At 40.9% G+C, this 72089-nt stretch overlaps 1 protein-coding gene across 1 annotated transcript; it reads left to right on the forward strand.

Annotated features, from left to right (window-relative positions):
* The first annotated feature begins 436 nt into the window (after nt 1–436).
* On the forward strand, nt 437–38532 carry mtnr1aa (melatonin receptor 1A a). Its single transcript, XM_080464469.1, has 2 exons — nt 437–958; nt 36743–38532. Exons 1-2 carry the CDS (start codon nt 775–777, stop codon nt 37609–37611), a joined length of 1053 nt encoding a protein of 350 aa, XP_080320595.1. The 5' UTR covers nt 437–774; the 3' UTR covers nt 37612–38532.
* The last annotated feature ends 33557 nt before the right edge of the window (nt 38533–72089 follow it).

Consider the following 72089-nt stretch of genomic DNA (forward strand, 5'->3'; position numbering starts at 1 on the left):
AAAAATGTGAAAGGGGAAAAGTAAAAAAAACCCAAAAAAAAACAACCACGCTATAGAAAACAATCCGCAATCCTTAATTAGAGTAAATCCAGGTTTTTGGATTGTTTATGGAACGATTCAACTTCAATCCAGCGTGAATGAGCATCCGTGTCAGCTTCAATTCCCTTAAAACCTCCGCGAGTATCTGGGCTTATTTTAATTTTTTTTTCTGAAAGAGATCGAGCATGAATGATCGTTGGAAATAATAATGAATGGGCTGCTGGAAAAATAGCGAGCGAGCGTCCATGGAGCCATGAATGAACACGCATCCGGTAAAAGGGGGAGGGAAAAAAAAAAGAAAAAGTAGGACGCACGACGAACTGCTTTTCCACGCCTCGACCACCGAGCGACAGTGTTTCTCCCTGGAAATAAAACTCCGCTCCTCTCCGGATTGTTTGATCACATGCTGGGAAGGTTTGAAGTGGCGGCTTCATGTCACACATGCGTACCGACAAAGTGAATGGCGCACGGGCGCAGGAGTGACACCGACAGGGAGAGCGACGGGGACGGCTACTGGAGCTGATCCGCGGCGGCTGCGGGAAGAAGAAAAAGAAGAAGAAGAAGAAGAAGAGGAGGAGGAAGAAAGGGTTGAGATGAGACCCGCGGGTGGCTCTGGTAACCCACTGCCGGTGTCCACCGGGCTGTAGGGACGCGCGGTGGCGGCGACCTGGGGGCCTGGGGGGGAGGCGGAGGTCCAATTTGCCCCAGTTTGAGAAAGTTCAGCGACTGTGTACAATGGTGATAAATGGGTCTCACCTGAACAGCTCCTCGCCGGACCCCAGTGACGACGTCCTGAACCGCCCGCCGTGGGTCAGCACAACTTTGGGCTGCTTCCTCATCTTCACTATCGTGGTGGACATCCTGGGGAACCTGCTGGTCATCTTCTCAGTGTATCGCAACAAGAAGCTCAGAAACGCAGGTGAGTCTCAGGTGCGCGCGCGCGCGCGGCACGAGGGACGAAACAACACAACAACAAAAAGTCGACGTAACATTGTTTAAAAGTGACAAACATGCGGAGAAACGAACACATTCGATATTTACCTTGAAGCGTAGTCACACTTTAGTCACACTTACTATCGTTACTATGAAAACAAATCGTTCTATTTCACTCTGCGCTCTGAACCCGCGCGTCCTGCGTAAAATTCCTCCTCTCAGCCGCGGCGGTGTGGAATGAATGTGATGGACACTGGACAGCGAAGCGAGACGTCAGCTTGGCTGCAGCCCGCTTCTGAGGCGGACCGACACCGAGTCCGCGGCGGCTGGGCGCGCGCAGAGGAGCGCCAAGAAGCGGCGGAGTTGAACCGGAGCGATTATTGACAGTCAGAAGCCGCGGGGAAAGCCCAGCCGCCGCTCACACTTTACACTAATGCTTCCCAGGCTTCTCCCGTGTTTAACCAGCCGGCGCTTTAATTCAATAACCAAATGTCCAAATTATTACCAGGTGCATAGTGGAACATTGTGTGCGTGTGTGTGTGTGTGTGTGTGTGTGGACGGACACCACTTAGCCGGTGAATGTAATTATGATATGGGTTGTGGATTAAATAAAAATGCCCCCCCCCCCCCCCCCCCCCCCCCCCCCCCCCCCCCCCCCCCACACACACACACTCCCCACCCCCACCACCCCTCCGCTCCCCCCTCCATGAGTTCAGGCAAGATTGACACGGCGGTGTTTGCCTTGCTCAGAGGAGGTGGGAAAACGCTCATAATTTAATAGTGAGAGGAGAGAGAAACCCCCGAGAGGCTTCCTGTCGCGCGCAGGTCCGCGAGCGCTGACTGGCAGCTACACGGATCCCGCTTGTCATCATTTGGAAGCTGTAGTAGAAGCGATTTGCTAAATACACGCCTGACATTACCATTTCACTTACTGCAGAGATGCTGGGGTCAGAAGAGATTTCCATCATGTGAATGGAGAGCTGAGAATAACCCCCCCCCCCCCCCCCCCCCCAACCCCCCTACATGTATGTCAGGAATATTAAATGTTATCTGGGGTCTGCCTGCCCTGATTGAATCTCTGCATTAACCCCAGAATGTGTAGGGTTAGTATTGCTTGTTAATTTGTGGAACAAAGCAGGAGACAAGGGAGGAGTTCAATTTAGGAAACTGCACCTTTTGAAGTTATTTTTCCTGTAATCATAGTTAATTACATGTAAGGAGGTCATAATGTAGCAAGCACCAGCAATTTAATCAAGCACATAGTTAATTTTTATTATCCTCATTATTGTTGTTGTTGTCAAGCAGCACCAGCCCGAATGACCGCCTAGTTATTCCTCTCGTTGGACAAAGTTTTAAATGGCAATCAGCCGACTTGGAGAAAAGTCTTGAGGTTTGAGGGAAGCATGAGAAGAAAAAAAAAAAAATCTTCTTTTGTGTTTTGTGAAACTGTGCATGAATACTAATGAGGACTGTGACGTGCTTCTTCAAGTTCATGCCACTGAAGCGCATTTGCTACTTTCCATTCAAGTTCGGTGGACATGCATGCCTAACTTAGGGCTCTTACAATTTCCTGTCTGAAAGGCCATTGGCAAATTGTGTGCAGATTGGCAGACATATTGATTGATCTATAAATTTCTCCATTCATGCTTTAATCTCCGTTTGTTTTAGCGGGCCTTATCTGTGGGAATTTGATGCCCTTGATGATTGTTTAGCCACATATTTCTCTCAGTTCCAAAGTGTTTTTTATTGTCTGCATTTTCCATCCACAAGGAATTCAATTTCCTTTTGTGGAATAGATGGAATCTCCTTTGAGGAAAAAACAAGTGGGCATAATTTCTCTTGGCATGGAGCAAACATTATTTGAAACTGCACAGCGGTCCGACAACAAGGGGATAAATTAAATAACAAGCAATGGAATACACTCAGCGGAGGACCTGGCAGGCGATGTGGTCACATATTGCAGGTGGCGGCAGCGCTGTTGTCTCTGCATGACCAAACTCTCTGTCAGCGCATGAAATGGCCAGCGAGCGAGTGAGCGTGAAGCCAACAACACATGGCGAGCAGGCTGGGCTGCATGGCTGGATGCAAAATCAGTGCTGTGAGCTCAGCCCCATGCCAAGAAACCTTCCTGAATGTACAGTCTACATGTAATATGAAGGAATTTACACTAAAACCGCACTCGAAAATGGGTTGAATCAACCGACTTGGCTTTGCCGTGATCTGAAATGGGTCTTAACTTATCTTTCACAGAACAACAAAACAGAAAGCTGGTGGCTGCATGTGATTGTTGACATACACTGCTGCTTCCCACTGGATGTGGCACAAAACCCAAAGCCTCCCTTCCATGTTTACACTAGAACTGTTTATGGCTCGCTTGTCACAGGAGACAATAAATGCCTCTGATGTGCTGTGAGAAACGGTTGATATTGGTATTTTTGATTGCAGCGGGCCAAACTGAGCCCTTCCCGTTGGGAATCATATGAGTTTGTTTCTTTTCCCTTCACGTGTCAGAGGCGACTCGGTGACTCAGAGTAAAAGAAAGGTGTCGAGGTTTCCGCCAGACACCTGAAAGGTCTCGTCTGTGTGACGCTCCTTTGTTTCCTCCGTGCTGATGTCAAGGCGGGAAACGCAACGAGTTCAGCCGGAAAAGCTGAAATGGTGACTCAGCTATCTAAGCATTCAGAATTTGAAGTGACAGATAAGGATGAGCATTAGTGCACCGATACCTGGATGTGCTGAGCTTCGCTGCGGTGAAAAAAACAAAACAAAACAAAAAAAAACCCAAATGTGCTCCACACTGGTGAGGAGCTGTCGGTTCTGTGACGTTTGTGTTTCTCCTTTTCGGTGTTGCGTGACTTGGCCGTGTGCCGGCAGGATGTTATTTCTGATCACCCATTACACTCCTCATATCTGTTACAGTATTAATGGTCTGCGTGTAATGAATATTTTGGGGGGAATTAATGCAGCATTAAGTGGTATTTGCTTGTGTCTTTAATTAAAATGAATGTTTTAGGCTTCTAAATATCCACTGGCTTTGTTGGGAGATTCTTAACGGAAATTGGCTCAGCACTGTGGCGCTTAATAGAGACATGACTGTGAAAGGAAAACAAATCTCCCTCTGTCGATGTTTGAGAGTACATGTTGATTCCGCAGTTTCCTGTTTCATTTTCATCATGAGGAAAGCTGCTTGAAAGGCTTGTTAGGAGAGAAGCTTTGATCGCTCAAGCCAGAGTTCACAGGAGCCTTAAAGCGTCTCGAGTCAGGATCGCAAGCTACAAGTGTGACGCAACAGCGGAACAAAAACTTTCTTGGGTCAGATTTGTTCTGCTAGAACAGGGCTAAAGGGAATCACATACTCACGAGTGCTTAAAAAAATGCGGATTTTCATGCAACATTAACAGTTTATGTGAAGATGGGAGGTAACTTTGTCATCTCCAGGGTTTGATAGTACTGATTGTGCCCGTCTTAATCTTGAAATAAAAAAAAATAAAAAAGACTTTTCTATTTCCCAACAATACAATTTATTTTAAGTTATGTTCGGCTTAGGAACCATCTGCACCATTTCTTGCCTCAATGACCGTGTTTACTACTTATTCCCTCTAAATCCAAACACTAGTGCAGAAAATCAAATAAAAAGGAAAAGCCCTGAGTGTCAATGTTTGGTTGTAGACCTTCGTATCGCTGCGGAGACATGTTTAAAGCAGCGGTGTGAAAGGTAAACCACTCTGCATAATGTATTGTCTGCCAGTTGTATCAATATCCAACGGCTGTATCGTGTGTTCCACCTCTGATGATACGCCGGCTCCTTTGTGAACCCTCATGTCGAGCCCCCTTTGGCTCAAGCAGTTGCAGTTTCACCCACAAAGACGGAGTTACGGGAGCTTTGAAAAGTCGACTTATTCCCGTATTGTTTTGTCTAAAAATAATTTTTGCCAATTGGTGATCAAAGCTCTCCTCTTACCAGCCTTCAAGGCTAAAAACAACGTAACAGTGAACTCCAGCTCGTAACTTTAAATGGCCATGTTTTGTTGAACTCCCCCTCCATTAAAAGCTTCTCTTTTATTCTCTGTACTTCACTTAGATATTTGACCCTAAAGGTTTTCACTTTAATCTGCTGAAGGTAAAAGCATCTCTACGCCCACCATAAAGTTGTAATTCTGGTTGATTTGGTGCCAGGCTGGGGAAAAAAAAACTAAACAAAAACCTGGCGACAAAGGCTTTTAACGTGCAGCAAAGGGCATAAGATATTCTGATTTCATTAGCAGTAACTTATTACAGCTCTGTAAGAAAGGCAAACAGGCAGGCTGATCAGTGAGAAATCTAAAAGGCACTGATGTTAAGATACGTGCATGAGATCCTCGCCCAGCCGAGAAAAGACAGACTACATGACTTACAAATGAAGCTACTGAAAATCATTGCATCTCTGATAAAAGCACATCTTTCACGTTTTGTGTTTTTTTTTTTTTTAGGTTTGAGTTTTTCCAGAATACTCGCATTTTAGTGCATTTCGTTATTCAGTCTACGTTCATGCAGCGGACAAGTACATTTCAAGAACTACTAGTTGTTTTACTGACTTAAATGAACTGTTTGGTTGTTGCTCTCCTCCTAATTCTCATCCAGTCTTACATTTCTCACGTATATTTTTATCTTCAAGAAATGATTTCCATACTTTTATATCCGCATGACTGTTTTATGAGCACTTCCTAAAAGAGATGAATGCGCACTGTGCACCACATTGTGCATGAGTGAGGAAATAGAGCAGCCTCTGCTGCTGCTCGGCTCAACCTGCTGCTCATGCTAAAGTCGACCAACACACGCAAGCTGCACAATTTCGGCAAATTACACAATTGTGTATTTTTGTCATTATAAAAATGTAAAAAACAATACAGCAGTATTGTGAATGATGACAACAAAAAAATCACCTAAAGCTTAATTTTAAAACTATGTATGGGTTGTTTTGTAATTCTCTTTACAAAGGACATATAGTTCAACTTCAGTTGGGCGTCATAGTTTATGGAATCGGAAGGGTGTAATGAACTGAAAGGTCCGCAGGTTAGAGAGTACGTCAGAATACGCACATTAGCTCAAGTTGACACAAGGCATATTCTGGCTTTTTCCGAGACATAATCAGATTATATTTCATATTTAAATAAATAAAAACCTCCGAGCAGTCACATACTTTACACATTTACTCATAATTGAAATATTAGTTTTGTATTTGATACCACCCTGATTATTTCTCTCATTGATCCGTATAATTTGAAGAAAAATAAAAGTGAATCCAAGCAGTGATAATATTGTTGAGCCCATATTTGGCTGCCAATGGGCTGAAGACGTATCATTCCTCTCACTGTTCTCCCACAGATATGTAATGAAGTCAGAGCAGCTCAGCGGGTTTGTCAGTTTCTGTGGTGATGGCTGTGATAAGTATCAGAGCAGCACAGTGTGGTGGAGCAGCTTAAGGACCAAAAGGAAAAAAAGAAAGAAAGAAAAAGACAGCCTCAGTGGGTGAAAAACACTGACTAATTGGGGACCTACAACAGCCAGCAGGTCATGACTTTGCAATTAATTTATAGTTTGCCCGAGCTGAATAAATGAACATTGAGTGCAAGAAGATAAGGATCTCCTTCTTTTTCTCATGAGGCACTTAACTCCCAGCTATAGATTAGTTAATGCCCCTGCTGCCCGCCAGGACACGGAAGGAAGGCGCGCCTGTGAGCAGGCCCCGAGGCTGCTTTGCACCTGATAACTTACAGTCAGCGTTAACCGCCTCTTTTAGTGCTCCTGTGCATCCCCGCGCCATGTAAAAAGACTTGATGCGTTTTTCATTAATTACGTCCGCCTGGCAGATCTACTTCATAGAGATTTCCCGTCAGAGGGCTCTCCGGCTCTCCTAAGGATTAGAACTCAAACATTAGATCACACACAGATCTAATTAGGCAGCAGATATATGCATAGCTGTGGTTCAGCTGCTGGGATTGTGAGGATGATGTTATCGTTGCCTGTGATGAAAACCTGGTCCGGCTTGTTTGCTGCTGAGAGACAGAGAGAGAGAGAGAGAGAGAGGGGGAGAGAGAGCGAGAGAGAGCGAGAGGGGTTCACAACAGTGCATGATAACAGAGATAAAAACAAGAGGACTAATGCAATATATGGACGTGAGCCTCGCATACAAACTATAGACATACAGTTAAAGAGATGGAGGTGTGCGGTTTCAGTCATGTGTGTTCCGTGTGCTGCTGGGATTTTGTAGCAAAGAAAAACAAAAACCCAAGAGCTGCTTTGTGAAAAAAGAAAAAGGAAAAAAAATTAGAAATTTTTCTGTGACTGGATTATTTCATTCCTGGCAGGTGCTACTTTGTCCCGCTGGGCTCGGGCCTCTTTCCAGGGTCATCAAGAGAAAGAAAAATTGACCCAGCAAGCAATCATTTGACTCGGTCTGCTCTTTACGACGGGCCACACCTTCTTAACAATTTCACAATTTTTCTAATATTTCCAGGATTATGTGAAAAAACAAAGCCTGCCTGCAGTAATCCACCCAGTCTGCTGTATATGCTGTGCCTTCACTGTGTGATAAGAATGCTGCCTGTTTCTCTTGGGCTTTTTTTTTTTCTTTTTTCTTGTCTTTCCACTTTTTTCTCTTACATGCTGCATTTTACATTCCACTCATGAAGTTGTGCCCCCCCCCCCCCTTTGTACTCTTCCTCTTCCTGAGCTTACTCATCCTTACACACACGCACACTCGAAACATTTTTTTTATTTTTTTTCCTTTTCACTTAAACTTGACCTTCCAGGCTTCATATTCCATGACACCCTGTCTGTTTGCATCACTTTGATCCAACACCCCCACCGCGCTGTGCGGACGTTGGGTTGTCAGGCCGCATACCTGTAGAGAAATTCTGCCAATAGCGCTTTGCGTCAAGCCAGTCAGGCAATAAGTCGGCTGTCGTGCAAACCCAGTGGATTCCAGATTATATGATGGCCAAGTGGACAAAGTAAATTAATGCTGTTATTTATTCTTTTTTTTTTTTATGAAGTGTTAAGCGATGAGGAGCTTCACATGGCTGAATGTAACATGAGCAGGCGCCTGGCGTCTGGTCATCTCCGTGGCGACTCCCGTGTGCATGTTTCTCTCAGCCTGTCTAAGTCTGTCTCACACATTCAGGGAGGCGACCATGTTTTAACATCAAAAGAAGGATGTAATGAGTCTAAAAATACTTGCACATACAAGGAAGCATATTTGCAACCATTTAACACCCCCCCCCCCCCCCCCCCCCCCCCCCCCCCCCCACACACACTTTACACACACACACACACACACACACACACACATTTTATTCCATGCTTCCCGGTGCTATTTTTAATCATTTACAATATTATACAGTGAAAACTTCTTTCTGCTCGATAGGAGCTCGGGATGACGCACACGGGAAGCTTAGGGCGGTGAGATCAAGTAAAACCTAATGCTCATCCAAGGGGAACTATGCATAACACATGCATACTGTAGAGTGCCTACAGTAGAGTGGTAACTGTTTGATTACACACACACACACACACACACACACACACACACACACACACACACACACACACACACACACACACACACACACACACACACACACACACACACACGCACACACAAGAGGCAGCAGGGACTTTGAGGTTAGAGATGTTAGCTGGTAATGGGGAGGGTGCCAGTTTGAATCCCAGTTGAGAAAATCAGAACAGGGAAGCGAAAAACGCTCTCATCTGTGTTCAAGGTGCCCTTGAGTGAAGCACTTGGTCCACCATTGCTCGTCAGTGGACAACAGTGCAAGACTGTAGTTGGACTGAGCAGCTTCCAGCTGTGAATGTGTCAGACTGTATGATTGTTCAAGCGGGGCACTGATGGGGAAAAAAAAAAAGAAAGAATAAATTGCAGGCTCTGTTTGTATTTCTCAAATAAAATAAGAATAACACACAAACTGACCTCCTTTTTAGCCAATTTCCTCCTCCTCTATTGTTCCCATTTTTTTTGGTTGTTGTTTTATTATAAATAGATCTAAAAAACAAGATCTGGTTTTGCCCTCTGGGCTTACAGGAAAACAGCTCCATCAGAAGGCTGTATCACTCCGTGTGAGCCAACAGGGTGATTCAATAGTATGGTATGTAATGATGACTATTAAAGCAGACGCATAAATATCATTTGATGTTGCCCCGTGAACACTGCCCCATTCAATCCTATCAGACCAATGTCTCTGGGTTCAGTGTTGTGCTGTATAACTCAGACACTGTCCTTCATGCACACTCCAGATGAGTGCACCATTATTTATATATATATGCCGGTTTTTCTATATATATATAGAATAACAAGCCTTTGACTTGATATTATCACCTAAACTTGGTGCAGAAATGTCACTGTTAATATTGAAGACGCGCATTACTCAGGAGACAGTTCAAGAACATTTCGCTGTTGGGAAAACATGGAAACTGAACAGAATCTGACCAATCAAATCTGCGTTTTCTGCCACATGCACAGAGACACACACTTGTTAGTTTCAGTCCGCACGAGACAGGATTCATCCTGAATTTCCTCTGAAACCTCCGGTGAACTTCAGCGTTATGTAATAACCAACAGCTTGAAGTATTCTCTGTTCACAGCGTCACAGCGAAGCAGATTGAAACGTAGCAGCAGCACAACTAAGGTTTATAGGAGTCTTTTATAGGCCTACTGAGAGGAAGATAGAATATGTGAAACTTTTTGAAATAAAGTCTTATAGAAACAATATGCAAATGACTGTATTACCTTATTATATTTTTCCTTCTACCAGGAAAGCACTAAAGAATTTCTCATTGGAGCAGCGTATCCATAAAACTGCTCTTATCAGTGTCTTGCCTGCTCAACTATAATTTTCATTTAAAAAAAAAAGAAAAGAAAAAACAGCTATAATTTTCAAACTGAAAACGCAAGTATACGATCCCATTGGCACACATCATTGTAATTCCGGTGGTAATATTGAGACCAGGAAAATCAATCTAGAGTGCATCTAGAGGCACCTGCCTCATGCTTTTGAAAATACCCACACTGGCCACAACATGCAAAACCAAGCAATAAAAGGTGAGGCAATGTGTGTGTTTGGTCGATTATTTCACTGATTCTTGGCAAAACCTCTCATGCAGTTTGGTTATTTAAATCGCGCCACATTGGTAAGGGAGAACGGGATGAGCAGCAGTATGTGGGTTGAACCCATGAAAAATGTAGAAAATGTTCTTCACCAATGCCAAACAGCTTATTCAGGGTTTTTTTTTTTTTTTTTTTTTTCAGTTTTTAATTCTGTTTCATTACATTACACGATATTCAAAGTCGATCATTGAGTAGAGTTATTGGCTTTCAGAAGTAGAACTCGTGTTGGATATAAATCGTTGCTTAAATGACTTTTATCATGTGAGAGAGATCACGTTTGAAAACACAGAGAATCGTCATTTTAGTACAGCACATCCATCCATCCATCCATCCACCCATCCATCCATCCATCCATCCATCCATCCATCCATCCATCCATCCATCCATCCATCCATCCATCCATCCATCCATCCATTTTCTCCCGCTTATCCGTTTCCGGGTCGCGGGGGTGGCAGTCTGAGCACTGTCACCCAGATCACATTGCACCAATTAAGAACCTTTCCTGCGAGTGGTGAGCCCACGGGAAGCACAGAAGAGCCAAATACTAAAAATACGGCATTTAGGACATTTTTCCTCCCTTTACCTCTCGCCACAGCCCTCCCATCCCCATCCTGCCCAATGACTTCAGCATTTTCCTGAATGATGTTTTGAATATTTCCTTTTCTCATGAATTCTATTCAGATGTCAAGTTTATGATACAGAATATACAGCAATATCTATTGGTTTGGTCAGCCTTTTCTTGGTGGTTGCTCCACTATCCTCTGCACAGCTAACACAGTTATCATTCTTCTTTGTGTTTCTTTTCTCACTGTTCAATGCAACTTGTTGTTACTCTTTAAGAACAAGAAAATGTTTTGGAGCTCAAGTAATCATTTGAAGAATTGAACGAAGAAAAACAATAAATAACAGTGCAAACACCTTCACCACTGTAGCTGCAGATCCGTTTTGTTTCTCCACTGTACAGCTGTGGATGAAATAAGTCAGAGAATCTGTTTAATCAAAGACAAGAAAAACAAGCTGCTTAAAGTCTCTGAATATACTTTAAGTATCTTAATCATGATGGGTATTCACTATATGATTCCATACAGTTTTAATGAGTTGTGACTGAAACATGCACAATGAGCTTCATTGTATGGCTGAAAGTGAACCGTCACGCTGCTCTTTATCGGTATTTCTTTCATGCTGGTCCCTTCATACCTTGACATGCGTGGTGAATGTTGACAGTTATACAACTGTACATGCTATTGCAATAAGCTACACTGGCTGATTTTGTAGATACAACACTTATGAAAGCACAAATAAAGCACATTATGTGTAGCTGAGCCATCCACATATTCAGCGCCTGTGTTTGTGTAATGTCCGCTTGTTGTCTAATCTTGTCATTAAGTGCTTGTTTGAGAAAGCAGCCACTCATGCATTTAATTTGCTCTAATCACCAATGAATATTTCTGCTATTAGATCTCTGTGATGGCGACACGGTCTGGTCAAGTTTCTCTTTGTCTCTATTTTACAGTCCTGGATATCACTTTAACTCATTATCCACTCATTGAAAGAGACTTGAGCTGTGGATTGCTCTCATTGCAGGAATATGCCAGTAATTTCTGCACTTTTGTCCCACCTGCAGATTCATACCGGGGCATTTTTGGAGGCAGTCCTTTCTTAAGGATTCCCGTCATGGCAGGGTAGAGGTGTACACTAATTCTCAAGAGTCATGACACATTCTTTGTTGCCTGTCATGTTTGTAAAGTAATTACTTGAGTCCTCCGCGTCCCCCTAATGAGCAGCGGCTTAGTGTGTGAGATTTCTTCTTCACAGTATGCTTTCCTTTAATGACCCATAAACATGCTCACTGTGATTATTGTCTAAATGAGTGGATTTTGTCACACTTTTCAACTGTATTTACACCAGGCCTGGGCTCATTCCAGCGTACTTTGGGTGTTGTCCAAAAGCAATAGGGAATTATGCAGTGGGAAGTTTCAATCTTGATTCTGTTGTTTTCACAGCGACCTAGTATCAGATTCACGTTTTTTTGTTGATGTGGAAAATAACTCATTTGGCAAAAAAGTGTTATGAAGAAATACTGTGAATTTCTCTGTATTGAATGGAAAATATTGCGCTGTGATAAAATGGAAGCATTGAGTAGATATGTTTGATGCGAGCGCTGTTTTTCCATGTTTATTAAACCAATCTTTGCTGACACTGCAGTCAACCTAATATCTCACAAATTCTCATTTGAACAAGAAGCGATTCAGTGCCAGATAAGACGGTTTTTGCTGTGGTTGCTGTTTACTGACTAATGGAGAAGTGGACAAGGCTGGTTGGGGAAGAAGAGTTCAGCGGTCAGGAAAACTATATCAGAGGTCGGCTGATGCATGTTGGTGTAACACAGCTTCTGTTTGTATGTAGACAATAATTAGAAATGGCATTTGTACACTTATGCAAATTAGCCCATTGTCCTCCCGCTGCACAATGCAGACTGGATCAGACTGTGGATCTGGTCGGCGCGCTAATGAGAGGATGGTATTTTTTGCAGATAGCAGAACACAACGAGAGCACGATAATGATCAGGCCGTTAGGAATGTGATTGGAGAATTTGTTTCCACTCAGTGCTGGTCCCAGATAGCCTGGTCCTGCAGAATTGTTTTGCTCTGACGCTATTTATTATAGCCAGGAGAACCACATTGAGATTAGTAATCTCTTTTACAAGTGTGTCCTGGAGAGATGGGGGGGGGGCTGAGGGCCTTGCTCAAGGACCCCCAGTGCATGTTTTTTGGACTGCTATCAGCGCCTCCCGAAAATGAGGGTTTTTGGAACATCATCACAGGAGACTCCAGGAGAAGAGAAAGAAGCACAGTACCTGAAATAATCATGTTTGCAAATAACTGGCCACTTGAATATCCCAGCAGAAACAAAGCAGCATGTTCTTGTCCCAGTGAACTGAGGCTCAAAATTCATTTGTATTTTAACTGGAACTAACACCATGTTCTGTTCGTATTGATTTTCCTGAACCAGCCGGATGTTTCCCTCACGTTTCACCAATGAAAAACTCCGGTAGATGCAGCCGTTAAAAAGTGACGACATAAATGGAGCTTAAACTAGATTAACCCTATGTTGATTTATTTGCAGGTTTGGCCAGCAGCAGATTTATATCACATTGTTGCAGTGTGTTTCAGTCAGAGATATTGAATTAAGTTTTATATTTAGTAATTAAGGTTTATTACTTGAAGTGATCTGGATGTCAGTGCAAAAAAAAAACAAATAAACTGTAAAGAATGTTATGGAAAGTCCTATATCAATTAATGTAGTGTTAAGATAATGGCACAATTTGTTGAGTGGAAAATATTTCTTCCCCTCTTGCACCCGCTAATAACTAAGCAAATGAAGTGAAAAAGAGGAGCTGGATCAGTCTGGAAAATTAACTAATTAAATCATCAGTCTTTCAAGGCGAGAAAAGACATCACTTATTCCAAATAATATTCCTATATTGTCAAAAGACAATGTTTCCAGTGTCACAACACAACAGAGCTCAATCAAATAAGTATTCAGCATTTTTCCAGCCGACTAACTACAGCTAACGTGGGAAAGTGAACCAAAAACATTCTTTTTTAACCTGATGAGACAGACTTTGCCTTGCAGCAAAAACTGGCAACCACTCATATCAAGGGACTATACTACATACTGCTGCTACAGCAAAAGAAAGTATGTGAGGCATGCTTATATTTAAAAAAAACAAAAATAACAATTAAAAGTTATTTCCAGTTTTGGGGTCAAGGGTATGTTACAAAAAAAAAAAAAAGAAAGAACTCCCCTGGACTAGATTTGATGTAACCAAAGTGGAAACTCCGGTTACATCAGAACTTATTTTGGCTCATGGTATCTCTCCCGGGCTGGGAACTTTACATGAACTGGTGTGGAGGGATGCATGGCTGGCATCTCCACCAGTGATGATGGTCCCACAGGTGGTGAGCGGCTCCACCTGCTGAGGGTGGAAACTGTTTGGGGAGCCTTGCGTCAGATGGTAACGGACGGAGAAAATGAAAATCCTCCTCTTTTGTAATTCAATTAGGCTTCAAAATGGGCTGCAGCAGATGCTGTGAGTTCTTCCATGCGTAGCCTTAAATACAGTGTGATCAGATCCAAAATGAGTGATTTATCATTCATTCATCAGCTGTGTCCATTAATTCCCCATGAGCTAAATCATCCTGTCAAGTGTCCAAATTACTACCCTGTGCTGTAATGTGTGTGTGTGTGTGTGTGTGTGTGTGTGTGTGTGTGTGCGCGCGTGCACGTGCGTGTGAGTGCTTGTTCAAACCACTTTGACATTCAAACTGAGGATATTTTTGCAAAATGGGCCGTTTTGACAGATCCACACTCTTTGAGGTCAAAGTAAAATAATCTGAACTGGGCGTGAATAAAGGCTAATTTTAGGTGAACAGTTGAGGTGAGACCTTTTGTGTTAAAGGTTACAGGGAGGATTAACGACTAATGAATTAACCTCCAGTTGTGTTCATGTATCTCTACACAGATCAGAGATGCTCGCTTTGACTGCGAGATTAACTGATGCCCCCCCCTTCTTTGTTTCGTGGCCCCTTTTGGAACATGGAGAATGCATTTAGAAACAATTCTATGAGATTTGTTTCTGTTTATTATTGGTCCACAGATTGTAGCAGCAGTGTGTGGAAAACTCCTTTACTCAAGCTAGATATTTATGTAATTATTACATATCCAAACAAGGCCAACTCGGCATCAAATAGATAATGCACATTAGGACTATTCCAAAAATGTACCATTACAAGCTGACAAATGGAACTTTGTCTCATCATAAACGATGTGTATCTTCATTTAATTGTTCCATCTTTATATTTTTGTTGGCTAAACTGTGAAAGGGCAAGCTGTTGTTCTCCCAGGACAAGCCTGCCAATGTGAGTGTTTGTCAGACACGGATGCACACAGACGAGTGTCCGTGGCACTGAACAGACTGAGGACAGACCATGGCCTGTGTCTGCCAGGCCCCGACATAAAGACCCACCACAGGATGGAGTCTCACACTGTTTTGAGCACCTGATTAAGTCAAGTCGAGTCAAGATTTTTACCTTCCAGTTTCCCCCACTGACATATTGCTACCGTATTGTGGTCAGGAGGTTTGTGCGCCTCTGTGACCTTTGACCTACGCCATCAGGAGCTTTGTCTTATGATATGACACTTAAGTTACACCAGCCTGAGAGGTTTGGCAAAGGGCAATCAACCTCTCCAGGTCAGAGACATCATTTGATTAAAAAGACGAAGAACGTAAGAAAGAGCATAATGTGATGTCCTGATATCCTGCCTGGATTCATGTGACGCCACGTTTACAGAACAACTGTAACCACAATGCAAGTATAGTTTGCAGTTCGCGTGTGTCATGTTCAGTACTAAGAATATTCATTTTGATAGTCTCAATATTAGTTTTGTGTTAAGAAGTAATGCAAGGAGTATGAGTCAGGAGTCAACAGTGAGTCAAGTTGACTCATAACAGGTTTGTCAATTATACAAACCTATTCCGTAGCTTCAGCCCTTCATGAACATTGATTTTTGCGTCTGCTTATCAAGAACATACACAATATTTACTGCGATATCACAAGGTTCACGGCATCCCCACCATGTTTCAGACTTCTCTAATTCCTGACAAGATGTCATTAATACCCCACAATGTTCCTCTATGTTGCCGAAGTTGCTCGCCGCCGAGTCGCCGTCAACAGGCGTAAAACTGCTGCCTGCTGAAGAGTCATGTGAAAAATCTGTGGGTTCCTCTCGATAACAGGCCCTTTTACATTTACAGTCAGTTTGAGTCAGTTTGTCTCAAAGTCTCAAAGTAGTAGATTCTTCTTGTCTGCGTTTCGTGTCATTACAGATTACTTTATTGTTGACAGAACATGGCACCAGGCTGAAGTTTGTTTTTTTCTATTGAGTAAAGATTACTTTACAGTGAAAATATGTTTGCTCCTGTAGTTTGTTTACGTATTTCCTCAAATCCTTTCCAGCAACAGAATAACAGAAAGGGAATAATATTCAGATCTCTCTTCCAAACAGTCAGGAGAGAACAAGAAAAAAAAAGGAAGGAAATAAAAAATAAACTTCATGAGGAATGGTATCACCCCCCCCCCCCCCCCCCACACACACACACACACACACACACACACACACACCAGCTTGTTTGGTGGCATTGTTGCAGATTATTTGTGAGTCTGTAAAGTACTCTGGATGAGCGAGGGTTTGTATGACAAGCGTGGGCGGGTGATTGATGTTTGTCTCCCAGCTGCTCTTTGTTTACACACGATGCTTTTTTTTTTTTTTTTCCTGTGTATTTACTGTTGGCCCATGAAGACCCTCTCCACACGCAGATGCAATTTCTGTGTGCATATACTTCTGTCGGTTTATGCACACACAGACACACACAGTGAACCCCCGATCTTATCACTCTAAGTATGATGGGAACGTTTGCGCAGGACTAAAGCTTGAGAGACGCATGAATGTAATAGTAATACAGAAAAGATTGAGGCTTTTTAATATAGGGATTAGTGGGAATATGACATTCTGGCTACTCCGTATGGGACTAAAGCGACACTTTCACATTCTGTAAATATAAAATTATATAGTGCGTCTAACTTTTATATTTTTGGAGTGACACCGGGGGGGAAAGAAAAGGCTACGATATGGCTTATGTCTTCAAAGCTATCAAATTTATGGTATGTAATTCTGAAAACAAGGTTAAAAGAGGACACAAAAAAAAAAATGCAGAAAGAATCCCAACTATGGCCTAAGAAGATTACGCTGAGCTCTTTCAGATCAATTGGGGTCAGATAGATGGAAATAACTGCTGCAAAAACTAATCATATATAATAAAGCTCAACAGATGTTGACGCTCTGGTCAGACCTCCATATTCCGTGGGAAAACTGAAGATATATCCAAATATACAAAAGAGTGCTAGCTTCAGGACAGTTACATACTTGATTACGTTCATCACCTAAAGCTGTCACAGTCTTATCTTTTCCATATTGTTAGGATCGGTGACACAACAGTAGAGATATTTACGATATCTCCACCATCAGTGGAGAAAGTTGCTTGTGACGGAATGTAAGAAATTAACTCCTCACTGTGTCACTGAGAGGTCAGTAGAAACTTGTGAACGAGCTCTAACCTTGCATGCTGAGTGAAACTTTGCATTAGAATAACAAGTAAATGGAAACATTTTATAAGTCCAAATCTATTAAGCTTTGTTTTGTACTCTCCAACTCATGAAAACATCCATTTGGTAGGACCTGGGGGATCTCTGTGATGCCAAAAATGTGGTGAAAATCAAAATCTAGTCATAGAAGAGCAAAAATTGTAAAATAATTTGTCAAAATGCAAATTCAATCATAGTTTCCATGAATTTCCCTCATCTTTATGTTACATGTACAACACACAAATAAAAATATGGCTTAGCGATCTTATGTATCATGCTAAAGGCTTAATTTAGAGCAGAGTAACTTGAAAACATCATTGCAGTGATATTCAGTCGTTCTGAGGATCGACTTTGAGAAAATACGTTTTTCTCAACCCAACAAAATGTGCTGAAAATTGTTCTTGTTGTTCTCCTAATCCAGTGAATAACAACCCCCCCCCCCTCCAAAACATCCACACACGGGTTACAAACCATAAAAGAAGTAGCTAAGATGTTGACTAGGGAAAACACGGTGTGAGTTTCCTGCATTGAGGAAACCTCTCACTGGTATTGATCAGTGGGGCTTTTGCACCAGGAGCTGTAATGACACACCAGCTTCTACAAGCAGAAAAACTGTGGAGGGAGGCGGCGGCGGCTTCCACGCACTGCTGAAAACACTGAACTCGTAGTTTCTAGTACCGAGTGGCAAAATGTTTCACCCAATACGAGACCCTGAAGTTGTTACAGTAGCTGTTGTAGGGAAATGGAGCAAACTGCACTCACCCTCACACACACACACACACACACACACACACACACACACACACACACACACACACACACACACACCAGGGCATCAGCTGTGCTGCCGTGTGATAAGCTCCGAACTTCCATCATGAATGACTTGCCTCTATAACCACTGCAAGGTATATTAATAGCAAAATGAAAAGGATTTTGACTCCAGGCACATGTTTAACATCTCGCAGACTCACACTGGACGATGGCCAAGATCTCAAAAGGGAAAATGCTATATAGTCAAAAGTTGAGTATCACTGCCGTATAGAAACTATAAGATAATGTAATTCACTTCCCACTTGATAACCTGCCACCTTGCATTAGTATTAGCTGGTCCTGTTCTGCAGGCACCTCCGTTTTGGAAGCAATACATTCTGATTAAAAGCTCACTTAAATTAACATAACATTAATTTTATATTGTGTTAATTAATGTGGTCAAAAAGAAGGAAATTAAATACCCCGACAGTCAAAATTGGACTAGCTGCATTTATTTTTTGTTTTTTTATAGTACAATGACCTCAATAACCTTGGAGCATGATGAGTGTGCTCATTTCATAATGAGTGGCAGTAGCTCCTCATTAAATACTTGCTTTCCAGGGACTTGAATGACATAAATGGGATCAATCCAATCTTCTGACAGGATCAAGCTGCTTGGTAATTGCAAATGGGAATCCAAGCCACCTTGTAATTGGTTGCCTGTGTGTGTGTGTGTGTGTGTGTGTGTGTGTGTGTGTGTGTGTGTGTGTGTGTGTGTGTGTGTGTGTGTGTGTGTGTGTGTGTGTGTGTGTGTGTGTGACTAAAACATTAACCACACCTGCTTCAGGAAGACAGTTATGGTCTAATTTACTCACCATCATCATCATCATCATCATCATCATCATCATCATCATCATCATCATCATCATCATCATCACCATCATCATCATCATCATAAATCATTAATATCATCACCAATATTTTTGAAATAATTTCCCTTCTTTTTAACTCAAGCCTCATTTACATGACAGTGTTTCAAGTGAAATTACATTGTTTTTGGCATTTTCGTTTCAGAAAAAGTTTTGCGTTTCCACTGCAAAGTTTTGAAAATGATGTCACGTTTATATGGAAAGAACAGAAAAGCTGAAAACGATGTAGTTAGCATGCCAGGCCCCCAGTTGGCGCTATTGTTTGTTCTTGTGATGAAACCACACAGATGCATGCAGAGAACAATATGCGATAAACATTAACAATGGCGAGTACACGGACATTCGCATGGACAGACAACGAAGATGGATCACTATTACAGGTCACTCTCGACTGTAAAACTACCAAGTCCCACAAGAAAATTGACTGGGAGTCATGTCACTCTGGAGGCAAACACTGTTGTTATTGACCATCTACTCGCACATGTGCAGAGAACTATTTACTATGGCCATGGTGCGCAACTTTTTCAAAAAGTTGTGTTTACCCCATCTCCATGGAGACGAGCATTTTTCAAAAGGTTCCAGCTTCAGAGCCATCTCAGAAAGTAGCGTTTTCAGTGGCTCCGAGCGCCGTCGTCATGTAAACGGACTCCCAAAACGGACTCCCAAAACGCAACACAAAGTTTGCAATTCTCACTTGAAAACATCGTCACGCAAACGGTCCTAATGGATGTCCCTCCATTTGGCTCCAAATTAAAACGTACGTATTATTTACTGGGCACATTTTTGTATTTTCTATTTGAATTTTACCTGGGATGCAATTTACTTGCACTGTATGAATGTGAATCCTTCCTCGGCTTTCATTTAGTCTATTTCATTGTTTCCAACTGGAAAAGTTCAACTGTCAAATTGGACGGATTGGTTTTAAAGCTTTGGGAAACAGTTCTTCTGCAGAGCCTCAGTTTTAACGGATGATTTGTTCTGCCTGGGAGGCTTAAGTCAGGGAACACAAGTCTCTGTCAGCAGCAGAAGCCACAGATTACATGAAAGATTAAAAAGCCAATTGACTGTTGCATTACACAGGACATTCCCTGATGAATACTGGTTCTGAAGAAACAGTTGTTTGTTCAGGTTTGTGCGTTTTTTTTTTTTTTTTTTTTTACTACGTCCATAAGGTACACCATTGTTTATTCTTATTATATTTACCACGCTGTGTGTATTGTTCCTAATGTGTATGTGGTCTCAACATTTTAAGTCAGGTCTGATAGGCACAAAGTTTAGATAAGATAAGCACCACTCCAAGACTACAGTGTGCTATCATAAGCGGCTCCATGTAATCGTCTCAAGCTCGGGGCTCTTTGTCATCATCCTCTAACCTGCTGGAGTTTCAAAACAGCTAGGAGGAGAATCGAATGTTTCAGCACCATGTGACCCTGTTTAGACAGTACCCCTGTTCATCTGTACAGTAGCCCTCTGTCTGCTGAGCTGAATGTGTACGCTCTTACATAAGTGACACAGCTTTTGTTGCGTTTCTCCCAAATTTTCACCGCATTGGAAAGGAAAGTTTTGGATTGTTTCTCTATCCTGCTGAAAACGTAAAGGCTCAGAGGAGGAGCTTGTTAACCTTGTTACCTTTAGTTAGTTTAATGTCTGGGCAAGTGTGTCAAGTAAGAATAATACCCCCCAAAAATGGAGAGGCATTAAGCCCTTTAACAACATTCAAAACTATCCCAAGTGTCCTCAGCTGGGGTCTTGTCTGTCTCGGTCTTCCCATTATGTTCCTGCCATCGTCCTCAGAGATGCTCGTCTGCGAGACTCGAGTCACCTGTGGAATAGTGACGCACGGTGGAAGGAGAACTGCAATGTACCCTTTTTTTGTGTGAATGGGACAGGTTGGGTAAAAACAGTTTGAGGGTGTAGTTTTGAGCAGGTAATTTCTTGGCATTGTGCTCACTTGTGATGGGCTGTGTTTGTGTTCTTTGTGTATTTGAATAGCAAAAGCACTTTTCCAGAACCATTTTTTTTTTCTTTTCATGATTGTGTTTGTGTGCATTGCGTTACAAGTTACAAGTCAAAAGGTGAATTTCTTTTTTCCAGTTTCTTTATTTATTTATTTTCTTAAAGAAAGAGTGCTCCTTGTCCATTTGTGAGGAAGATGTTTCTTTACAAGGAAGCATTACTGCTAGACTCCTACATTTTACAATGTCTGGGAACTTGGCTTTTATTGAGAGTCGTTCAATCAGTGGAGTTCAGTCGAAATTGCAGACTCCCATTATCTGTCGGATGGTTTGGTACATTGGAAAAAGGACAACTATAAACAGTCGACAGCTTACGCAATGGACAAAAAGTTGCACATGTTTCCTCGGGATAAAAGCATGGTAAGTTCACTTCACTTATACAAGTAATGGAATCAAACCCGCAACCTCTCAATTGGGAGACGACCGCTCTACCAACCAAGCCACAGCCTTGTAATTGTTGTCACATTATTATTAATAACAAAAGAAATAGTTCTTTTTATTCTTCCTCCCTTTCTACTCTTTACCCTAAAAGTCACCAAACAGTAAAGTACCAACCAATACTGTTTTTATACATCTTCTGGAATGCAAACAGTCCAATCAAATCAAACCACAGTGGTGATATAGTCATTTTCTCCGGGTTTTAAAATGCTAATTCCTGGCATAATGATACAACTTGGACACTCAGACAGCCGAGGTTCAATGTATCCCACTGAAGGGCTTCCTTATCCATTCCCAGGCCAACAGATAAATATTTTCTCCAGCATGTCCCAAACTGACCTTGGTTCTTGTCCTGCTGAACAATGGTTTGATTTAAAAGATTTTTTTTCAAATGACATTTCACTTTTACCTCCTACATTTCAACCCATGTATTGATAGTTTCTTATATTCTTAAAACTGGCTCGGGAATTTCCCCTTTTTCGTTCAAGTTGTTTGAGTTTTATGAATCATACTTGTGCTGGGTGTATGTGCATGCATATTTGTGCTGGCACATGACCCTCTATATCACTTATTGTGTACTGGGTGAACTTTAAAATTAATTAGTCAGTAAGTTTGGTACCTCCTGAGGCAACAGCAAGTACACTTAAATGAGTCATATTATTCAGCTTTTCAACACTTTCACATGATCTCGTTGGTCCGAAAAACATTAGATTCAAAGTTTATTGCCCCAAATCCAGCTTTTCCCTGATTTTCAGCCATTTGAATATTGGATCACAGGAGCTGCATTCAGAAACTGCTGTGTCTGTGTGAGCTGGACTGGCTCCACCCACACATGCCCATCTTAGGAAGAGGTACTTCCTCTCATGGTGCCATGTGCCAGAGCAGAGCTGCTTAATTGTGGGAGGGTCAAAGGGAGGGCCTACCTTGACTGGGATTGGCTAAACCCCTGATGACACTATATAGGGTTTGATTTCTGATTGGCTCATTGGAGCATCACACTTTCTAAAAAGTGAAACAAGCCAGGGAGAGAGAGGACAGACTTTCTTCCCTTTTGGGGCGTCATTCCAGGAGTGGGGACGATTGTTACTGTTTGAAAACCTTTAGAAAGTGGATTTAGCATAATATGAGCTCTTTAACAGTTTGCATGTGAGCAGTGGCATTTCTAGATGTAAATACTTGGTGGGGCAAACTTTTGTTTCAGGTCCAGTGACACCACTGAATTCCAAAGTAAAGTGGATACACAACCTTTTAGCCACAACATTATAACAGCCATATAGGCGCTGATCCCATAAAAATGTTGAGCCTTGGAAATAGTACATATTTGGCTAATATTCTTAAACAACCATCGGTCACTTTATTAAACTTTACCCTTAAGGTAGTGGTATTCTTAGACTAATTCCCTCTGCAAGTGAAAAGTTGTATAAAACACATCATTTCAGTTTTTTTATAATAATCTTTTTGACATGAAGTAGTTGAAAGCAACCCTGAAATAAAAAGGAAACCGCAGTTTAGAGCTGCCAACTTTCAAATGTTATATAAATAAACATCTGCATTTCTAGCATACAGTAAACATAAAACATAACATCGTCTGTGAATTGTCAGTCTGGATCCTGGTCAGCAGGTGATTGACAAATACATTGTTTTTAGATACTTAGGCTTTTTCCCCATATGGATTGCCAGCCTTACACTGATATACTGTACATATGGTAGTGTGAGTACAGCATAAAGATTGTTAAATATAAGTGATACGTCTTAGTCTGTAAGCAGCAATGACGGCCAGTATATAATCGAGGGAAACACAGGTCCAGAAATTATTCATATGTCCTTGATATGAGGACGATAAATGACAGCACATAATCTTTACTCAAACAGGACTTATCCTCAGACGGAGATGTGGGAGGACATTAGCCTCCTCTGTGTTATCTGTATGAAATCTTAGGTGGTGAAAAGATGACAGAATGAGTGGCAGAGCACCGGACTTATACAAATATGATGTTGTAGCCGAACACAGCTCGCTGGGGAGCAGCTGGAGTACTGTAAATCACAGCAGCACTGGCAGCTTCAAGAGCCGTGGCCACATGGTCCGCCCAGCTCACAGTTCCCCCGGGGAATCTCGAGTACAGTATCTCGCACACAATGACCTGATGTTCGTCAAGATCAGTGTGATGGAAAGATAAATGCCAGCACATCCATGGCAGTGTGCGGCTTAACACAGATGATGGAGTCGCAGTTAATTTTCATGCCTGGTTTGACAAACAGGTTAATTTTTTTTAATCTCCTGTTTTGCCACGAGTCCATGACACATGAAGACTGTGTAATCAGATTGACAACATGACATTGGACAACTTGTCTAGGGGGCTTTATCTGGAAGACGTGACTGGACCTGTCAGGCTGTGTCAGGCCACCAGCTGTGGGGGCCCGGCTGACATCCATCGTGACACCACCCGTGGTGTTTTGTCATCTCTGCTCCCTGAACAGAGAAAGTAAGCATGGCAGACAGGTATTTTCACAACACATGATCCTCAAAATTGCAGTGGTTGCTGTAAGAAGGAGGCCCAGTATCGCTTCAGATAGGGGCTGCTTGCTCAGATCTTTTTTTTTTTTTTCCTTTCTGAGGTTTTAGGAAGGTTGGGCGGTTCAGCGGTAAACATCACTGCATGTGAGATGTTGTTAATGTCTCACTCAAGTTGCGTCCCAGTGCTAAAACCCACAGGACATGCTGACAGTGTCAAAGTAACACAGGAGCTCATTAACATTTTATTAAATAAAGCAAAGATGAGACACTTATTCGGAATTGCTGTTGGTCAATTCCACTTATCGGTGAAACAAAAAGGTTCTTTGTATCAATTTTGTCCAGACAGAGAACACTTTGTGTCAACATGAGGTTATTTTAAACACATCTCTTACCCAGAGGGAAACCTTTTCTTGCCTGATTAAAGACACGCTGGAAAGCTTTCAGTGATAAAAAAGAAATTATTGGAAATCACAAGTCAGGATATTAAAAAAAAGAAGCTGATTTGTGTTGCTTTGGTCCTTCACAAAATCTTTTTTTTTTTTTAAAAAATCAGCATGACTGTAACTTGTAGTGATTCACACTTCATTCTGACATTTTAATGATCTCTGGGCCACTCGCTTTATTCCCTCCTGGTGCTGAATGAGAACACAAATCAGGTTGGCGCTGGGTAATGCTGCGTTGCCCTCTGCTCTTTCTGGCCACTACTTCTCTCTCACATGGGGGGGGGGGTTCACATGAGGTCAGTTTTTGTACATCCCTTCCTCTTTTTGCCTTGGCGGAGTAGGAATCCCACCCTTATGTGTCAACCCATGTCCAAAGTGTCTCCATTTTCAGTCTTCATACGGTGAATGAACAGGTTCACATCTTTAACTAAGGATGGACTGCACTGCATGTTCACTGTGTTTTACTTCACATCCGAGACTCTAGAAATAGCTTCTGTAAGAGAAGAGAGGAGATTAAACGTGCCAAGCGCTTCATTATCCACGGCTGTCACTGGCTTCATTCATAAACACAATATCCGCAAATCCAATAGTGACCCAGGGACATAATCACTTTGCTTTTTTATAGGGCATCCTTCATCTCTCTCTCTCTCTCTCGCTCTCTCTCTCTCTCTAAGTCTGTCTCATTTTGGAGTTTTATTACTAGTTCAAGTAAAGGTCCAAAACAGCCTTTGCTTTGTCTGCATTTGGTCACGTTTCTGTGCACACTCCGGCGCTCCCAATTCAGTTCTGCCATTATAGATGATAATCCACTTCCTTATTTTTGTCCCTGTCAGAGTGGTAGATAGAAGATATTTCAAGTGGCTCACCCAATACATCGCAAACATTCACTCATCATATTGCCGGAGGATCACACACAGACACACATTCTTAAGAATAGCCCCATCATTTCCTCTCTTCTATCAAGTACTTCTTGTGAAGTCTTTTGTATTTGTGATCATCGGATCACATCCATATATAAGCAACGGAGTGCGAAAATCTTTGCAAAGACTAACATTGACTTAAGGATTATGGTGGCAAGGTCAATGAAAGTGTAACCAACTGCATTTTTTTTTTTCCTTTCTGAAAGGCGTACAGAATGTTTCAGCAAAGTGGAATAAAAGTCAAACGGGCACAGCTATTATTACCTTTTCAGTCACTCACATTCCTTGTCTCGTGTCATTTTTAACAGCAGTGTCAATTACAGCAGCGCGAGGCGGGATGAGCAAAAGCCACAAATATTTTTGTTTTCAGGAGTCTCAGAGTGGCGAGATGCAAATGCGTTGCATGACAAACAAGCTGCGGTATCACGGAGAGGTGAAGAGTTGAAACTATGTGTGGGGAAATGCTTTTGTTGTTGCTATAAAAGCACTCTCTAGTCAGAGTGTGCAATGAAAGGCTTCAGTTACCATTTTAACTGCTGTTTTATAATTGCTGTGTATTTTTGCACAGTATAGCCCATCATGGGATTTATCATGTTAGTAGCTACGGCCAGTTGAACAGAAATGGATCTTGTTTTTCAGCGAAATGTAAGCACGTCACCAGCATTTATTGTGAGACGAACATCTTTTTGTTGCTTGTTGTATTGTGTTGGTGTGGAGAAATAGTCTCATGTTACCGTGCCGCTTTAGCCAAACATCCATGGAAGTCAACTCTTTATAGTTGAGATGTATCATATGAAATATGCATTTGGTGATACATTATAATTACAATTTACATATTCTTGACGTCTTGAAATGTATTCATATTCCTGGGGTGATTTCCTACACATTAACATGCATTTTAATGAACACTCTGTGGCCTGTTCTGCCGAGGGCGGCACATTGAAGGGTCAATTTCGTGCCTTTTTTTCTGCATATTGACTCTGACCTCTGTAACTTCCCCCTGACAAGGTAGCCAGTCATACTTGACTTTTGGCCGAGTGTAATGACATGCCTTGTTCAATGGTCCAGCTGGGACATAAGACCACGGTGTGTCAAGGCTAACATATTCACACTGGCTCCACCTGCTGCTGACCTTCAGTGCATGTGTGTTATTACACGCCACGCAAAGCCTCAGAATGAGTGTTTATCAAAGGGTGGAGGCAGAAATGCCATTTATGGCATGCATGGCAATATCTCAAAATGTAAAGTCAAAATTAAAATTATGTTAAGCATCTTTTGTGTGTGTTTGCCAGGTTTTCTCCTGTGGCACAAACAATGGGTGTAACAGTTTACACATTTCCGCTCATGTGTGAAGATTTACTAAACATTTTAAACCGAAACATGATCTCAAGCAGATACTGTCACATTACTGAGCGGTTATCAAAAGGGCCCCTGTGGTGCGAGCCGATCATGCAAGAAGCAAAATATTATCATTTCATCACAAACCAGTAATGTTCTTCTCACAGCAATGGGAATAATAGTTAGAAAAAAACAATGCAGGAAGTTAGATCACAAACAATAAAGCAATGAAAACAAAGATAATTACTACAGCAAATCATCCATTGACAGTATGAAAGATCATCATCACTTTAGTGAATCAGACACTTTTCCTGTTCATCATGGGTGGTATTGTTGGAGTTTTTCTGTGTCAAAACATATATATGCTGACAAATTAAATTTCACAGCCATTGGTGCAGCAGGGCGATGGGGACTCTTGACAACGAGGTGTCGGAACATATAAGGACCGCTGTCATTACCACACCGCTTTGCTGCGATCGCACATTGTGAATGACGTTCACTGGGCAAAGTCTCAAAGCATCAGAAAACCGCACCTGTAGAAACAAACAGCATGAGCGAAGCAGCAGTCTGTCGCCATGAAAAATGCAACTTTCCAGCTGTGATGCAACACAGAGTGAAATAAGCAGACAGCTCACCACCTGTCCAACTGGTGTTTCCCCAACCTTTATGTATCATTTCCCCAAGGGGAAACCCTACCCAGGTCACCTCAGTGTAGGACTCCTGTTGGGGTTTTGCTGTCGTTGGCAGCCTCAAGGAGCCGAGGTGAAATGATAAATTCTAGGGATGTCCCGATCCGATCGGTAGATATCGGATCGGGGCCGATATTAGTGATTTGTGAGTGATCGGGGATCGGCAAATCCAGCCGATCACCCCGCCGATCTAAAAAAAAAAAAAAAAAAAAAAAAAAAACGCGGTCCTTAACGTCACCTAATAACCACAACAATCAGGGACTAAACGAAGCTTCTGCCAATAGTGCTTTTAGCTTCAGACATCTTAGTTGCTCCAGAAATAGACTATTGAGTATATTTGCAATAGCAATGTGAGTATCGGATCGGGAAAGTATCGGTATCGGCCGATACTCAATTCTGAAAAATCAGATCGATATCGGGGGCAAAAAAGTGTGATCGGGACATCCCTAATAAATTCATAACTACACTTTTTTATAATGAATTTAAAAGCAATGAATGTGTTAATATTTGTTCACGAATGAAAGGTTGTTAATTTAAGATATTTGAAATGCAGATAGGTTATTGCTATTTCGGTTAGTTGTGTATACAACCAATGGTTTACTGATACACACTTGCATAATCCCCAATTTATTATTTTATTTACTGCACTATCTTTGTCCATCGAGCACTACAGACAAGGGCAGGGTATGGCCTGGAGAGATCGCCAGTCTGTCACAGGGCACACACACATAGACAGACAACCACACACACTCACATTCACATCAAGGTGGCAATTTAGCGTCACCAATCAACTTGAAATGGGAGGAAACCAGATTACCCGGAGGAAACCCGCGCACACACGGGGAAAACATGCAAACTCCTCACTGAAGGGCCTCGGGCTGTACTTGAAACTTCGAGAGCCCTGATCACTACGCCACCGTGCGGCCCACTAGCTTTGTTTGTTCTGAAATTAAACTCTTGTTTCAGATGGCCATTCATTGTTCAGCTTGAGATAAACACTGCTCACACTCTCCCTCTGTGAGGCATGGAGGTGGCCGCCTCTCGCTGTGGGTGCTGTTTTCTCCAGTGGAAGGACAGAGGACTTGTGGGGTTTGAGGATGAATAAGAGGAGCCAAAAGGAAGGCCATATGTCATGATGTCAGTCCATGTTCCCACAGGGGGCAAAAACTGACAGGACACTATGTTTATGAATTTAAGAGTTCCACTGTTTAAATGAAGATTAGTTCATGGCTTTTGCTTATGGGATAATGCCCAATTATAGAAAATAACAGTATAATTTCTCTGACCTCCAGCTTGTGTTTATGTTGGTGCCTGTTGGGAAGGTCACTATTGTAAGACACAAGACATTGTAGAGCTGGATGAGCTGATTGGGGTAAACAATATACACAGTGATTAGTATATGGAGATTTCTTTGAAGCCGATTATATGGTCTGAAGGATGCGTAGCACTCTGGATTTTTTTATAAAAAAAAAAAAAAAAGACAGAACAGTTAAGGTCTTGTCATATCAATGCACTGCTCTCAGTACAAACAAGTGCCATTGAATCCATCTGAAGTTCCTCAGTGTAACTGCTCACAAACACTTTACATTCAGTTTGACTGACCTAGACACCCTGCTCGAAAAAAATGGATAAAAATCAAATGTTCCCAGCTGAAGGTGCCATTATAGGCAAAGTTAATGTTGACAGGGATGGATTGAATTCTGTTCCCACATTTTAAATACTCTCTAAACACTTTTTTTTATGTCTGTAAAGTTGTTGTGAGAAAACGACATCATATTTGAGATTATGTCGGAATACCATAAAAGGTGGGAAAAGTCTGGCTGAAATTAAAGGAAGTGTATCTCTTTTCAGCTTACCAGTCACATTTCGCTGCAAGTTACAGTAGGAAAAAAAAAAAAATGCTCAGATGGCGCTTCAGCTGTACCTAAATCCAAAGAGAAATTGGTTAAAAGTGTGGGATTGCAGGAATGGGAAAAGCGACACAGCACCAGGCCATATCTCTCCCTCAGCCAAATGAAAACTGGGAGTGATGCGTCAATCACAGGACTAGTCAGAGTGACAGAGACAGTGAGTGAGGGAGTCCAGCAGCCAAAAGAGCCAGCTGCCTGCAGGCAGTTCACCTTGTCAAGGTCAAGGCTCGTAATACTGAGTGACTTGACTTGAAAATCCTGTAACAGTGTTGCTACAGTAAAGGAGGAGTCCTCGCAAGATGACTGTTTACAAGTTGCCTCAACACCTTTTCAGAGGATAGAAACACATTTTCATTTGGCACCGCACACTCACTGGACTCACTCAGCACACTTTCACACTCCTGTGACACAATTAACATGAGTCTGCGCACCAGCATACACTCCCTGGAGACCTAAACTAGGACAAAGTCTTACCAGTAACCACAAGATGATCAAAATGATTGTCTTGTTGGATCGGCTATTTAATTAATACTAGTGAGAACTCATGTAGGCCGTTTGATCAGAGGCTTCACATAAGAGTGGGGAGTTATACAAGTTTTTGTGTTTTGTGAGCACACAGAAAACAAACAGCTAAACCACAAATGTGGTTGAAGCTGCCGTTTAGTTGGTAAACCAGAGGTTCAGAGTCCATAGTTTCATTTAGGATGAATCAAGTAGACCAGTCAAATGTTTAGGAGGGAAAATACTCAAAGATGACCTTATTCCAGTTTACTTTGGAAGGAGATTGGTTATTTACCTATGATTAAAAAAATAATAATAATCCTTTTTATAACACATGCATTTAGATCTTGTTTCAGATGCCCAAGAAGCAAAGAAACTTACTTCATACCCAATATGGTAAACAAACAACCTGATTGCTTTTTTCTTTCCTCAGGTTAACAATTCCTTCCAATTAAATCAACAATGATTCTTGTAATTTCTACAGAATATTTCATGCTGAGAGTGTGATGAGATATTTTGATCAGAAAATGCACCAACATACTTCAAACTAATCACAGTTCTTTACCCTAAGCTGTGTGTGGGCACATTTTAGATGTGTAAGCCAAAGACGTCGAGCCTCTGTATCTTGTGGAAGGCAGTTTGTCAGATTTGCAGCATAGTACAGCGTCACAACAAAAAAAGACAATTAAATCATTAACTGCATTTATGTGTATCACAATTAATTGTCAGTGAGGATTTCATGATCGCGACAGCCCCGGGGAGCGAGTTAGCTGCCAGGCTGTGAACAAAGTGGAGGATTTAGCTGCTAAAGAGTCAGATGGATATTTCCCTGAGGACTTGCTGGAGACTGCTGAGGAAAAATATTGAATTTATATAGACAATGATAGAAACCAAAGCCCTTGTTTCATGTTGAACTCCAACAGTATCTCAGTCTACTAACTTAAAATGACAATGTGGTTAAATCGACTATTGGAGATCCTATTGTAATGTAATGTAATCCTATTGTCATCTACTGCAAAATGGTTATATTGGACAATGTCAGGTTAACCTGTGCACTTCATAAAGGAAAACAGATAATTGATTGTCCAAAGGGGAAAAAAAATGTGGCTTGTCCAATGGTGCAACAGTTGGTTGGTTGGTTGGTTGGTTGGTTTTGTATTGGTATTTGCAAAGAATTAACCGATATTGTTTATAAAACAAAGAGCAGATAACCAAAAGGTGGAGGCAAGATAGAGCAACATATCACATGTTGGAATGCATATTCTACTTTTGTTGAGTTCCCCGATTTTTTTACCGATAAAAAGGACATTTAGGAAGTAACTACCTCTAGTATTGACAAAACCGTGCACTCTGTTCAGCTACTTGTATTCAAACATGAAGCTTTACACCAGCTTAGACACAGATATTTGCAGTACAGGCATTTGTGCAAGGATAAAAGTCCATGAGTGCCTTTGGAAATACGTTCTAGCTTTCAATAAAGTGTCCTCCGCCTCAAGGTCCTCACAAAGATAGATATGGCAGAGCACACACACTTATACTGTAAAGCTTTTAAGCAGCCATGAGATCATGTGACAACAGTAGGTGCACCTAATTCTCTATCGAGGGCATCTGAATGACAGATATAAAAGGGCAAAACTTAATTAATAGCCGCATGTGATCTCTGGCAGGAGAATGGTTGGCATGTTCTATGTGAGATAACAGGCTGCCGAGCAGATCAGTCTTGTGCCTCCAATGCTCAGCTGAGACTGACAGATCCCTGTGCAGGTTGGTGGAGTGCGTCTGATACTGGCCGCCCAAACATGGGTGCAAAAAGGAAACTGCCTCCTGCACGGCCATGATTGTAAATACAACGCGCTTAGTTCCCATTTGACATGCACTAAATGCATCACATCATCAGTGACAGGGTGTTGTCACATCTGGAAAACTGAACCCGGACTTGTCATTAGGCCTCATAATATGGTGTTTACCACTATACATGGAGCCCATTCCACTGATGTGAAAGTGACAGCTGTGAAAATGCTTTGTGGCTACATGTTAGGATTTCCCACCCATCATCGTGACAGGCCCCTCAACGGTCATCAAAGCTAAAACGCAAAGGTGCGCATAATGCAAAAAAGCCTTAGGCGCAAAGTATCATCTGTGTACATACACTTTCAGCCTGTTTCTACTGAATTCAAATCAGAATATTTGCTTATTTGTCTCCTCTGAGTGTAAATTATGTATTGCACTTTAAAAAATATGACAATCAGAGAAGTGTGTTTTCCGACGATTTCCCCATCAATGTAATTCCAAAGAATATATTAGTATGCCCTAGATTACTGCTTAGCCTGTAAATCATGTCCTCTCATGATGCTCATTGTCGAGTCCTTTTCTCCAATTAGAAGCATGTATTATTTAGCGACAGGGACCATGCTTTCTTTCATTATTCATCAACATCAAAAGGTGACAGTTGAATGCAGGTCGAGGTTCACGCACGCTAAATCATAAGGGGAAACCGCCAAACGCCTTCAGACGGGCTCACATATGCGCACATTCACACAAACAATACAGAATTTCCATCTCCATTTTTTTCTCAAACATCCAGCCTTGAGGCCCTCCCCCTGTGGCTTATATAACAAAGTTGCAACAGAAACAAATGGATGTCTCTAATGGGTTCTTGTTGGTGCTTTTGCATGTTTTAGCATATTTGCAAATAAAGCATAGCCTACTTAAATTACTGCCAGCTATTTCCCAGAGCGTATCACATTTTTTGGTTTGTTTTACACGACTGACAGCAGGGTTTACATCTCTTTTATTGTCAGTGCACCGGAGATCTTGGTCGAGATTATCACACAGGCTATCTGCAGTGGAATACGTGCTGCTATGGAGACATAAGAGTCCTAACTTCACTGGTTTGAAGATTAGAAACCATTCTTAGTCATTTTATCGAAACAGTGACTGATTATTAACTACAGGTTGATAATAATGTAATTATTTTGTTATGCTTTAAAATGGTTACTTTGATAAATTTGATCAATTTTTTTTTTGATTAGATAAAAAATATTTTCAATAGAAATTTGCTTGCAGCTTACATTTGGTATAATCTAGTGCACATCCTGGACAGGTTGTTCATAACAGGGTTTACACTGACATTTTAAAGTCAGCAATTAAAATTCCGTTGATTTGTTTAGACTGTAAATCCTGAGAAAGTTGGGAGAGCATGCAAACCCCACATAGAAAGGTCCCCAAAAACAGCTAACCATTAAACCACAGTGCATTCGGAATTCATTAGTTATAAAATGAGAAAATACATTTCGAGCCTTTGGTTTTAATTATGATTTATTTGGTTTGATCTGAAAATATGATATTATTTCATAAGATCCGTCAAAAAAAACCAAACATCTATATTGCAGAAAGGTCAGGTTGACCCTTAGTACTTCGTCGACGCTCCAATTGCATCAGTCACACAATCACTGTTGTAGTGCTGTGGAGTGATTGAAGCGCGGGTGTTTTTGATAGCGGCCTTCAATTCATGTGTATTGCGACTCTGATGTCTGTCTTCTTACTTTTTCACAATAGATCGTTTGCACGGCTCACGGTAGAGGGGAGTCGGTGAGCCAATTACAGCCCAGCGATACCACCATTAGTGGATCGGTTCAGAGAAGTTGTGGAAAATCCTGCTGGAAAAGGATCACAAAGAATCTTCATCACGTTTGTAATTGAAACCAACAGAAGACAAACGTGCTCTTTAATTTCCTGAAAGATTCTCTGTTGGTTTCAATAATTAAAAAAAAAAGATAATGCCACGCCGGTCAACGCCGGGGTTGCCAGATCTGACTCACTGTTTCTAGCCCAAGCGAAACGTAAAAGCCACACACCTCAATAAAAACCCGCTCAAATCTCAGCCTGTGTAGAAATCATGTTATAATCGTAGAACTATTATATGTGTAATAAAACACACAACTGCACTAAATAAACAAAGTAAAAAGGTAAGAAAATTTGGCGCCCCAAATGGGGGAGACCCGTCCAATCTGGCAACACTGGTCAGCACGTGTAGATCCATTTTCAAGTGGTTGTGCAACAGGAGTCGACAAACTCTAGACAAAATGAGGAGTCAAAGAAGAAGATTGAGAAAAAAATAGAGCACAGCTTTTAACAATTTAGCGGAGCCGCGACCTCCGGCGCGTCTTTGTGACGTCACCCACATGTCAATGACGTGGCAGTCGCATATTTGTGACTGGATCATTGAGACGGCGGTGAAAGACTTTAGATACATATCTATCTATCTACATATCACAAACAAACAGGTCAGATATGGGCCACTTGTGAGCAGAAAATGGGAATTGTGATTGCTGTGGTTTGCACTGAACCTGACCGACACATTCATTTTAGTTTTTGGAATTAAAGATTTAATGCTTTTATTCTCTGAAACAAGTGACAATGGATTATTAGTTTTTAGATGCATCTGTTTCTGATGACATAATCCAAACCGTCCATATTATATCATAGAAAGGAAACACAGCTATAAAACAATATATCATTTGCATAGCGGAAATTCTCACAATTGCAGCCCAAGACTATTTTTATGCCTTCGCTTGACACCAGCTGATGGCCAGAGGCCCTGTTACTTTCTAATTCTCTGTTCATCCATCCATCCCATTTACATTAATGTGATGTCTCTTGAACAGCTTTAGACGTGGCAGACATGTTCACTTTTAACAATCTACCAAGGTTTAAATCTCCGAAGGTCAAAGGAAAAACCTCAGTGAACTCATTTGTGTACCTTTTTTGTAAACTCAAGTAAGATTATAGCTCATCATTTTATATCATATTATTAGTTTTTATTGCTACTTTATTGGCTACTCATAAAGACACAGCATGCGGCTTTGTTTGTATAGTGGGACACTTGACATTGGAACAATTGCTGGCTCCCCTATAAATCATGAATGTATTGTTATCAGGATCTCAACATTTGCAATATACATCATGCAAAGGAAATACATTGTAGGGTTTTCGTGCAGAAACAGTATTTTGCTATTCAGTGTGTGTGTTTGCGTGCTCCATATTGTTTCTCCTTTTATATAATTTTAAGTGCATTGAGATTATTAACCCGAACCTTTTCAAGGTTTTTCACAAATAACTAAACATGCAGTGTAATCAAAATTTCAGAATGCAAAAAAAGATTAAAAAATAAAAAAGTTGGAAGATTAATATCGACACAGAAACAACCCCAATAGAATCCAAACCCTTTCAGAGGAGGAATAAGACGAGCAATATGTACTCAGCCTGCTGTCTTAGACTGTGTGAGTTGTTGACAAAGCAACCTAAAGACAAGAAACCACCCTGTCCAGGTTAAAGGTGAACCGCTGTTAGTCGAGTAATGTAGAGCTGCAAGGACATATACATCGCTGGGCGTGCTGGATGTGAGGGGAATCCTAAAAACTGAGACAGAGAGCAAAGGGGTTCTAAGCTGGGACGACGAGCGCACAGCACGATCACGCTGGCTGCACCAGCTCTCATTGGCCAAAGTTGTCAATAAATAATTGTGCTCGCAGGTAACTGCTGCAAAACTCCAATTGACAAAAGGCGTGATTTCTTTGTCACAAACTTGATGTTGTGTGGACACACAGAATAAACTTTACTGTATCTGACCGCGGCGCAAAGCAACAAACACTATTGATTTAGTGCATAGGTTCTCAAAGTGCGCCGCAACAATTCTGGCGGCCGTAATGAATCACAGTAGTGTTAATCCAACTGTGCATTACTTTGAAAGGATGAATCTCCGTTTCGTGGCCTTTGGCGACATCTACAGGCGAGGTCAAGGGATAAGCAGTAATTACAGGTGTGGCCTTTCGGGGTGCTGTGACTCACCAAATACACCAAAAACGGAGAAGAAAACATGGAGAACGAGTGGGCGTTTTCAACTTTTCCCCACTCAGGAACGGGTGTTAAAAAAAAATTTATTAAAAAAAGTAACTGTTTTCGTGCTCCTAAAACGCTGCGCCGTATGGATGATCGGCCACAAACGGTCTCGTGTGTTCAGGCCCTGAGACTGACTGTTGTAAATATGTTTTTGCACATATTCTTGAATGGAGTGCACAAATTTGACTGCAGCAGCAGAAAACCCCATTTTGGATGTTTTGTGCATTACAATGTTTCTCAAGGTTTTGCCAGGTTTAGCCTCATTTATCAATTAAAATGTATTTATTGCACATAACTGAATGTAGACCAATTAATGTAAGTTGTAAAGATGCAACCTTGTCATTAAAATGACTACAAATGTTTTTTTTTGTGTGTTTTTTACTTCTTTCTTTTTTCTTCCGCGGCCCTCAGTACCATGTTGGGTTCCTAAATTGGCCCTCAGCTATCAAAACTTTAAGAAGCCTTGGTTTAGTGCATCTGGCTTCATGAATATTCATAAAAAGGTTTGTGTTGTTTACACCTGCGTCTCTTAACATGTTTGTCATGAGATGTAAAAGGGCTCAACCTTCTGGTGCTCGTGTTACAGTGTTTCCCCAGTCGGTAAGCCTTCTTAGTTCCAGCGATATTTTCTCAAGCTCTACTGTTGTTCTCGTCTTTCCCCATCTCCCATGATGTGGTGTTTTTTTATTAAATTTTTTTTAAATCAGTTATATTTGCTGTAATGTGTAATGTTTGATATCTGTTTCCACCAAAACATCCTAACTCCACTGTGTCACATTTCGTGATGTGATTGTGGGGGCTCCACGCTCCGTCGTATCACTCCACAGCAAACAAGAAACAATACCGTAATCAGTAAATCGTTGGTGCGTAAACAGGCCTCATTTGAATACTTCTGTTATCTCATGATGTCACTTATGGTATTTGCATTACTTAATGACCTGCTCTGTGTGGATAGAACAATTCCGAGCCACTTCCTCTTCCAGTATTTGTATATGCTCTGTCTCTGTTGACACTGCCTCAAGTTTTTCTCGTTGGTGTTTGTTTCATCTGCAGGGAACATCTTTGTCGTGAGCCTGGCAGTGGCGGACCTGGTGGTGGCCATCTACCCATATCCTCTGGTCCTCACCTCCATCTTCCACAATGGCTGGAACCTGGGCTACGTCCACTGCCAGATCAGCGGCTTCCTCATGGGTGTCAGCGTCATCGGCTCCATCTTCAACATCACCGGCATCGCCATCAACAGATACTGTTACATCTGCCACAGCCTCAAGTACGATAAACTGTACAGCGACAAAAACTCGGTCTGCTATGTGATGCTCATCTGGGCACTGACTGTGGTGGCCATCGTGCCCAACCTGTTCGTGGGCTCGCTCCAGTACGACCCGCGGGTTTATTCCTGTACTTTCGAGCAGTCGGCCAGCTCGGCGTACACGATCGCAGTGGTTTTCTTTCACTTCATTTTACCCATCATGATTGTCACCTACTGCTACCTGCGCATCTGGATATTGGTCATACAGGTGAGGAGACGGGTCAAGCCGGACAATCGGCCCAAGCTGACGCCGCATGACGTCAGGAACTTCGTCACCATGTTCGTGGTGTTTGTGCTCTTTGCCGTTTGCTGGGCGCCGCTCAACTTCATTGGGCTGGCGGTGGCGATCAAACCGGAGGTGGTGATTCCCCTCATCCCCGAGTGGTTATTCGTGGCCAGCTACTTCATGGCCTACTTCAACAGCTGCCTTAATGCCATTGTGTACGGCGTGCTGAACCAGAACTTTCGGCGTGAGTACAAGCGTATTGTAGTGTCAGTCTGTACCGCTCGCATCTTCTTCCAGGACAGCTCTAACGACGCAGGGGAGAGGCTCAAGAGTAAACCGTCGCCTCTCATGACCAACAATAACCAAGTGAAGGTGGACTCGGTGTAAAGGAAAAAAAAAAAGGAAGAAACCTCAAGGACATAAACTAAAATGCTGTTACTGAGAGTTAAAAAAAAAAATGGTGATAAAAATACCAAATATAAATCCAAATCAACGTTGATCCTCTGAGCTGTCTGAACTGTCATACGGTGCTATCTGACCTCTGAACAATCACAGTAAGAGCAGGGGTGCATATTATCTTTGTCTTTTATCAAGCACTTTTGGCTGCAGTATCTGTAGTACCGTAAATATATGATGTACGTTTTGTTTCTATGTTTACAGTGATGATATACATGTATTATGCATTATATAAGTATTTATTTTGTATGCCATGTCATGTAGATATATAGTGAGATATATCAGGTTCCAGTAAAACTGAAAGTAACATTTTATGAGGCCAATAAATAAAAAATAAATAATAAAAATTTATACCCAACTTGGTTGAAAATATAACCACAAGTTTATAAAGTAAGTTAACCAATTTTAATAACCTCATTTGTGACACTGTATCACTAACTGAGTGCAAGCAATGTGAGTTGCTGCTGTCTTATTATTCCCTACAGTATTGTCCCTTACATTAGGTGGAATATATATTTTAGTAAAAAAAGATCTCGCTCTCTTTCTATCTCTCTCTCTCTCTCTTTATCTCTATCTATCTCGACCACCTTGTGAGCTCATTATACTGTATGCATGGATACCAGGAATTATTCATATGCAAAATAAAAGCCGACATTGATGGAAGATATGCTTTAGCCCTGTTTTTTTTTAATGTACTCAGTTTTATTACATTTATGCAAATGCATGCTTGTAAATTTTGATTATCACAACTTCGGACCTGTTTGAGCCGTTTTTTGTTTTTTTTTGTTTTTTTTAATCAATTTAAATTGTGGCAAGGATGAAAGTAAGGCTGAATAAAAACCTCTTTACAGTATACATTTATTATGTGGTATAATTGTTTTAAGGAAGTCACTTTTTGTTTGTGTGGTTTTTTTTTCTTTTTTAAACTGCAGTTTAATCACTGGCGTATTTAAATTTCTCCTTCCGGAGAAGGAACAGGACCTTCAAAATATGTTTGCTGTGTATTTCTTATTTGTGGACTCTGCTGCTACAAATCTGCCTGAGTAATGGGATTTAACCAAAAGTGGAACACAGTCATCTTTAGCCAATAAAAATGATAACACACGGTTATACAATATACTGCCTGTCCCCCCCTCCCCGACATTGTCTGATGTGCATTGCATGTGTAGCAGGTCGACACGTAAGCTCTCAGGTTCTGTCCACAAACAAATTTCAAGGTCAGCTCATAAAGTGTTGGTTGGTGCTTGTGCCCTTCACAGTGTGAAGGACTCTGCGGTGCATGGGAGGCAGCCACTGCATAGGTTACCGTACATCAGCGCTCGCATGTGTGTTGCATCGTGTGCGTGGGCAAACGAACACAAAGACATCATGCGCCGCGCAAGAGAATGAGTCAACTATGCATTTGAAATCCACTCGGCTTACATAATGGCTGCTGACCATCATCCTCCAAGCAAGAGATGAAAAGCCAGCTCCCAGTGGACTCCCTGCCCCCCTTCTCTGTCTGTTTAATCCCAGGAGCTGTGTGTGGCAGGAGAGACTGAATGGGTTGGGGATGAGCAAATGTAAAAATCCCAGGGATTTACACTGCCCCCAGACAGTCATACAGTAATCTGGGCCCAACGATTTCTAAAGCCCAGGATGTACAACCAAATGGAAGAGAAAAAGTCAGGTGTTACATGACCAATGGCACCGCTTTAGGTTCATCTCCCATCACTGATTTGGTACCACAAAAAGAAAATAGAATGTCTCCTCCACTGTGATAAGGCCATTGACCCAGGCTCCAGCAGAGCGTATCCTCCGCAACAGAAAGCCCCGAAAAACTCATATCAGCTTCACTATTTTAGGTCTGGCTAAGACGTGGCTGATGGCAGAAAGATATTAACACACCAGGCACACAGGAAAGGGCAAACACACGTGTAGCCAAGTTGATTTCTGTTCTGAAATACCAACCCACAGGAGATATCTGCAGAGTGAAACAAAGAAGCAGAATACATTTTATTTCTTCATAATGTACTCCTCTCAACCAAACTATTTTTTATGAGAAATTAAATTTATATTTTTTGAAATATTTATGCAAGTAGAATTATTTTTTTTATTGTTGTTACTATTATTATTAATAATAATAATAATAATAATAATAATAATAATAATAATAATAATAATACATTTCTTTTTTAAAAGCCATCACCTATTTTAGAGTTGGCCTTGTTTACACACACTAATCTTGTTTTACCATAATACCTACACATCCACCTTATTTTCAGCCAAACGAATACTGATAAACATTAGGTTACATTTTTCTTTGATAGTAGAAATGTCAACAATATTACAGCTAAGTCAGAAATTTCCCAAGAAAATCTTTGACCTGAGAGATGACATCTCTGTGTTAAGTTGTACTGTGTGATATTAGTTGCTATCTTTCTGACATTAAAATGTCAAATTTCCATTTTTTTGGCAGAAATGCATTGATGTATTATCGTGTCAGACAAACTTAACGATTTCCCAAATTACTCTATGTAGTCATGAGTTCAATGCACTCTGGAGATTTTTTCAGTATCAGTACAATATCAGTTTTTAATAATTTTTTCTACAATTTAATTAACCCAGATTTGCTTTGGGGCACTGCTACGTGCTCCACTGAGAATCACTTGAATGTGGTTTCTAGTCCTGACTTGTGTCAAGCCGTGTACACATGCAGATCGTTGGTACTGACTCTGAGACGACAGCACAAGAAGAACATGTTATGTAAACCTGCATGTACAAAGTGTGAATATGGCTGCAGCCACTGAGGATCTCCTGGTAGCTATTGTTCGGTAAAAGCAAAGTTGGACTCAACAACAGTGCACTGTCAAGGTCAAGGTGACTGTGTTGGCACTCATAAGGTTGATTCTTTCTGCAGTAGCAGGAGAACGAACAACTAAAAGCATCAAAATATGCCGATTCAAAACTTGTCACTGCGAATCCCAGCATGGTGTCAAATGTTAAGTTTGTGACCTGCGTAGGTTGTGAGCCATGAAAATACTTTTCCGAAAGCAGATCAAAAACCTCTTTTTTGTTTTCGTGAAGACCAAACCTTCTGGAGGATGTGATATGAAATATCAGGAGTCAAGTTGTTTGGTCAGAGCAATGGTAGACATGTTTGATTCAGGCCAAATATAAAGTTTACGTTAAAGAACCTTATGCCACCTATGAAGTGGTGGAAATAGTTATCATCAGGTGTTGGGCAGCATGCAGGCTCTGCATCATGTCAAAGGGAGCTTGAAAATGTGATGCCTTCTGGAGGTTGGATGGAGGTCAAACACAAAGTGAACCTTTTAGTAGGATGTGCTAACACTATGAACACATAAGCAAATCCACTCAAAAAGCAAAAAACGGAGGGCTCAAGAACGACCTCGTCAATAACCAGATTTCAGTCCCACTGGAGTGTTGCGGAGGGATTTGAAAGGAGCAGTTGCAGACAAGGTCACCCTTATGGCATTTTGTAATCAAACTACATTCTATCTAAACAAATGTGAAAAAGTTATTTTGACTACCAATAGTAATAACTACAATTTCAACTTTAATCAAAGGTTTAAAAAAAATAATATGTGATGTTCTAGAATGAAATTGGTCTCAGTAAAGTCAACAATTTTCTACTAAAGTAAAAACTAAATTTAAAGTCTACACTTCAATAGCAAAACTATCATTGCCACTGTCCAGCTTCCACACACACACACACACACACACACACACACACACACACACACACACACACACACACACACACACACACACACACACACACACACACACACACACACACACTTGGCCAGCGGGACCTTTTTGTTTTTGTGCTGTGTGGGTCTGTCTGTCTCTTTGTTTGCCCTGTGACGGACTGGCACCCTGCCTCCACTGTTAGTCAGCTGGGATCGGCTCCATCCATCGGATGGATGGTAACAGCTCTAATCACCACCTCACCATCTGCAACTAATCACCGAAGCCTTCTATTTTCAAAAAATGGAAAGAAAAAAAATTATTATATATAATAATATATAATATATTATAATAATAATAATGCCGTGTGGTTTGTAGCAATCAATAATGTAATAATGGTCAATAATGTAATAACTTGCTGATAGTGTCATTTTCATATCTCATTTTCACAAAAACTTCATAAGTTATTCTATTATTAAGGTAACTTCATTGAAAATTGAATAACTACGGCCAAATATTATAACATTACAAAATTAAGTCAGTGTTTCTTGAACAGAAAATATTGTAACACGAGTTTTGTGCCGTTATCAAAAATACATATAGTGAATGGCATAGTTGTCATATTTGTTCAGTGATGTTAAATATGCTCAATTATGGCTGTAAATTAGTGTTTCTATTTTATTACATTATTGGCTTATGTGGCCAAAACTATTACAGTACTGGCAGACGTTTCTGTATTGCTCAAGTAAAAAAAAAAAAAAAAAGGTACAAAAAATAAAAAATAAAAAATAAACCCACTGTTGTTTTTCAGCATCCTCTCCCAGTAACATAAAATAGTTCATTCCAGAATATTATTTCTACTTGGCGCTACTATTCGAGTTGTTCGAGTGTGCCTCTTTCTGACAACCTACTCTGTCAATGTGATCTTTCAACGCGGCTGTTTAGGCCGGCGACAATCACATTTTATGTCACTTTATATTCAGTAGAGCGACCAGTTATCCTTTTGCCTGGAAGGTGTCAGCCTGCCTTTGCTGTCCATATTTTTTAGTGGCTTTGAGTGTCACTGAAGCGGTTGTTGGATAAAGCCGCTCTGTCCTCTCATTTTTCTATTTTTCCTCACAGAGACATAATGGACAGGTGAAGCACTGCTACTGACCTGGCCCTTGAATGTTTCTCAGAGCCCCTGCAAGCCCTGGTGTAAAGAAGCCGCTGCTCTCCGCCGTCTGGGAAAGACACCGCATGGAGGAGATTAGAGTGATCTCACCGGCAGTTGAGTTACATAGAGTGAAACAACAATGGTAACTCCAACCAAGGCATGGAGAACATTATTGTGGAGACTGTTCTACAAAACATGATCCAGCATCACTTTCACACTGCGCACAAATGTTTGACTGGGTGACGATGAAACACTCGGCATGACTGCGTGTGTTCCTCAAAGAAAATTCCAAGAAGGTGCTTTCGGATTGTGTCTGTGCTTCCTGCTTCGTGTGCTCGCTGTTCTTTGCTTTGATCCTAATGGAACTAGTTCTTGCATACCTTTTACCACATATCTCAGCTGCGGAGTCTACCTGACCGCACAAGAATGATCAGAGCGTGGGAAGAAACAAAAGGGTTGAACTTAAAGAAGCACGCTGAGAAGAAGGAAAAACTTAAAGTATGTGTTGAAGAAAGAAACTGAGGAATGTATTGCACAACGTGACCAAAATACTGTCTTGTTCCTTTGTGTACTACTGAACAAAAAATATAAATCAAACAGTGTAAAATCTTTCACATTTAGTGCTTCTTCATCGAGACTCAGTATAAAATGTGCTAAACTGTGAGCTCATGCAAATACATTGTGCTTGCGGTTTGTGTGGAACTTTCAACAAAAATGCCTAAATGCTGGTATTCAAATGGGTTTTTGCATGGATCAGGGCCCGATTGTGAGAACCATCTGATGGAAATGCTATCATTTCCATTTTGTTTGCTTGCGTTCGTCATGGAGTGATGGGATGGGAGGCTCAGTCACCACAACATAATGTCATACTGGAAATACGTGTGCTTTAGTGGAGGGAAGTGATCAAATATATTAGAGCATTACAGCCGAAAATATCTGTCCCAAAGTCAAAGAAAAAAAAATAAGAGCAACAGAAGATGATCAGAAAAGACCTAACAAGGGCAACACAAAAATGATCTTATAATAAAGTCTTCAAACACAAGCCGTGGAGAGCCAGCTGAGGAAAAGGAAATACATGTGTACACGCGTTCGTAGATAGATGGATAGATAATTGAATATTCTGGTTGTTTTAGCAACATTTAGCTTAAAAAAAAAAGTATAAAGTCATAAAAATACTATATTTTGCCTATTTTTGTTATATTAAAAACTGCAATGTGACATATTTTCACCACAGAAGAAAAAAACCCTTAATTATAATCCAGCACAAGTGACAGAATGTCACTAGTTCCAGAATGATTACAATTTAACTTTCGGTTCTGTTTTCCCGTGTTTACATCAGATGAATCGTCTCCACTTTAGAGAAAACACAGTAAGGTGTGATTATAAATGCATTCATGACACAGTGAAGTGTTCTTGTTTTGGACTGTGAGAGCATTTCTTTAAACTGCAGAAATGTAACAGCTTCTTCATAAATATGCGTGTTCCCAAAGCATTGTCCTGGATTGCAAAGTAAACAAATGAAAAATCTTGGCACGAAAACAACAGCTTCAATCAAAGACTTGTTTCTGTGTTGATATGCCATCAGTGGCTGTCTTCTCTCCGGTTCATTTATCACTGTTTGCACTGAATGATCGAGGAGGTTCAAATAAACTGCTTTGACAGTTACAGAGAAATGGCAGCAGAAATTTAAGAAGCCTCTGCGTGTACGCCCTCCGTCCATGCCATCAGTGGATCTGCTCGCACGTGTATGCGATATCCAATTTTCGTCTTATTTCTACACTCAAATCTTTAGTGGATTAGAACCACAGCGTTAACTGAAGTTGAAAAACCTGGAGGCTCACAAGCCTGAAACAACACGACGGGAGTCTAACTTAAAACAAAGCACCTTCTTATATGTCCTATAGTCACTCGACTGCCACGCCCACCTAACTTACTGCCAACACTACCATCGCACGTGCGTGTCATCTCGCTATTGTTCCCCGCCAGATTGTCACTTGCACACACTCATGTGTCATGCCGTTCCAGATCCTGATTGTCCCCATTTTCTATTACCTGACTGCCTGCCAAACTCCCAACAAGCCCCTGCTTTGCATTTTGAAAGAAAGCATCTTAAACTGTCTCCGCATGCCTGGACTTATCTGCATGTGGGTCCGGCTTCCTGCTGCCGTTGCACAAGTGACAGATGGACACAGCTGGTGCTTGTTGTCAGGGCAATAGTATATGACTGAAGACACTCGGGTTCATCAAGGGTGTCGAAACAAAGTTTTTAGGTACATTTAAGAAATCGTCTTGTTTATTATTTCTGAAGTGTTGGACCGTGTAAATCCATCTGGGGTTTTGCTTGTGTTCTCATAAGCGACAATCCTCGATGGTTCGCTGTGAAAATTAACTACTGTTCAAAAAGTATCTGACATACATGCTGCCACCGCCTCCACTCCGCTCGGGAAAGAAAAAAAACTGACAGAAGTTTAAAAAAAAAGAAAAACCCCATCTGAATTATAAGGAGAGTATAACAGGAAAAAAATATTCATGCATGTCGATATCCTGCTTTCTGCATTGTTTCTCACTGAGGTTTGCCCTGTGCGCTTTTTTTTATTTTATTTTGTCATCTTGTTGTGCCCTCTTCTGGCTTGCAGAGGCAGCCAGCTGGAAAATTAGAACCATCAGCTGTGTATGTCAGTACACCAGTCTCAACTTCTGTGTAGTTCCTTTATCGAACATACATACATCGTGGAAGAGGATGAAAAAAGATACAATAATTTGTGTTTAGGCCACATTCACACAGTATTCAGATTGAGACCAGTAAAATGTACTGGGAACAAAACAGAGAATCTTTGATTGAATTCTTCATCCAGCCACCTGAAAAGATCAGGCAGATGTGGACTCCTTGTTCAGGAGTAACATGCAGATTTTCACAAGTCTCCCTAAATGGTAAACTTCATATATATATATATATATATATATATATATATATATATATATATATATATATATGTATCGCTTTTTCCACCACATGAACAGTCCCCAAAGTGCTTTACGCTGTTTATCCCATTCACCCATTCACACACATAGAGGCAACTGTCATGCAAGGCGCTCAGTCCAACCATTGAGAGCAAATTGGGGTTCAATATCTTGCTCAAGGAGACTTCGACATGTGGACAGGAGATGGAGAATCAAGCCTGTAAACCTTCTGAATGAGAGACGACTGCTCTACCAGTCGAGCCGCAGCCGCCACCAGTGTGTTCCTACTCCAACACACTTTAATGTAAAGAACATGAAGCTTTGCAGAAGCAAAGTCTAAAACAAGCGACTCAGCAGTGGGAGCTTAGACGCCAGAGAAGCAAACCTGGCAGTGGATGTTTGCAGGTTTGAATCCCACCGCTGACAGGTTACCACTGTGGGTCCTTGAGCAAGACCCTTGACCCCAACTTCTCCCCGGGTGCTGTCATGTGGCAGCCCACTGCTCTCAGCATGTAAAGTTCAGGTTAACTATGAATAGGTGGGTTCAATGCAGAGAGGTCATTTCCCCAGGGTGATCAATAATGTGTGGTTTCTTCTTCTCCAATAACGATGAGCTGTATGAAAGCAGTGACTGGTAGAAATGTATTCATGTCAATGTCTATCACTAGAAACCCAATACTCAGCTATAATTATTTTATTTTGTTGATACTGTTATCGTTGATGGTGCTACAGATGTATTTATATAAATTATTGTGCGGATCAAATATGGATGGCATGTAGATGCTGAACAGATTTACCGCAAATATAAGACTGTAGCCCTCCTGGACCAGGGATGTCCATCTCTAACTCAAGGAAAAGAAGAATGGAAGAGACATTGCTCGTCCACCGCAGAGAAAGACAATCATGAAGCACACGCTCACCTACATGAGCAATCTAAGACTGTGCCTTTGCAACATGCAATCTTCACACGGAAAAGGCCTTGCAATCAATCAAGCCTTCTATAAGGTGACTTGTCAGGCACTGGGCCACAATTCTGGAAAGAAACTTTAAATCAGTATTCTTATGTGAGCTTGACTTCACCTTTTTCATGCCCCCCCCCCCTTTTCCCAAAAAAAAGCAATAGCTGAGAATGAATGTCACAACATCTCAGTTCGGTTTCAGATGGTTTTTAGACTTTTAGGTGTAATACTGGTCTTTCCATGTCATCTGCGATCTTTGTTTAGTTGATCAGTCACAGCACCCCCTAAATGCCTGGCAGATGTACTACATGCCATTAGTTCTTAGTGACATGTGGATGGAATTTCTTTATGAGAACGCCAGAGAGAAAAAAAAGATTGTTTTGGCTCGGGTGGACAGGGCCTATGTTTTATACGTGCAAGCGTGTGAGTCAAAAGCAGTATTTCATCAGCGGATGCTCCTAGAAAGACACTGTGATATTTGAAAAACTTGGCTTCAAGTGACTCTTGAACTGATTCGACATATAGTTTCCAGTCATTCTTTTTTTTTTTTTTCACTGTAAAAAACAAAGAAACAAAAAAAAAAACCCAGCAAGCTTTGCTTTCCACACAGTGAGCCCTTTTGCCGACATAGAAGTAATATCTTGTCCGTGATGAAGCATCCGTGTTGCAGTTGCCTTTTGCCGCCCTTGAGAGACTCTTGCCGGGGGAGTTTAAAGACTGAAAATGGAGGTGACACGCGTGTGACCTAATTATCGTGCTACTACTTTTACTTCATGAGATAATGAGATTTTATTTAAAAAATCCCTTTGAACATAATGTCTTCATCCTCATGAAGTGGTCAACTTGAACTAAAATAATGGGAAAGAAAATCAGAGCCTGTACTCTACTGAACTAGAGCAGTGTGCTTGTAGTAGCACAAACAATACAGGGATCCTGACTCTCAGGGTTTTTGGGCTTTTAGGTACACTGATACCATCGGCATGCCATCCGTATCCGCCGGTAGAAGCTCTGAATTATCAGCACTGGCCTGACATGAACAGTCAGCTGATGTGACAGCCAGAGAAAATGATGCTTTAATCATGCATAAACATGTCAGAGTCGTCTAGGAAATGGCTGAGCTTGTCTAATTAGGTTGAAACTTTGTTTTTCAGGGAAGACGATGTTACATAAATACAAACATAGTCTATATTTTACATAAGAACAGCAGCGTCAGGAGCAACAGCCGTCTACTTTGTAACTTTGAAAAAGCTGAGTTTCCAAACCAGTGGTTTCAAACATGACCTTGTAAAATGTGGAAATAACACATCCGTAGTAAATGCCTCAGAAGTCCTGTGTTTTTAGAATTTGTCCTAGCGTTAGTCTGCAACATTTTCCACGATACATTAACATTGTAGGTGGTTAATATTGAGTTTTCTAAAAATTGCAGTAAGTAGAACTTGTATTATTGTGCACTACAAGCATGAAAACTTTTTATTTTTTTATTTCTTTGTTTATATTCATCATTTAATTGGTTCAGCTCAATTGAGGTCAAATTGGGTTGTATATTGCCCAGGAGCTAAAATAAGTGTGACATCCCTGCACTTAACCATCTCAGCATGGAAGGGACTTGAAGTTTCCTGCAATTTAATAGAGGAAGACATTGTCCAAGTGAGTTGGGAATCATTTGAAATTGAAACCCAGAGAGGAGACTAAAGGTTTTGCCAATGCAGCCTCTCTCTCCATGTTCAATAATGTCAAGCCCTTCTAGAAGATCCAGAGAAAATTCACTTACAGAGAGACCAGATCAACATTTGTCTCTTTTTTAAAATATTTTTAATCTTTTGTTTTATCTGCAGGGTCATATACACAAAGAACGCAAACATAATAAATTATGCAACAAAAGCAAGAGCAAGAAAAATACTTCTTGGCAAACTTGATGTAAATGGCTCTTTTCAGCTCAAGGCTGAAAATGATTGTTACAGACATATTTCTGTCTTTGATGCCTTTACAAAGAACAACCACCACAATACTGGTCCCTCCATTTGCAGGAGAAGAGAAGACCAACTTTTCATAAAATACCTGAGTACCCGAGTACAAACAAATATTAGGTTTATTAGTATTTAGGGGGAAGTCATTCATCAACAAATTTATATCAATATGGGAGTTACCTGCCTTTTATGCATGCATGCAATGTGGTATGATTAGCAGAGTTGATCTGAAATGGTATTTTTCTATTAGATCTTCTCTGCTTTCTCCTTCTGGTGCTTTCTGGGCTGGGGTGTGGCTCTCTGGGGTCTTTCTGGGTCTATTTTCGACTAGTTCTGGCTGTCAGATAGACGTCCAGATTACGTCCTGGTTAAAATGTCTATTTTCGACTAGTTCTGGCTGTCAAATATAGGTCCAGATTACGGCCTGGACGGACAGACGTGTTATGGACATGTTTTGGATGTCTCTGGACGTTGCTTGCTCAGTGGGTTATGTAGAGCTGCTCAGGCTTGTTTAATCCAACTGTTTAATCAAAGTGTTTGGATCAGTGTGATAACTGTAAATAGTATATGTAGCATTAACAAGGTCTGTTGCCCCCCCACCCCCAATCTTCTCTCTTCTCTCTGCCTTTGAGCATTCCCCCCCCCCCCCCGGTCGTGTACGGCAGTCATGCCAACTTCTAATAAAGACAGCAACAAGAGACTCCAGGTCTCTTCCTGGTGCAAGAGCAAAAACTGTTCTGCATCGGAAGGCTCTCAATCACATAATATTGTTTGCCGAAGCTGCTGAACAGGACAAGGGAGGAAAAAAAGAGAAACAACCCAAAAGAACAGTTTGCATTTCACTTTTGGGAAATGGTCAGACCTTTGATGATCAATGGCTTTGACTCAAGGACAGTAAAAACGGATTGTTCTCAGTAGCTCAAAGGGAGGAAATGGCCTCAAAACTAAGAAAAATACGAAACCTGAGGCTTGGTCCACTAAGCTGGATTAATAACATACCTGGTCGATTCAATGTCTTGGGGCTTTCAAAACATTTAACAACTAAAGTTGCACTTTTCTTATTTCCACTGTGAAAACTTTCCTCTTTTTGCTAAAAAATGTAACATTGAGTTCCTGCCTAGTTTCTGAAATATTTAAAGTTGTTACCATGTGTTTTTTTATGCTGCCAATAAGACATTGTCAATCAGTTTGTTAGTTGTTTTACTCATTGTCCTGGTTTTATCACCCAGGTTGTAGTTGGAGTTCATGTTTTCTGTTGTGGAAGGCGGGGCTCTGCAGTAATTCCCCGATGACTCCATAAGTGTTATCAGCTGTGTCTCATTACTCACCCACGTCTGCCAAGTATATATGTGGCATCCACAGGCCACGTTTCCACATATAAAATGGTTATTTCCTCCTCTACATTTATAAAACAAAACAAATCTTAATTTACACCTGATCATTTACATAAAAAACTTAATTTACACAGACTTGCATATACACCTGCTTCAAAGCTACTATGAGCATGCCAAACCTGTAGGGGGCAGTGTAACAAGAAGCATGAAGCCATGCTAAACAATCAGAATCCTGGAAAAAACACAAGTTATTTCCTGTTCAGTGATAATGGCGCACGGTTCATTTATTTGGATTGATAAAGAAGTAGAGCTTCTCCTAAATGTGGCGGTATACTATAACGTCAAATGTAAAAACAAGCACTGCTTTCACTGTTTCCATTTTCATCACAGCAGTCAAACTGTAAGCACGGGTTGCACAGGATGAATCCGATGATGCTTCTGTCGCATATTGAGACATAAATCTCCATCTGCCCCTCGTTACATGGAAACAGAGACTCAGAGTTTTTCCAAATCGGAGTGTCCGGAGTTTTCAGAATTTATCGTTTGTGGTGACTTGTGGCTGCATTTAAATGTAAATGCAAGGCCCAAACATGAAAAAATGTCAACGTTTTATTTAAATAAAGGTAAACGTGGCCTCAGTCAGCTGCAGTCAGTTTGCTTGTTGGTTTTCGTCTTGTTATGACCATTACTTGAGCACAACCTGGCCTTGCAATATACCATGGATTGAGTCTTCATGAACCAAATGTTTTTTTATATTCTTGGAGTTGAATTGACAATAAAAAAATCTTGATTTTCGGTCCTGGGTTTCACCATGTCACTACCACTCCGTCAACGGTCTAAATCAGAGTGTTAATGGCGCCTTCATTTTCTGCGAGATCCAGATTATATCCCCCCACCTGATGGAGTTATGTGCTGTCTGAGTAGTGGCTTCTTCCACTCTTTGTCATGTGCTTTTTTCCCAATTACACCAGAACTTTACAAAATGTATAAAACCCTTAGTTAGCAAAGTTGCTTGGTAATTAAATGCCAAATGGGAAAAGAGTATCCTGACATAAAAAAAAAAAAAAATAGCTTGAGAGTGAAACAACCAGTGTGTGTTCCGCCACCTGAGTGACTGAAATATATCAAGTGAGAAGCACATCACATCTGTGCAGAGCAATAAGAGGCTGTAACACTTTGCAAATGAAACAAAGATAAATGACATATTTCTATCTTGCTCTACAGCCGCTAATGTTTGACAGGTGTCACCTTGTCATGTTTTCTTCTTCATCTGCAGTGGTTTGATATGGCACCCAGCAGCAAAATTACCAGCTATTTATCTCTTAAGAGGGAAACAAAAGCAATATTGGCTTTGGTGGTGTTGTTTGGTGACATCATCCATCCATCCATTTTCTTCCACTTATCCGTTTCCAGGTCGCGGGGGTGACAGTCTGAGCACTGTCACCCAGCTCACATAGCACCGATTTAAGAACCTTCCTGCAGGTGGTGAGCCCACAGGAAGGTGGCGGCCGGCGTGGGACACAAACCCACTACCCTGAGATTGTGAGTCTCATGCTCTACCAACTGAGCTAGCCGGGGGTTGGTGACATCATGGTTCAGTAAACACAGAAAAAAGTTAAATTAGTTAATGCGGGCGTTAGCAACCGCTTATAATGAACTGCAAAAACAGATCAACAATCAAACAATATACTTAACTTTCGAACTGTACTTTTAAACACAGTTATATTGGAAGTAGACCATTCTCAGAAGCCACAAATGTACAAACAGAGCTGTAGTGTGGATATCTGTCTTTAACCACACATTGCATTATTTACATGAAAGTGCAGTCATATTTCATTCAATGCTAGTGGGTATTTTTAGAGCTCTGGAAAAAAAAGTGCAGGCACGAAAGGTTATCTGGGTCACATGTGATACCAAGTCCATGTATGTGTGACGATGAGGAGCGCCGCTGCTTTTGTGAGGCTAATCGACAGTTTCAGCTGCGCACAGCTTGGCAGACGGTTGAGAAACGAACCCAGGCACGTATAAAAAGACCTGCCATCTCATCTCATGACTCTGTCAATGTCACAGGGATTTCCCGTGCTGAATAATAGCCTTCATAAATATACGGATCAAGCACTAGATTGCGTGTTGAAACAGCAGGTTACTTTAAAATTGCTCTGTCTCAGCAGTTTCTGTTTCTTTCATATGTGCAGGCTGTGTCCTAAAAAGGAGGCTTGATCCTCTCAGGTCCTGGAGATCAAATATATCACAATTGTATGACTTGTTGTGTCCCATTTCAAAGCAGAACTCTGGAGATATACAAATGCTTACTATGCACATCTATTACAGCTCCCAGTATCCCATAATCCAGTGTACTCATGCACATTTTACCAACAGTGAGCAAAACATTTATGCTCACATCATATCAAAGAATGTAATTTGGTCAGGCAGGATATAAAAAAAAATATTTATATTCAGGTACCATCAGTCATTAATATTATGGCCAAGGTAATGCAAGGGGAATCGTGTGAACAATAAATATGGTTACATGGATGTATCATGTGTGAATAGGAAAAAAAATGGAGCCCTTGTTGTATTTCAAAGGCTCGATATTGACTGTTTTATTATCGAACGTGCCTCAAGTTTCGGTTCAGCTGAGTGCAGACGGGCCTTTGCTGCCTGGATGGGTTTTTTATTGGCTGGGTGCATCCAGGAGTATGTTTCTGTGACGGTTGGTTGGCGCTGACACTGTCCTACCACAGTGCAAGTCAATGAATGGGATAGTACAGTCGCTCTGATTAAACAGGTCAGTGATCATCAACCAAGGAGCACGCAGACTCGAATGAGCGCTAAACTAGAATTACCTTGCCGCAGCTGTATGCTTCCACCAACCAGACAAGCGGCTCCTCGCAGCCCCGTCAGTCCATATTCACACAGCACGCTTCAACATAAGAACATTGTAAAAAACAATAAAAATTTAAACACAGAGATGTTTCACACTTGGCTTCAGCCAAACAACACATTACATTTACACTCTGCACAGCGACAAAGGCGGGCGGGTAAAGTTAGTGCAACCAAAACTGAATAAAATATGTCTGAGTGAACGAAACATTTGGATTTTAACCGAACGATTTGATTTGACAATCAAGCTGTTCTGTCTTGTTCGGCACAAAATGTGATGAGCAATCATCTTATCCCATTGGACGCATGTGACCTCTGACTGTACGCTCATGCTTTAGGTTGAAATCACCATTTTGAATCAAATAAATAATCTAAATAATAGTATGTATATATCTGAAGTCATATGTCACATAGTTTACAGCCTGTCACATGTTTATTCTTCCTTTTCACCCCTTCTTGGACATATAGATTTGTTTTCATATGAAGACTTGTATAGTGTCCCTGTGGCGAATGAGCAAATTGAATTCATGGGATTCATTTCTTTCCCTTCACCCTGAGGAGATCACTTGGCATCGTCTTCGCTCCCATCACAAAGACTGTGGACACTGGAGGTTGATGTAAACGAGGCTTGGATTAAATTGCTCCTTGACACAGCCAATATGGATATATTCTAGAGGAGCCAGTCTGATAATTAAAGTAGAATATTATCCCAAAAACCTTGGAACAGCTTAATGCAATCTGTCATTTAAAGTGCACGGCTGCTCTGCTGAATAATTATATGTTACTATGTAACCTACAGGTTGAGTTACTGACATATTTCCAAATAAAATCTGGTTTCTGATTGGCTAATAACACATGCAGAAACCGCCTGCTTTGCATGGTAATAAAGCAATATTACCGTTGCCCTTGTTCTCAGCCTCCTCATTTTATAAATGGAAGTAAATAAGCATATTTTCCAAATCTTGTACCCATTATTTTTAAATTAAAGCCAAATACCTCATCACATTGCTCAGCTGAGTCGTTGCAGATGGCAAATCAGGCTCACAGATTCATTACAGATCCAGTGTGATAAATGCAAGTTTGATTATTGTAGAGGCTCATAGCAAAAACTCTTTTACCACCAATTACTACCCCGTCTGAAATACAGCAGCGACACTGATACCATTAAAATCCACAATCTAAAGAAGCTGGCGGTTGTGATGTTATCTTTTATTTCAATATTAACGTAAAATGGACAGAAAGATGGACATTTCTACAGACCTCACATTAAAGAGATACAGTGCAAGTGCATTGACATCTGAGAGAGAACTAACGAAGTCTTAATGGGTTTTCAGAAGGATCAATCACTGTATTAAAAATGTGTAGTTAGTTATTTTTAGCTACTCATTATAAAGTGACATATTCAGAGCAAACCGATCTATTCTTTCATCAGTCAAATGATGGCATCTGAATGTGGAATTGGCCAGAGTCTCCACTGCGTCTTTAGTGAGATTTCTTTTCTTTTTTTTTTAACTGTTAATGACCGTACTAATTACGAAGTCCTCCTCGGGTTCAGGATAAAAGAGAAAAGGCAGTGATGGATGGCTTAAGACACAAAGAAAAGAGGAAGTCCAGAAAGCTGGGGATCCACAGTCAGAGATGGTAGTCTTGCTCTGTGTTTTACTTCACAGTCGGGGTCCCTTTTAGCAACGGTCCAGGCGGTGATACTGTCTCCTAATGAGCCAACGAGAAGGCTTTGGGACATGCTGGGAAACCATTAATAGTGTTAACTGGGCTTGCTGGAGGTGAACATATCCTCAATGACTAAATATGTCTTTCTTTATGGCAAACATGCAGAGTGGATGTGCACACTCACACACATACACACACACACTTCCCTTTCAACTTGGAAAAAAAAAACTAATCACTCCTCTGCAGATAAGATGAACAGATGCATAGTCATACCTTCACCTTCACTCCACACACAAAAGACCCGCACACTGAAAATGATCAATGATCAGAGGCCAGCATTCAGACGTGGAATTACAATCTGTCAAAGACTGCGGCTGAATTAAAGGTACTCATTAAAGGTCATTATGCCTCCATTGTCCGTCATCACGGGCATTAATGTAGCTGTTAAATTAAGTAAGAGTGGGAGCCACAAAGTGTAAATGGATCGTCAACTGAAATATATTTAACTGTATGTAGAAGAGGAGAGTCCTGTAGTTATGTTTTTACATAACACACACATCTCTATGTGTATTACACAATAGAGTGCTATTGTGATTGATGTTATCAATACTATCAGAGGAAGGGTTAAGGTGGCTGTTCTGAGACACAGTAGAGTAATGAAACACAGCACACAGATAAAATAGAAAAGCAGGGTTCATTTTCAAACTTAGATCTAAGTTGGAAAGAATTTTACAGTCTTCTCTTGCCTTCTTTCAGAAAGAAGGCAAGAGAAGACTAATTTCTAATAGGGAATAGAGTGTAAACAAAGATTTCATACTACCAACTCGCCGACGGGAGGGAAACGGAAAACTGAAAACTCACCATTAACAAAACCAAGATTATTAACGAAGACGTCAACCAGAACTCAGAAATAGCAAACTAAGAAAACACTGGAAGTCACTAAACTCAGGAATCTAGAAAAAACAACAACATATGAAGAATATATACAGAATTGACGGAGTATGATACAAAATGACTAACCTGTGCTGAACAAATAAACACATGGGCTGGATTGGAATATATGGTGAGTGAAGCGAGGTTGAGTCGCCTGCTGCAGGTGAATCCAATCAGCTGACTGCTGTGAGCGGCAGCGACAGTGCCATTTTACTTATGCACTTATAAACCTGCGATTCCTAACAAGGAAAGAGAGAGGAAAACATTGTTACTTTGATAATGCATGGGATGCACAGGGAAAGGGCTCTTTTAAACATCTTTCCTTGAATGATTACAAATATATAGAGGTATTATACTAAAATCAGAATTAAACTTTTGCTTTGAATTGCAAAAATGATGAAAGATGTAATCCTGCTTGTTAATGACAGGAAAGTATTTTCTAACCTCTGCCTACATTTGGTATATTCAAAGTAATCTCATCTGTATTATATAACAAAAATATCTAATATTATCTTATATAACCACACAGAATTTCAGATAGGCTCCTTATGCTTTATTACACCTACAATATTGAAAGAAATAATCCCTCCAAAACACAACAACATCGCAGCCCTCTTTTCCCTTCTTAATCGACGGACAATTATAAATTATAAATTACTAATGCAAAATATGAGTAACTTTACAAAGTTACCCGTTTAACAAAACATCTACATTCCATCCGCCACCAACACACACTGTGAGTACCAGCCTTGCATACAGTGACTCCATCATCCATTTGTTTCCCTCTGGACAGTAAATATGGGCGTTTTTAACTTCAATTCCTCTGAAATGCCGCACTTGTGTTTTGACATTTTGTGGGAAGATTAGAGAAAATACTGCTTGAGCCTCATCTGTGGCAAAACATTTGAGCATTTATCCAATACCCTTGAATGCTCAACCGGCTCGGCATAAGCCTGCGACGTCTGTTCCCCATGTTTGTGACCGTAGTAGAGCTGCTCACAAGGCGGCCGCGAGGGGATTATGCCACACGGAAAAAACATACCGTAATATTCTGGGAAACGCACCACTCAATTTAAATCCAGTTGATGAAAAACTCTCGATCTATGAAGCTCCCTTGACGCTCCACACAGGACATGGCAGGAGGATGTTTGGGTACCCTTGACTCTGGGTCATCATACTGTCGGGTTGCTTAGTTGTTTCTTGTCCCACTGCTATTATCTAACATAAAAACATGCTGGGGACCGTGGGGGCGGCGGCGCTTCCCTTGCATGGGTATCCCCTCTGGAGGAGGAGTGCATTCCAAACAGTTAATTTGCATTTGATCAGACGAAGGTTTGGTGTCCCAAGGTGGAATTGATAATGTCCAGATTCACTGTTTGTTTTCTTTGGCACAAAGCCATAGGCAGTGCCAGTGGGGGCTGGGGGGGGGGGGGGGGGGGGGGGGCTTAGTGGTGCTGTAGCCCTCCATTGAATAGTCATAGCACCATCAAGAGAAAGTTGTGGTTTATTTCGATTTGTTTATGTGTGAATATTGTAACGGCCACTGTGGTCCGAGGGGCCCAAGGAATTGTGTGATATGCTTCCCGGGACTTTGCTTACGTGTTGTCATGGTTACATGTTGTAGTTCCGCCTTTTGGTTGTTCTGTTATTGTTGGTTATCTTTCCTTAACTATTCTTATATCCCCTAGGTCTTGAGCAGTAATCCTGAGCTGTCATTCCTCTGTGCCCACTGCCGGCGATAGAGCACTATAAGTCAGTACAAGTAATAAACACATCAATAAGACTTGAATTAATTTCATTAATAATACTATTTCTAAAAACAGTGTAGCCTGATTCAGCCAATAGGTGCAGCACACCTTGGTATTGACCACTTCCTGTTAATGAGAGAGCATTATTCCTGGTGACTTACTCATAGTAATAAAACTTGAAGAGCTTTATGCTTAAATGTCCACCTACTGTAAATGAGAGTGGCTCCTTGTCAGTGACATAATAGTGTTAAAGTTTACATTCAGAGGTGTGTTGAAGCGGCAGGCTTGTAAACCTTTCATCTTTATCACTTTGGCTAAATATCTTGGGTATCGTGTCGCATAATAAGGCTTTAAATCACAAAGCTTTTACTGTATGTGCCGACTGTTACGTGCACGGTGCGTTGCGCACATATTGTCTGTGCTACAGTAGAAAATAAACTTGAGATCCCTAAATTCCCAGCACCTTCACTGAAAGATCGAGCTCCCCCTTCGCGCCAGCAAAAAACAAAAAACACTCTGGCGCCGGCACTGTACAAAGCATGCAAAACATAACATGAGGATACCCAGAAATGCAATGCTGTTGAAGAAATGGTATAAGTGCTCCTTGAAAATTGTGTTGTAGGCGAGAGTGACCTTCGTCTTTCGCCTTGTGTTGAACTGGCAACTTGACCTGGATCTGCTTTCCCTTCACTCGGCCAGCCGAGATTGGCTCCAGCGCCCCAAGACCGTAAGTTGAATAAAACAATATTGAAGACTGATTAGATAGATAAGAAGAAGAAGAAGAAGAAGAAGAAGAAGAAGAAGAAGAAGAAGAAGAAGAAGAAGAAGAAGAAGAAGAAGAAGAAGAAGAAGAAGAAGAAGAAGAAGAAGAAGAAGAAGAAGAAATTGTGGTGACATTTTTGAGTCAGTGAGCCTGATATGAAGAATCGAGAAAGTTCCAGCCAGACGAACGGCCTGGGAATATAATGCCTCCAGCGACTCCAGTGACTGCTTCTAGATACAACAGTTTTCTACCTGCATTGAAGAAATGTAACTGCAATAAATTTGACTACAATGAGGTCCACAAATATGTGGTCATTGACATATTTTTCAGCATTTGGGCTCTGTATATAATCTGAGTGGATATGACATGAAACAAATGTAGTCTGATTTCAGTGCAGACTTGCAGCTTTAAGTTAAGGGTATGAACCCGATGTGAACCACAACACACTTCAAGTGTCCTTCAACTTTTTAAGCGACTAGTAGTAACTGAACACCTGGCTGTTCAGCTGTTCCATTTGCAGGTTTTTGTTATTCTGTCATTATTTCAAGTTACAAGGAAAATAAAAGACAAAAGACATTTTTTCTATTTTGAATGTGTTTGTATTTGGTATCTGGTGAAGGTGGATGCTGAAGCTGATTGTCTGCATTTAAAATACATCTTGGTTTTATTTAAAATCCACTGTGGAGGTGTGCAGAGCCAGAAGGCTGAAAATTGTGTCAGTGTCCAAAAGATAATGGATCCCAATGTACAGTGCAATTATTTTTTTTTAAATTACAATGCGGAGAAAAAGAATCTGAGCTACCAAAATTAATAAGTGTGCCACATCAAACCAATATCTTATCACAGCATGGTGCGACCTCGTCTCAGTTGCTCGGGAGGCCACATGGCACAAATATCTTCTCCGATCAATTATAGGACAATTAAGGATACTGATCCATTCAGTCGAGGTAAGTGAAGACAAATGGCTTAATCGCATGGTGAAAAAGGGACAAAAAAAAAAAAAATCAATGTCACGGAGGAATGTTGTTCCCCTGCCAGGCATAAATAACACACACACACACAGTACAGTCATTTCTGATGGGGGTAAAGTTGCCAAATCTTCCTTCATCTTCAACTCTACTGAATGTGATGTGATGCACTGTGAAGAGCCTTCTTCATATACCTTGAGCGCCATGTCTACGCCGTCATATCCACCGTAAAACTGTCACCCAATTATCCGTCACGCTCAAGGAGAAGATTATTCTCAGCCATTTTTCCTCCTCTCTCGATTAGGATAATATCTCAGCACGAGGTCTCCGCTGGTCATTCAATTACCTGACATGGATCTTAATGGAAATAATACGCCTTAAAGAGCTCATCTTTAAGTTTCTTCCAAAGCTGACCAAGCTCTACATTTGTCACTTCAAGATTTCCTTGCAGCTTTCTCTGTTCATCCCCGAGCAAATCACAATGGCATTTCACCCGGCTTTGCTTGTCACAATCTTTAACAACTTTTTTTCATTCAAAACCATGCAAATGTTAATTCCCCAAATCCCATTTTAATAAACAGTCAGCTCCAGAATCCCCGGATTTAAGAGGGGATCTGATTCTTGTCATTTTGCAGGAATGATGCTTAGTAATGCGTGGGCTCAAATCAAAAACCTCTTTCTCAAGTTTGTTGTCAAAAGATAAAAAGAAAAGTTTTGCTTTGCTCAGCATAACATAATAGGCAGGTGGCGTGTTCTTACATGGAGAACAGAAATATGTGGATTAAAACTTCAATGAAAATTTCAATGATACTTTAAGATGAAATACAATGTTATTGTCACTCTTAATCAGTAATATAGTAAAACACAATTTAAGAGGCAGTTTTCAAAGATTGCTGAGAAACATTTCCTGAAACTGTACGAGATAAAAAACCAATGGTACATGGGGCCAGATTGTGAAGTAGTGTTGTAGTCAAGACCGCGGCAGAGTCAAGACCAAGAACTGAGCCTTTTGTGACCTTTTATATTTGGATAACCTTTTTTAATTACTTAAACAAAGTTATACCTCCTGCAAATACCGAGCATGTAGATGCAAAAATCGAAATGTTAAAGCCATGTCTGACTGCAGAGGAGTCATTATTTTTCTTTATATAAGAAAATGATATAGGTTTTATGAGATGTCAAAAAAAACTCCTGCTCTCAATACCAGAACAATAAATAAATGTAATTTTCTTCAAGGCCTGCGTGCATACCCTCGACTCTCCCTGCTGGTGGCTTCAGTAACTGGCACATATTCACACATCAAACGTTATTGAGTGCATCTTCAAAATGCTGGAAAGCCGCTTCTGTTATTTGGACCACTCTGCAGGAGCACTTACAGACAGACCAGAAAAGCGGCGCCTCAGGTTGTGATTGTCTGCTGCATTCTGCACATCGTCAAAGTTCACGGTTTGGTACAAAAAACGCCATTGGACGTGGACGGGCGAAATCCGAAGTGGTGCTTTGTCTCCGTACGTCGGATGCCATGTTTGCTGTCCTCTATCTTCACTCCCCCCCACTCTGCTCTGTTATGGGACCGCTTGGCAGCCTCACTATTGCCCTTAAACCCTCTTCAATCAGTGTCGTTACAGTCATGGCCAGTGCAAACACAGTGCTGACCGGCTGCCGGTCGTGCGTTACAATGGCCTGAGTGTCTTGTCTAAGTGCATGTACCCCAGAGGACATAGTTCTCACCTCCTTGGCAATGGAGGTCGAGCCATTCTCAAGAGCTGGGGTCCGTTTTTTTCTTTATTTTTCTTTATTTTGCTGAAGTAACTCTTGCTAAATGTGTTCAGAATACAGCTGCTTTTGAGGATTTGCAGGGCTGTCCGCTGACTGGAGCTGAGTTGCAAAGCATCGGCAGTGATTGATGAAGCACTATGGCATGTGTTGCACTTTTTAAGTTAATCAAAACACATTAACTTTTGATTCGGTGAATAAATGAATCCTTGTGGGCGGGGGAAGTGTTTTTGCCCAACTGTGTGCATGCATGCATGCATGCCATGTTCATGAAGTGGCTCCAGGGTGTTATACCCTTCCATTATGTGCTCATCACAGAAAGTGCGGTCTACACTCCTCTATTGGGCTGCGAGACATTTCCTCATCATAGTGCACAGCACAGAGTGTCTATGATAAGATCACTTTTCTTTTATTATTATTCTTGTGTCTTCCATTTTTCTTGTTTGTGACAGATCAAATATATATATATATATGTGTGTGTGTGTGTGTGTGTGTGTGTGTGTGTGTGTGTGTGTGTGTGTGTGTGTGTGTGTGTGTGTGTGTGTGTGTGTGTGTGTGTGTGTGTGTGTGTGTAAATACATCAAGGAAACCTATGAATGCAGTTTAAAAGGGTAAGTGAGTGGATTTTCTATTATCGTCACCTACAAGGGTGTTTTGAACAACTGAAATGACTCATAAAGGTGATAAAAAATGCATGCAGGAATGGTCTCATGCCTGTTGTAAAGAAGGCCATATAGCTCCCCATCACCACCAAGATAATTAAGCTTGTAACATACTGCTTGATAACAACGTCAAATGATCCTTCATTGTCCTGTTAAGAAGAATGACCTTACAACTAAGCACATATAACACCGAGGAAGTCAAATAGAGGAGAGGACAGATATGTGTATAGAGTCCCTCTTTAACTGCAGCCCTCCCTTCAAGTCACCAAACAGAATACAGAACATCTGCAAAACGTGTGTCACACCCACATCTTACGCCACTGAAATGCCTCTCAAATGCAACTGTATTTTGGTGTGGAATAAACTTTAAGCACCATACTACGGAGTGTGAAAGTTGTATATATTTAAGAAGCAATCTGCAAAATCATTGTTATCTCACATTTTTCGACTGAAATGTCAGTTTGACATCAGCCTTGAACCGTCACATAAAGTACATAATCCTGCGCAATAGAACAAAAGTGAAATTGCATTTTACCAGCTTGTTTGTTTGGCTGGGACACGACTTTGCTCTTCTACTGTACTGCGCAGTGCGAGGAAGTGGTAAGTTGTGCCAATGGAAGCATATGGGGTTAATGAGCTGTGATGTACAGGACATATGTCTTTTCCGTGAAACAGAACAGATCTTTTTTTTTTTCCAGGTGGCTATTCCAACAATGATGCCAGCGAATAATACCCCGCTGTGAATGGTGACACTCTGAAGGTCAGCCTATTGTGCTTTTCATGCTTTTTTCGATAATGGTACCTGGATGAGCGTGTGGGCCACAGACTGATAGCAAAGACACATTACAACTTTAAACGTCTGAGATTAAGCTTAAACAAAATGAAGAAAATAATTGATGATAAAGAAAGGTAGATTACATGCTGTCTAGAAGTGCTTCTCTGCCATTGCTTATCTTTCCATACAACTACTGCATAGAATGCAATTTCATTCCCCAGAGTGTAAATCAAATTCTCAGTGGGAGGCAAGCGGGTTGAGTACCAATCAGTAGATAATCTTTCTTCCAGAATTCCACTGGGCTGCAAGTAAGAAATGACAACCAAACAGTAAGAACTGAAAGATCTACTCAAAAGTACATTGTGTGAGATATGGTACAGCATGCAGGATATGGACACTTTCAAAATGTATGGGGACGATTATTACTGTTAGAAAACCTTTACTGTAGAAAGGGAATTTTGCATAATATGACCCCTTTAAGTTGTAAAACATTCACAATGTGCCATGTGGATCTCATACAAACTTAGAATACTTCCTGCTCTAAGTTGGTCACAATGCAACCTTCAAATCGGAGCTCCTCCACCATTTCAAAACAGTGACACTCGAGACTGAGCTTCATTCTGCAGTCAATGAAAGGACATAATGGAGTGCTAGAGTCAGTGTATCAATGATCTTTTGCAGCCTGGGAGACTGAATAAGAAATTAAATATCAATCATGCTTTATAGGTAGGGTGTGATTAATTTTCTTGGAGTTCTATCACCGTGAACTTTAGTCACAAACACTTCCTTTCACTGTATGTGGGTAACTCACTGGACTAAAGATGTTTTCAGGAGATTCAGAGTCAATGTCACCATATGGATTTCACAGTATTCACACATCAGCACCACTTCACTGCTTTTTCCCATGTATTAAAGTTACCGGCAAACTCAACTCAACCACTATATCATTGTTGTAATAGTATTGAGTTTCAAATAAGGTATAAATTAGACAAGCGCAAAAAAACCTACAAGTAAACAGTTTTGGGGTTTTTGTGTCGGATGATGATGTCTATCCTTAAGTGTGTGATACAATACTTCAATGACTGTATGATTCATGGACTATTTCATAATAAAAATGCTTGCAGTTACATCCTGTGGTCTCTGGCAAGCAGTTAGCACTGCAGTCAGAGAAACAGTCTAATGCTAAATGGCCCGCTCTTACATACAGACTTTTTTGACTTGAGTTGCTTTGGACACTGAAACATTTTATTCGTGATGGGAGGGTCCTATCATGAATAAAATTGATCTAAAAGTCATAAATCTCTCAGTGGCTTAGGGCCTGTGTAAAGACACATGGGGGACATGCTGTGCAGAGCAAATCTGTTTGGCCTGTAGGTGGAGACACTCTGGAGGGGTGCGTGTTCAATGCAAATTATCCTACCATTTATGAAACAATTAAATAATTTTCTGAGCAGCATAAAATACACACATTGATTTCTTCACAGGCAGTTAGTTGTGCATTTTCAGAGGGTAAGTGACAAATATTATGGTACAGCTGTGTACACTTTCAAATCAGGACCTTTCCCTAATATGTCCTCTTCAAAAAGTTGTTTTTTAAACTGGAAAGATTTAACAAAATATGACAAAGGCAATGCGTCAGCGCATTAGAGAAGAATTTATAGGTGAGAAATTAAAGGATAGAGGATGCCACTTTAGCAAAAATGCACCACTAAACCCACCTACCATTATCTTTCATATCCTGAGAGGAAGAGCATGGTGTGACTATGATATTTTATTGGGTTGGGATGTGTAAAGTCTATTGTTCATCACATGGCTCTGAAATATCATTGGTTTAATTTTTTTATTCGGTAATGCATTAAAGTCTATCACCTACTGCTAATACCTGAGACATCAACCATGTAATACAACATTTTATAGGGTTTGACAGCACCCATTTTTTCCAGTCATAATATGTGAAAGCAGCACTGTTGATGTAATGATGTGGGCAGGTCTGCTGTAATGGAAGCGGTTATGGCTTCCTCCAAATTTAGCTTTTACATTATCACCACTGTCAAGAAAGCACAGACTCATTCAGCCTTAAAAGATTTAAGTAGCAGGCCAGGTCCGGTAGCTTTAACAATGTTTGAATGTGATGATGTTAGACGCAGCAAATTAATTTGATATTTCAGATCATTGTGAGATCACAGGGTGAGCTAATTAATGTTACACAGTTTTGGTGAAGTTGGATGAAAATAGCTTGTAAAACCACAAAAGTTCACTAATTTCACAGAGATAGGATTCTAAAAAGTAGATTTTTATAGACTTAATTGCTCCTGTATTGGCTTTGTAACTATGCACATGTCAGCACTGCTGTGTTGATGCTGATCAGGTCACGATGAGTAAATTGAACAATAATATGTATACTTTTGTGATATATTGCGGATGTAAGCTGTGATATGACTTCTTGTTTATTGTTCTGTGCATTGTGTGTTTTTGCCAGTGTCTTATCTTGATTAATAAGCCCCAGCTAGACATCCATTATACAGTTAATCCAGAAAGTATTCACAGCGCTTCTCTTTTTGCGAGGTTTGTTATGTTACAGCCTTATTTCAAAATGAATCAAATCTTTTTTTTTTTAATCAAATGAATACTTTGTTGTTGATTTTTAAAATAGTGCATAGCTTACAAGATAATGTTTAATATCCAGCTTGCACCAACAATTCCAGGTTGCTACCTTACATTTCTGCCAAACGGTGTTACTGTCAATCAGCAACCCAGCTTGACAACATGTTGTCAACCCAAAGCAACGAAACAAAAAGGCATCGCTCCATGATGCGGCTCGTGCTGGGAAATTCATCCAGAAAATGTCTATAAGCGCTCTACTTCTTGAAAAGTTTTACTTTTATAAGCATATGAATTGTAGAGTCACCAGACTTGGCAGCAGCGGGGCGGGGGCGGTGTGTGTGTGTGTGAGTGTGTGTGTGTGTGTGTGTGTGTGTGTGTGTGGGGGGGGGGGGGGGGGGGGGGGGGGGGGCTTTACAGGCATAAATAAATAAAATAGTGAAGTTCTATGTGGGTTTATGCAGCATCTCCGACCCAACTGCTTCCAATTGTGCAGCTATACCAGTCAGGTAGCAGCAATCAAACACATTTCCTAAAGAAACGTTTCAGCTTTACTTTTTCAGTATTTTCCATCTGGCTCACATTCAGTGTGGAGTTTCCATATTTTGGTGTGACTTATCAGAGCATCCTAGCGGTTAGTGCTGTTGCCCTAAAGCCAGAGGATTGTGATCCACAAAGCCCACCGAAGTATATTATGTAAGGTTTTCCACTTCAGTTAATACAGTAAACAGTATTCCCCCCCCCCATTTGTGCCTCTCCCTATGCTGGAATTTGAATGTACCAAAGAGTTCTCAGTGGTGTGTTATTTTTATTTCGTGAGTCTTTGCTGTGTAAACACCGAGTCTATATTACCCATAATGGACTGTCAAAAGATCTGGCTCAAGAGGACTGCGATATGTAAATGATCATTTACAACTTGACTTTTATAGGTTTCTTTTCATTTCCAAACATGGAACTTTCAGCAGGGGAAAGACTGCAGGAAATCGAAAGTCAAGAAACAACACCGTTACAATATGTTGTAAAAGTACGAGGAACTTCTCTCAAAAACAGTTTCTGTGAAAAGGGACATCATTTTGAGCACACTGCTGTGTAAACACAAACGTTTCCTAAAACAAAAACGCAAAAAAATTATGTGTTTCCACTCGAAACATGAATGGTGTCTAAAACAAAGAGAAACATTCAGAATTTTTGTCATTTTTAGGTTATTATCCTGTTTTATTGATCCACTGGAGATGAAGTCAGGCTGTCTGAATTAAAATTGGTTTGACTCCCCTGCTACACATCCATAAAAGCATTGAACATAGTTATACCTCAAAAACATATTTCTTCTTCCAAATACTACAAAGACATTCAGTAGCAGTTAACACAGTCCATTTCTTTTAAAGTTATGTTTGATTTAAGCAAACCGTTATTGTGCTGAGTATACATTTATCTTTCTTGCACTTCTGAATCACCGAAACACAGTGAGGGTTTTAACACGTGAACGTGTTACAGTAATTAAGCAGGAAAGCATGGTTATTTACGAATGAAGGTAAGGCGATGCAGAAAATATCAACTGAGATGAGAGATGAGGACAGAGTGATAGAAAGTGTGGGAGCATTCCTGCGTGTGTGCAGTTGGCTTCCTTGCTGCATGGTTGGCATATTCTCAGTTGGATGAGAGGACATTTATGTGATGTCAGCACGCATTAACCTCTCTGAAAAAACATCGGAAACAAACAGGGACACATGTGCCCAGATCCCACCAGCTCTAAGTAACAAGCCTGTGGAAGGAAAGGCTATGCTGGACAACACAGAGCAGCTCCAAAAATAGAAACGGCAAGATGAAAGAAGAAGGCTTCTTGGCTGAAGAGGAAACGCATGCTTTCTCAGGCCCCGGACAGATAGTAGATCAGATTCTGCATTTGTTGTCATGCTCCAGGTTAATTGATGCAGCTGTTGTGGTGTATAAGCCAATTAACAAATACGGTATACAAAGCTGCACACCACGGACTGTATATCAAGTGACATGCTAGTTGGCCGTTGGCTAATTGGTCTAAGAAGCTAATGCCCCCTGAGTACACAACATGTGTTGCATATATTAAACATGCTAATGACCGTGGAGGGTACAATGCATTGCGACAACAGCACTTCAACTGTTTGCATTTGAAAAGTCGAATTAAATCCAAATTCTTGTTACACAGACACCACACATCCAATTCTTTGTCTTCACGGAAAAAAAACTGCAGCACAAATATTGATGATTCATAATTTAATACTTGATAATCAAACAGTTTTGTATTAATCTCAAAGCCGCCGACAACAAATTGAATAGTTTTGAATGGATGTCAGTGATTCATTGAAAGTGTTGCCTCTACCTCTGCTCAGTAGAGGCTGCTGTCAACAGTCTTTTCAAAGGTTACATGGTACTAGTGAGTACCAGAATCTGTCCAGTCATCTTCCTCTCACTTCATCCACCATAAGGTTGGAGGAAGCTGGAGCTTGTCCCAGCAGACACGACACAAAAGACAGGCACCCTGAAAGGTTGCAGCTACATAACAGTGCCGGCAGAGAGAGAGAGAGAGAGAATCACACAGACCTGCTACAGTACCTCAGAGAAGTAACTCAGAGATACCATATGAACTTAAAGCGCACTGTGGTCTGTGAAGTGAGGCTGGATTTCTCAAAAAGAAAATCATGCACAGGTAAAAACACAAATTGAACACAGAAAGCTTCCAAAATTAAATCTAGGACAATCTGACTGCAAGTTGTAATGTTATGGCTGATCAGTGTGTATTTTATATACGTTCTCTATGCAGCTGGTCTGTTGAGATTGAAATATTACTGGATACTGTACGCATAACATGAGATAACTATCCCTTTATCTATTTATTCATGCTTACTGCCTTATTCCAGTCTTAGATATTGGACATGTCCTCAATATTTTTGAACAAGATTCAGGTTTTCTTGTATTGTTCCCACTTTTAATGAGACACCGCACAAGCTTTTTCTGGTAGACTAATCTGCATAGGCACAAGGATCTTAGAATCTAATACCAAGCTCCAGCTAACAAAGGTATTATAATGAACTCAGTTTTAGTAATTAAGAAGGCAGTTTATACAAATTCTATGGTGTTCACTGAAAACAGGTAAACACAGTTGAAATCTACACCAAACGTTGTTGGAAGAATGTAAAAATAAGAATACAGAATTACCCCTGAATTAAAAAAAAAAATCAATGGCAAGTTTTCTGATTAATAACAAAAGTTGATTTCATCTGTTCAAACCATTGGTGGATGCACGTGAAGTATTAGTCTGTTTATTTGGTTTGTCATTCATTGGTTTTCAATTTACCACTAAACTGTTCCAGAGGAAACACCGGGGACCCCGTCATACTATAATAGCTTCCAAAGCCCTTCTTCCTATTTTCTGATCAACCCATTCAATCATTCGTGTGCATAATTGATGATGCTTATGTGAACGTGCATAATTAGAAAGCCAGGCTTGTGAATAATTGACATGACCCCCTGCACGTTCAGTGCATGCGATTGGATTTTGAACCAGTCCTCCTTTTGTTTCTCATCCAGTCTCGGCTCCATTCAGAGCATGTCCGTGCCTGGGAGTCAGTGTGTGGGTTTGAATGGCTGCCAGAGTGCTTTTGTGTGCTTTTTCTCACATTAAGTAATTGACTCTGCTCTTCTTTAATTGTCACAGCCACCCTCCAGAACTATTAGGGATAAAACCCTTCTCTTTTTTTTTTTCTTTTCTTTTTCTTTTTTAACACAGTGATGGAACTGTCCACCTACTCCGTCTCTCTCCCACACGCTCTCTAAAACCTCACACCAAAGGCAGTGAGGGCTGCGCTGGCCCTCTGGGCTTTGTCAGCCAGCTCCTGGCTCCCACGTTACAGACAGTCCAGTGTTTCCCTAGTACTGCCCCGTGGGCAGAGATGCTAATTTGAAGTGTTCCTGGATGAGACAGCTCTGTGAGAATATAAGTCGGAGTGCTCAGAGAAGAACTTATAATGCCCCTCTGGTTTAATGCTCTTGAATCACAAGCAACGAACGTGAGAGCTGATTTTAGAAAAGAAATTTAAAATCCAAATCCCCTGGCAGCCGCCGCTACCCAGTGAAAGGTAGCGTTTGTGGGTTGTGGTGCCCAAAAATAGACCCACAAGGCATAAAGTCTTTAAATGTTTGATGGATGTGCTGTCTATAATGGGGAGCCAAATAAATGAGTTCCAGAATAAGGATGAAATGACAAATGGTGTGTGTCAGGTAAACTGTTCGAGCTGTGGGATTTACTGAGACGTTGAGCCGGACCTCTGACCTTCTCCTTTTGGATTGGACTTAGACAGACTTTATTTGGATTTACATGAAAGTGAAATTCCGATGCAATGTCTCAGTGCACAGCGGAAATACTGAAAGGAACAAAGTTTTGCAAAAAAAAAAAAATGATTTCACAGTCTTATTACAGGGGTAATTTTTCACGACAACACAGCACAGTGGTCTTTAGTGGAGCAGTCCTCTGTAGGTGTATGTGGGTGAGGAGGGGGGGAAATATTATAATGTGTTCAGTAGTCTTATGGCATTTGGGAAGAATACATTGCTGAGCCTGGCTGTTTTGCTCCGTAGGCTACAGAATTTCCCTCCGGAGGCCAGCAGCGAAAACAGTCCACCGTGGGAGTGGGAGGGGGTCTGTGGTGACATTTTGAGCTCTTGTCAGAGAGCATTTTCTCTGCAATGACCTGGATGAGAGGAAATGCAGTCTGGATATTTAACGGGCCCCTGACCAGGTCCCTGAATGTGGCTGTGCTGGTTCTTCCTGAACATTCAGGATCAAGTTGTTTCTCACACCAGTCCACCAGCTGTCTCCCCTCCTCTCTGTAAGCGTGATCATTGTTGTTATTGACGAGGCCCACTACTGTTGTGTACTCTGCAAACTTCACGATGTGGTTCATAGTGAACCTGCCACAGCAGTCGCGGGTCATCAATGTAAACAGGAACATGGACTCGCTCATGGAGGAGAGACTGGAGACCGTTGTTCGTTCAACACTGCTTGTTACATTGTGCTGAACAGTGGCGGGCCATCAAGTCCTGCAAGGCTATACTCTGCTGACCTAAAAAATATTTCAACTGGGACGGCACTCGGTCGAGCGCAGACCTGCGCCAACGCCACATTTGTTTGCGGAACCGAGTTAGCATTGCTAGCATGTTAGCTGCTAGCGCACATCGATGCTAACTAGCCTGTCAGGTAGCAACAATCTACCGAGTGCCCGTTCCACTTTGCAGTTTTGGGGGATTTATTCAAAAACGGTTAGTCGTTAACGTCCCAAAATCTAATAGGTTGGTCCTTGGACGATGACAAATCATCCCCGATCATGAACTTCGGATTAGGGTTAGAACATGTAACCACATTACTGCCATAATTTTTTGCCAGGATTATAAAAAATCTGCTTGAAGTCAGTTCTGCAGGTTCTTTAGCATAAAATAAATGTTGATCAAACTCTTACTTCAACAATTCATGTTTGTATGTTGCTGACACCAGGGCCCTCTTTCAGGCGTATGGTACCATATTCACACCCTCTGATTGGATAGTCAAAGAGTACACTGGCCAGAGACAGCAAACGACATCTGTAGTGAGCTGCGGAAGCAAAAATATGGTTGAGTTCATCGAATGGCTCTTTTGTAAACCCACAAATGGCCGAAGGAGGACAAGAAAGGCATTTGCTTGCTTGCAGATTTACTGTCAAAGGCATTTTCAAGGCGGATTTTTTAAGAAAAGCTTGATATTATTAAAACATTTTGAAATAAAAAGTGCACGGATAATCTGTACAAAAGAGTAACTGAAAGTAAAATCAGTGTGTATAATAATCAGGATTTTTTATGGTGAATAAAATACAGCAAATTTCGTAAATGATATTGCATTTATATTAGGTTATTACTGATACTTATACTGTATATATATATATATATATATATGTATGTTTCGCTGCTTCAGCTGCAGTAGTAGACTTGTGCACTCTGGGTTTATTTCTTCTGTAAAGGCATTTATTCTGGCTACTCAATGATCTATATGCAATGCAACGGCTCTGTATACAGCATTTCTGCATAATATGATAGTTTTTATAACCATAAAATAGTTATTGAGGCGTGGATTGATTTCCAGGTGTGAAATGCACGGCCCGCCACTGGTGTTCAAGGGTATTTCATATTGTTGCATACTTCAATCCCGTCATAAGGTTAATCATATTCATTTTGAACCATATAAAACAAATGACTGACATCCTTCTTCAATAAACGAGATGGTGATTTTGGATATAGCCGCACAAAGGGTTTTAAGAGGATTTTCTGTAAAATGTAACGTTACAGTCTACAAGGTCAAATAACGAAGTATGATGGAACAGAAAGCACAATCTTCAGACTGAATTTATTTTAACTGATGTTAGCTTTATTCACTTATTTTATCATCTAATTCAAAGTCAACAAATGTTGTGTGAAGTGGATGCCAGGAAGTTGATGAGGCTGGTGTCCAATTACAAGCACAGGTCGTCACTGCTCAGTGTAGTCGATAGAAAACCTGGAGTTTGGAAGCTGTTTAATCAACAGATCTCAAGAAAGTGGACTTACAGATACTGAGAAAAAGGTGAACTAAGAGGGTTTTGATGTGTGAGTATAAGACATGTAAATAAGTGTTTTTCCAGTAGAGATTATTGAAGCACATGAAAATTAACATAATATCCCCCGTTTAATGAAGTCATAGCTCATTTCGGAGGTAAAACAACTCATTTGAATATAATCACAAAAATTTAGCTTTTTTAAATGTATGCCAACGGAGATAAAAATACTAACCTATGGCTTCATCAAAAGCAATGCTCTTGTCTATTTCTTAGGTGCAACCAGTTCTGTGCTCCTGTCTTCAATCTGATGCTATAAAACGACCCACATAAGCTCCGGGGAGAATTCATGCTTTAACCTGCCAGTAATGGACACGTTTAATGGAGGAATGGCAGAGTGGTATTGATTCTACCATCTGACTCCATCTCAAAAAAACTAAAGTGTGAATATGTGGAACTTGCGGTCAGACTGAAAAGAGCAAGGTTATGAGAATGATTTATTCCAGTGTCACTTCCTTGTTACCAGCATTTTGTTTTAACAGTGCTGAACCTGTTAGTCTGTATTGACACCGCAGCATTCGCTGCATGGATGGTTCAGGGAACATATTCTTCCTTGTCTGGCTGAAGGCAGTGCTTTGAGTAAAGTGGGGCAAAAGGGCACGTCATTACTCATTCTCTGCAGATACAACAGTTACAGTTTCTCCTGTTTGTGTGTTCATGTCAATTTTGATCAAATATGAATAAGATTTATGTGTGTTTAAATATTACACAGCGTGTTTGGGAAAACAGGGACATTGCATGGATGTGTGCACTGAGACAGTGTTCTTGATGTCCCTGCTGAGGATTCAATGTGAATGGGACATCTGAAGGCACTTCCTTGTTTGGTTGCGTCTATCTCCCTACTCAGCATCACTCGGGAAGAGAAAAAGCAGCAATTTTTCCTTTGTAGTCTAACGATGAGGAAAG

This window comes from Lipophrys pholis, assembly GCF_963383615.2.
Source record: "Lipophrys pholis genome assembly, chromosome: 5".
NCBI lineage: Eukaryota > Metazoa > Chordata > Actinopteri > Blenniiformes > Blenniidae > Lipophrys > Lipophrys pholis.

What these genes read in the sequence shown, in the direction of transcription:
- mtnr1aa (XM_080464469.1), top strand. Translation starts at nt 775, where the DNA reads ATGGTGATAAATGGGTCTCACCTGAACAGCTCCTCGCCGGACCCCAGT. An exon ending in CAAGAAGCTCAGAAACGCAG is followed by an intron (nt 959 to 36,742) that starts GTGAGTCTCAGG and finishes TTTCATCTGCAG; the next exon opens with GGAACATCTTTGTCGTGAGC.